Source organism: Enhydra lutris, unplaced genomic scaffold (assembly GCF_002288905.1).
Source record: "Enhydra lutris kenyoni isolate GAN:26980312 unplaced genomic scaffold, ASM228890v2 scaffoldscaffold7, whole genome shotgun sequence".
In the NCBI taxonomy this organism is placed as follows: domain Eukaryota; kingdom Metazoa; phylum Chordata; class Mammalia; order Carnivora; family Mustelidae; genus Enhydra; species Enhydra lutris.
Genome location: NW_019154091.1, coordinates 39,010,834 through 39,070,131, shown reverse-complemented (window position 1 = coordinate 39,070,131; position 59,298 = coordinate 39,010,834). Strand labels below are relative to the sequence as shown.

Genomic DNA, 59,298 nt, shown 5'->3' with positions numbered 1-59,298 from the left:
TAAAAAAAAAAAAAAGATTCTCCCTCTCCTTCTGCCCTTCCCCTAGCTTGTGCTCTCTCTCATGTTCTCTCTCTCAAATAAATAAATAAATCTTAAAAAAAAAAAAATTCAGACTTCAGGTGTATACTGTACACTTACAGTATAGTGGACTGTGCTTATCAACCATGGTGTCAAAATATGTCCCAAACAAAGGATGTCTGTTGCAAATAAGTGCTTGCTAATAAATCAAATACCAAGATTTGCTAGTGATTTTTTAATTAACTAGGACAAAGTTAAGGATATTTACGTAATGATGTTCTTTTCCACATGCTTCCTTAGGTTGAGGACCTGGTGTTGGAGTTATAGGTCAAGCTCCTAGAGTTGCACATAATTCTGGGTATATCTGTAGGAGTGTGTTGCATGTATGAACACATTTGTCACATCTGTCTCTGAGGAAGAAAGGCTAAAAATGCCTGGTGTTGATGATTTGGGTCAACCGTGACTGATGCGCAGAGGGGGTTAAAGTAAGAAGCCCTGAGAGAAGAGAGCAATATCATTTTAACTGGACAGATGTCTAAAAATATACAGTACTAAAATATATATTAACCATGTGAAACATGCAAATGCACATTCAACATTTTTTTTAAAGATTCTTATTTATTTATTTGAGAGAGAGAAAAAGAGTGAGAGAGAGCATGAGAGGGGAGAAGATCAGAGGGAGAAGCAGACTTGCTGCAGAACCAGAAGCTTGATGCGGGACTCGATCCCGGGACCCCGGAATCATGACCTGAGCCTAAGGCAATGGCTTAGCTGAAGGCAGAGGCTTAACTCACTGAGCCACCCAGGCACCCCACATTCAACATATTTTCAATGACAACTGACTACATACAGTTGCATAATTTGTCCATGAAAGATGCACATGAAAGCAAATTCAAATCTAACTTCTGGGGGCGCCTGGGTGGCTCAGTGAGTTAAGCCTCTGCCTTCAGCTCAGGTCATGATCCCGGGGTCCTGGGATAGAGACCCGCATTGGGCTCTCTGCTCGGCAGGAAGCCTGCTTCCTCCTCTCTCTGCCTGCCTCTCTGCCTACTGTGATCTCTCTCTGTCTGTCAAATAAATTAAAAAAAAAAAAAAAAACTAACTTCTGCTCTATGAACTTAAAGTTTTGCTTTCTCAGAACACCCTGATTGACCATAGAGGTGAGGATCAAAATTTACCCTGAGTATTGCTGTGAATTTGCTGTGAGACAGAATATATTTCTGAAAATCAGAGTTCTTAGTAACTCTCTGTGTAGTGTTTGTACTCTGTGCTTAACAACAACTTCACCTTCTTTTCAAATTCCTATAAATTGCATCTCTGTAGTTCTTTGCTTTGAGTGTGACGTGTCTGGTCTTTGCCTCCTTGATTCTTTCTTATTTAAGTTGCGCAACTAGAGATGTTGATACTGAAATCCGAGCTTGAAAAATGAAACTAAATGCTTACCTCCAAAACAGCTGTTTGCCTCTACTTTAGACTCAGCGAGCACACAGCTATTAAAAAAATGTCTGTGGTAATGAATTAAATTGAATTTGGGGAGGTGCATATGCCTTGGCCAAACTGTCTGCTTCTGAATTCGAAAGACTCCATACTGGAAAGAGAGGTATGGGAAATAGGTAGAGGATAGCCAGGAGTTCTAGTAAGTGTCTCTCCCCTCTGAGAAGCTTGGTAGTAGATAGAAAGGCAGACAGACATAGCTGGCAAGTCCTCTTTGACCAGACCACTTCTTGCAGGGAATCTTCAGTAAGAGATTGTTGGCACTTCCAGAATAATTACTGGGGTTGTTGGGGAGGGCTGCTTAGCTGGCCTCTAGGGAAAATTCATCCCTCCTTTGGAGACCCATACTCTTTTTTTTTTTTTTTTTTTTTTTTAAATTTTATTTATTTGTCAGAGAGAGAGAGAGCGAGCACAGGCAGACAGAGTGGCAGGCAGAGGCAGAGGGAGAAGCAGGCTCCCCACAGAACAAGGAGCCCGATGTGGGACTCGATCCCAGGACGCTGGGATCATGACCTGAGCCGAAGGCAGCTGCTTAACCAACTGAGCCACCCAGGCGTCCCTGGAGACCCATACTCTTGATCTTGGATATCAGAAGCTCACAGAAGCCCCAGCAGCCCTAACTAGCTTCCCTCTCCTCCCACCAAAATGCACTCTTGGGGTGAGCTCTCTGCCAGGTGAAAGTAGTGAGTTATAAATTAAACAAATGTGTATTGCTCATCACAATGTCTACCTATCAGTTTTAGTTCATAATGCTAAAAGGACTTCAGAAATCATCTAGACCAACTCACATATGTTATAGCCATGGAAATGGAGATTCTGAGAGGTTGATTTACTTAAGGTCCTTACTGTGATACAGAAGTAAGACCTGTGTCTCTTGTCTTGCTATTTAGTACTTATATTCAGAATTAGAGCCTAGGTTTCTTAGCCCCTAGTCCCATGTTTAAGGTAAACCAGAAAGCACTATACTGTTCGAGCTTCTCAAGGTTTCTGATATTCTAGATACTGGTGGGGTAGTGGAAGGTAGTGGTAGGATGGCTGGTATGAATTTTAATGTTCACACTGAATTATCAAAGAAATGGCTATACTGAATTAGATTTTATTACTGCAGAACAAAGTAGCACAAATTTAATGGCTTAAAATAACAGTTATTTCTTATATCGCAGTTCTGCAGGTCAGAAGTCTGGGTGGGTTGGCTGGTTTCTCTGCTTTGAGTCTCATAGGCTGAAATCAAGGTGTTGGCAGGACTGTGTTCCTTCTTAGAGGATGATTCCTCTTGCAGGCTCTTTTCAGTGGTTGGCAGAATCCAGTGCCTTGTGGTTGTAGGACTAAGATCGCATTTTCTGGATGGCTGTCAGTTGAGGCCATCTGTAACAACTAGTGGCCTCTCCCTGGTTATCGCATCGGAGCTCCTGGATCTCAGAGCCAGCATGTCTGCTCTTTCTCATGCTTGAAATCATTCTCTGACTTCTTTTGCCTCATCTCTCTGCTTCTAATCAGAGAGGATCCTCTGTTTTTAAGGGCTCGTTAGTTTGTGGCCACCTGGATAGTCCAGGATAATCTTCCCATTTTAAGTTTCATAACCTTAATTATATATGCAGAGTCCCTTTTGCTGTGTGGCATGGACATCTTTAGGAGGCCAGTCTGCCTACTACATACATTACTTCCTTTAAATAACAGCAGGGTTCCATCCTTTCAGGCTAATGGGAAAGTCAGTGACAAGCATTTCTGGGATTCTCTTCCTCTTCCTAGGTCCTGGGGCTTGCAAACCCAGCAAAATATATGGGTGGTCCCTCTAACCTTGGATCCCCTCTGATCGTGGCAGGGTGTAATTATGGTCTGAGGTGGCGTGTATCCTTGAAAGCTGGGAGATCGCGGCTTTGGTACCCGCCCTGGGGCAGTGGACTCTGCTTTCTGCCAGGAAGTCTTTGGATCCATCCCCTCTGCTGCACTCCTCCATTACCACTGGTCACTTACCTGGAGTGCAGTGGGGAAATGAGGCAAGGGTCCCAGGCCTACCTTTTTCTTCTTCTTTTTTTTAACAACTCTATTTGTATAGCATAACACGCACTCATAATAGTGTACAAGGCAGTGATTTTTGTTATATTTACAGAGTTGCACAACCATAATCGAATTTCAGAACCTTTTCATCATCCCCAAAAAGATCTCTTGTGACCATCCAGGCCTGCCTTTTGCATGACTCCAGGGGCCACAGCCACATCCTGGTTCCAACATCCTTGTTTCTTCCTCCTACACTCTGTAGAAATCCCCCTCAGAGAACTCAGCCTCCAGAAAATGAAAGCCAAGGAAACGGTTGTCTTGGGCCCAGCGATACGACTCTCCTCCAAGACAAGGCAGCATTTAGGGTCTGGGTTCATTCTCAGAAGGGAATAGGGAAGAATCTCAACAAGAAGCACAGCACAGATCAATACCCCCAGTGACTTATCTCGCCTCTGTACGATGTGCGGGAGTCATCCATTTGCAGTTATTGTTGGACAGCCCTGACTCCAGTGACCTGCAGGGGAGTGAGTCAGACCTCCTCCTTTCCCCCTGCTTCCTTCCTCCTCTAAGCAGAAACGAAGGCCTTCTTTGCTTCCTGCTTAAATGACCCAATGGTGATGCAGTGTGGAGTGGGATGGGAGAATAGAGGAACACATCTTGTACAAGAGTGCAAGGAAGTTTCCAGAGGCACTTTGTCCCTCCGGGACCCACTTGCCCCTTTTTTTCTCTTCCCCACACCGTCCCCCACCATGTGATAGGTTCTTTGGACTGCAGAGAAGTCAGAGTTGCCTCAAGGGAAGCAGCCTATAACAAGCCCTAAGGCCAGGCCTCAAGGAGTCTGAAACTTTGTTCAGGATCTGAAAGCTGACTGGGGATCCAAGGCAGCTTGGTAACTTGGTTTCCTTGTCCTGTCATCTGTCTGCAGGAGGAGTCCTAGAGAGTCTACCATAGATGGCCCTGTTCTTCTCTGTCTTGGCTCCTACTGCTTCCATTGCTTCCTTGATCATCCAGCCCCAAAGCAGGCCCTCCTGCCATGCTCTGCTCTTCAGCTCTTTTCTGCTCATTACAACTTACTGTCTTTATTTATACTTATTTATTACTCTTCTCCACATCCCTCCACAATAGTGATAATTAGACTGTGATCTTCATGAAGGGAGGGGCACAGTTTTAGCCATTGTATACATGGTTCTTAGCACAGTACATTCTGGCACAGGGTAGGATCTTAAAATGTATTTATGGAATGATGAATGAATTAATGAAAATGAGCAAATAATCTGAATAGACATTTTTCCAAACTTTGATATTCATCTCCCAACTGGATAGCTCTACTTGGGTATCTAATAAGAATGCAACTCACCCAAAATAGAATTATTGATTTCCAGATCCCCAAACTTTCCCCCCATCTCAGAACCTCAAGCCCTGCCCCCAAACCCTGTCACACATCAGCAAATCTTGTTGGCTGTCCCCAAAATATTTTCAGTATTGATCTACTTTTCTCCACCTACATCGCTACTAGGTCTAAGCCATCATTATCACTTACTTAGGTTATTGTAATAGCCTCTTAACTGATGCCCCCCACTTCTCTTAGCCACCTACACAGCAATTAAAGTTGTATTTTTAAAACATAAATCAGATCATACTCCTATCACGCCTTTGCATAAAACCTGCAATGGATTTCACTGCAGTAGGACTAATACCTGTGCCCGACAATGCCGTGTGATCTGATTCCCTGCCCACCTTTCTGATGATTATCAGGAGCCATTTCCTTCCACATTCATCTGCTCCAGCTTATAGCTTATTCCTGCCCCAGGGTCTTTGCACACATTGCTTCTGCACAGAATGCTCTTCCAATTTTCATATGGCTGACTTCTCATCACTGGGGTTTCAGCTCTAGTATCACTTCTTCAGAGAACTTTTCTCTGGCCACTCCTTCTGAAATAAGACCCTGCATCAGTCTGGATGATTTTAGAGGCAAATAACAGAAAACTCAGAGGGGCTTAAAACCATAACATATTGCTTATTTAATGAGTCTAGTGATGGATGCACCACAGTGTCAGGACACTGGGTAGTATCTTTGTGAGTCCCAGGACTTCCTTGACCTTCTAAGATACCACCCAGTACCCTGATATCATCACATGACAAGTTTACAAAGGTGAGAAGCAAGGGGCAGCCAGACTCACAAGAGAGAACACTCTGCACGCCTCTTTCCTCTCACCAAGAAAGAGACATTTTTCCAAGAGCTTCCCAACACCCTCCTAGAGATCTCCTCTTGTCTTGCCAGAAGCAGAGGATGTTGATGTGACCATCCCTAGCTGCAAGGGATGGCGGAAAGTGGTTATGTTGCCTTTTCAGCCACTTGACAGAGGAAGGTAAGGGAGAAGTTGGGAATGGCCATTAGGTGACCAACCAGTCACCTATCATTCCATTTCCCATGGACCCTTGGTACCTCATCCTGCTTTATTTTCCTCCATAGTACCAGCCATTTCTTTACTGTGCATGTATTTGTTTGTTTTGCTGTTATTTCTCTACTGCCCTTCCCCAGAGATAAGCTCCATAAAAGCAGGAACCTTGTCTATCTCGTTAACTTCTGTACTTCCAGTAGTTAGCACAATCCTGTTCATACTATGTATGAAAAGAATATTGGGTAAATGTGAAATAGAAGATGATTTTACATATACCATTGTAACAACATAGTCATTTCTTAGGGTGAAGTTTCTTAGTGTTTATTTCTCTTTTTTCCCCACCTTATTTGACTTTACAGATTTTGTGGGAACAGTAGAGAGAGGGACAAGTTTAGTATTATTAGGTCTGGAGCTGCATTCCTCCTATGCACGACTCTACTAAGTGGCAATAGGGTAAGAAATACTGGCCAGTGTCCTTTATACATACCCCCATTGGGGTGCCAGTATGACCTAACATTTTCTCCTGCAACACTGTTTGTAAAGAATTTGGAGAGGCCTGCAGCTTGCAGCCAGCAGAAACTTTGCAGAGGAAAGCTTGGACTCCCAAGCATTACATTTTACATAGGAATTACGTACATATTACATTTTAATTGGGACCTTGACCTTAAAAGAGTGATATTCTTTTTTTTTTTTTTTAAAGATTTTATTTATTCATTTGACAGAGAGTAGGCAGAGGCAGACAGAGGGAGAGGGGGAAGCAGGCTCCCCGCTGAGCAGAGAGCCTGATGTGGGGCTCAATCCCAGGACCCTGAGATCATGACCCGAGCCGAAGGCAGAGGCTTTAACCCACTGAGCCACCCAGGCGCCCCAAAGAGTGATATTCTAATGGTAAGAGGGGTTGGGATAGAAGCCTTCCTTGTTTCTAGAAATCACTCCTATGATGCTGACTTTTTATTTCTGATACTTTAAAATTCACGTGAAGGACAAAGAAAGGTAAATGTGGTAGAAGAGTAAATGTAGTTCCTTAGACAACCAGTCTCCAAACACAAAGATGGTGTACCCAGTCTGATCTCAGGAAACTGAGCTTAATCCCAGTTGGGAAACAGATTGAAAGGCACAGATCTGGAAATACTATGGAGGAATATTTGTATATATTTCATAATCTATAATAGGAAAGGGGAAAAGGGCATTCAAGAAAATTCTAGGCTTATTAACCTGTGATACTAAGAGTCTCAAATGGTGGAGGGGAAGTTCTTTTCATTGGAAATACGAGGTTTTGGGCAAGTTTTCAAAATTACCTAATGGAAGTAATTTAGCAGAGTAGATTTTAGATGCTTTTGAGAAATATTCAACTCATTGTATTACATGTTTTGGTTTAGGGTATAGAAAAAAGTTTTATGGGCTAATATGTCACTAAAAGAAATCATGCCCAACTTGGGGAAAGGTTGTGTTGATTTATTTGGACCTTAGTGATTTTCCCCTTAAAACCAACAATGTGAATGATGATTAGTTACTAGGCTCCTCCCCCAAAGCCACTGGCTCTTAACATAGTTAAATTATGTGACTCATGTTAATATTATCACTATAGTACGTGATGTGTGATGTGGTTACTAAAATTTGCTTGTCATAGGGCTTTTAAGACTTTTATGGGCTAACAGTAGTAAGAGGGCAAAGTTTAAAAATTTTTTAATAAGTTTTAATTTAAATTCCAGTTAGTTAACATAGAGTATAATGTTAGTTTCAGGTGTACAGTATAGTGATTCAGCACTTCCATACATCACCCTGTGCTCATCACAAGTGCATGCCCTAATCCCCATCACACATTTCACCCATCCGCCACTCCCCTCCCCTCTGGTAACCGTTAGTTTGTTCTCTATAGTTAAGGGTCTCTTTCTTGATTTGTCTCTCTCTTTTTTTCCTGTGCTTATATGTTTCTTAAATTTTACATATATGTAAAATCATATGGTATTTGTCTTTCTCTGACTGATTTTGCTTAGCGTGACACTCTCTAGCTCCGTCCATGTCATTGTAAATGGCAAAATTCCATTCTTTTTTATGGCTGCTGTTCCATTACACACACATGCACACACACACCCCCCACATCTTTTTTATCCATTCATCAGGCGATGGACTTGGGCTGTTTGCATAGTTTGGCCATTGTTGATAATGCTGCTGTAAATATTGGATGCATGTTTCCCTTTGAATCAGTATCTTTTTATTCTTCGGGTAAATACCTAGAAGTGCAATTGCTGGATTATGAGGTAGTTCTATTTTTAACTTTCTGAGGACCCTCCATAAGAGTGCTAATTTTTTTTAAAAAAAGATTTTGCAAGCTAGAGAGCGCGTGTGTGCATGCGCGAGCACAAGCGGGGCCAGGGGTGGGAGGAGAGGGAGAAGCAGACTCCCTGCTGAGCAGGGACACCTATGTGGGACTGGATCCCAGCACCCTAAGATCATGACCTGAACCAAAGTCAGACTTATCCAACTAAGCCACCCACGTGCCCCAAGAGTGCTAATTGTTTAAGCACGTGCTATGTGCTCATAAATTATCTAACACTGTGTTATCTAACACAATAAGTGTTATCCCTGTACAGGGATATAATTATCTATAATTTATCTAACACTGTGTTAGATAATTTATAGAACTGTACAGGGATAACACTTATTGAGTATTTTCCTCGTACCAGGCAGACTGACTTGTGTTAACTCATTTAACTCCTGTGCACATATTGTCTCATGTAAACTTCACAATAATCAAGTGAGATAGGGACTAATTATCCTCGTTTGACAGATAAGAAAACTGGAGCTCAAGAGGGTTAGAAAATGTGTCCTGGGTGGCACAAATAGTGTGTGACACTAGTGTGTCACACTTCAGCTGTCTGACTTCAAAGCCTGTGTACATATCCACTTCACAATATCCCTGTGTTGTAAGATGAAGAATAGATGTTTTTTAGCACAGGATTACGTTCTGGGTATAAGTTTGCTAGATTTAGCTAATAAAAATAGAAGACAACAGTTGAATATTGTATGGTCCATATCTATGCTAAGAAAGTGTCATTGATCTGGAATTTGCCTTGAACCGGGCATCCTGTATTTCATCTGGCAGCTGTACCTGGGCGGCCCATTGTGAGAATGTGTGTTATCCTCCCTGGTTTTCCTGTGCCCCCCACCAAAGTCATGAAGCACTTGGCTCAACGTGCACCCTAGAGCCGCAGCTCAGGGCCAGAGAGCAAGAGAGCCACTCGGGAAGCTTCTGATGCCTTCTGTGGCCTCCTTTGATGTTTGTAAATTCAGGGCTCTGGGAGATGTCGCCCTGTAAATCGTATCCTACTGGAAGTGGTAGGCTGGTAAATGTGGGACAGCTGGGTGCACAGGGAGCAAAAAACCTCATTTGTGGTGTTTGTCCATTTCCATGGTGTGACTGTTCCAACTGTGGCTGATTTATGCCAACATGATGTCATTGGAGTTGGGAAGAAATGCACACAGCTGGTTCTGGGGAGCTCAGGCAAGCCAGTCACCCACCCCTGTTCTGGGCATTTCTTCTTCTCACATATACGCAGAGCCTCCATCGTCATGAAATGTTTAAGAGAAAATCTCTACCACTGTGGTATTCTCTAAGTTATAACAACTAAAATTTAAAGGAGGCAATTTCTTACCTGGGCTAGTACCACTGATCAAACTTCTCCTCCCTTCAGTTCACACTGGTTTAGTTCGGCTTTTATCCTGCGTTTAAAGGCTACAAGAGTTCATCTGTCATAATGAATTTCCTGTAGTCTCAGGGGCTATTCTGAAGAAAGGCTGTATTTCCAGACCAACATGTCTACTGCACTTTTGATGCCAGGCCTCTGTGCAGTATGTGGTGGGAGTGATTTTTTTCCCCAAATGTTCACTATGTCACATATTTCTGAGCTAGCATATTGAACAGATGTATCTGTGGGTAGGCAAGAGGCTGTGGCAGAATAATTTTACATTCCTCTCTTTGATTGAGGAGTCAAGAAAGACCTATCCCCGTACAACCGTTTGACCCTCTGAATTCAGATCCTGCCTTTTGTGGCCTCCTCACACATGAAGCCCCAGGGGTGGTTAAGTACATGGACTTTGGAGTGAGGCAGTCTGGGGTGACTCCTTTATAACTGTATGATCTTGGGGAGGAACTTAGTTTATTCCATCTGTGAAATAGAGCTAATAATATTACCTACCTCAAAGATACCTCATATAAGATAAGCACAAAATATCTATCAACTCTCCATAGTATTAATGTTATAACTGCTGTCCTTGTAATTAATCTTATTGGTCATTAGTTAACAGCCTTATCGTAGGTGTTGGCTTCGGTCCAGCAGATGCTTACTATTCTACAGAAAATGCTACAGGTTTTCTTTTTCCCAACTAAATCATATAAAAATTCAACATTATAAAAATTCTAGTTTGACATTAAATTTTTGAACAAATGTCAGAAATAAAAATGGTCTTCCTATGTTGTGAGAATGTCTGTGAATCTTTATAATTTCATGAGGAAAAAGACATTCGTTGTTAGGATTCTTGGACTCAAGAATAAGCCTAAACACCAGTTGATATGCTTGGCCAAGAATCGCCTCAGGCAGAACTGTGATGTACACCTTGTGGTCCTTTCTTGTGCGTCTCATCATTCATACATTCATCCACCTCTCAGGGTGATTTTCAGAAAGCTAGAGTCATACTCCTGGGGTGCTTGCGTGGCTGAGTTGATTAAGCATCTGACTCTTGATTTCAGCTCAGTTCACAAATTCAGAGTCATAGAGTCAACTCTGCACTGGGCGTGGAGTCTGCTTAAGATTCACTCTCTCTCCTTCTGTCCCCCTATAAGGGAATGAGTGAATGAATGAATAAATGAATGAATGAATAATAAAATAATGGGTCTTATACAGCTAGAGGATGAATGCATGCCAGAGATTTGTGAACTTACTCCTGAAGGAATCAGTGACATCATTAGGCTGGTTCCGAGAGCATTCGAATAAATAGGTATTTATAGGGTTTTGTTATTGTCTTTTTTTTTTTTTTTTAAAGAAGGTGGACATAAGATTGCTAGGTAGACACAAAACCAGTTAATGTCCTACAGAGCAATAAGTTCATAAATTTGGGGGTTATTTTTTCTGCTGGACAGAAATCTGCACGTTAACACATACCTTCACGTGTCTGGGCTCTCATCATATAGTAAATAGCAAGGTCAAGCATGGATGCTTTCTCCCAGAGAATTAAATAATTCTTGGGGGAAGCCACTTTAACAATGTCTTAGCATGACATTAGGAAGATCTGCTATACTCTCTTTGCCTTATTTTCAAGTATTAGATACTTAAAAAAAAATTTTTTTTGAAAGAGAAAAGGTTGGTGGAGGGGTTGGGGGAAGGGCGTGAGAGAATCTTAGGCAGGTTCCATGCCTGTGCAGAGCCTGCTGTGGGGTTCAATCTCATGATACTGAGATCACGACCTGAGCCAAAACCAAGAGTTGGACGCTTAACCAACTGAGCCACCCAGGTGCCCCTGTATAGAGATATATTTTAATAAGGGTCTTCAGTCAGTGGGGTGTGTCATGTGGCAGTCACAGAACTGGATGGGAAAACATAGGTTGAACAGGAAACAGGTCTTTCCTGTTGCTGTTAAAATTCCTGCATATGGATGACCCAGACATAAAAATCAGTTAAGCAGCCCTTGTATTTCAGAAACACTCCTCTGAAGAGGGATTTATTTCCAAATCAATGAAGCAGGGAAACCTTTCTGAAATTTTACTTTGGGACCCTAGAACTTACTTATAATATGGCATACTATTTTTTTCTGGAGTGGGGATTGCAGAAACCTGTCTGAGGACCGACCCCCTCAGCTACCTTCACTCTCCTTCAATGGGAATTCTTCTGCAGGTAACAGTTGTCCAGGGGGACTTCAGTTCCGCCTGCCCTGCTCTGCTCAGGATTCGTTTTCCCTGTCTCTATGGTCATCAGTGTTTCAGCTCCAGAGAAGACACAGTCACTCTATCTCTGGTTTAATTCTCTTAGCAGAGCCCCCTAGAGCAGGAGTCACGCATTTCAGTTCTCTGTCATGGATTTGATTCAGTAAATACTTAATAAAAAATTATTAATGTAAAGAAGAAGAATAACATTCTTCCTCTGGGAGCCCCCAGCTTGGTGGGGGAAAGACAGAAACATGGGAACGGTTCTAAAGCAGGAATTCCTTATCTTGGCTGCACGTGAGGGTCACCTGGGGAACCCTGAAATTTCCCGCTGCCCAGGCTGCTCTCTGGACCAATTCAGTTAGACTCTCTGGGGGTAGGACTAGAGCAGGGGTATTTTTTTAAAGCTCTCTTGGGGCACCTGGGTGGCTCAGTGGGTTAAGCCTCTGTCTTCATTGAGCTCAGGTCATGATCCTGGGGTCTTGGAATCGAGCCCCGCATCGGACTCTCTGCTCAGCAGGGAGCCTGCTTCCCTCTCTCTCTCTCTGCCTGCCTTTCTGCCTACTTGTGATCTCTGTCAAATAAATATATAAAATCTTAAAAAAAGAAAAAAAGATAAAGCTCTCTGGGAGGGTCCACTGCGTTGCTGAGCTAGAGAACCATTGTTGTAAAGCAAAACACACTTGGAAAATGCTGAAGTGCTGTGTGAACAAGGATACCACAACCGTTCTGGATATGTTAATATTCTCATCCACTGTCTGATCACATCGCATCCCATGAATACAGAAAATATAACCTCTCATTGTAACCTTGGGGGAAAATTAGGCCAGTCTGATTGTCAGGCATTTAAAAATGATAAACTCTGGAAGGTATGATTGGCAGAAAATGAGGTCTCTAAAGGGAAAAGGGCCCAAAAAAGATCAACCCAGAAAGATGACCTCCTCCAACACCCAAATCATTCCATGTTCTTTCTCTCTCCCTTGGAATGTTTTTTCATTCCCTTGTCTTCCTGAAGAAGTCCTGGTCTCCTTGTCCCCAACTCGGACCTCACCTCCTTTGTGAAATCTTTCCTTCTCCTATCTTGTGCAAAATCGGGACCTCGTTTTCCTCTGCCACTTAGCTCCTTGTCTTGTTGTGTCAGTTTTAATTATTTTAGGATTTAGTTATAATATGATCAAACAGCTTGTGTATACATTTGCCTTCTTCTTGGCCTTACTTACCTTTGTTTCCCTAGTACCTAGCATAGTGTCTTGATTTATGGAATGAATAAACAGAGCTGCAGCGATTTTGCGTAGAGTCAGAACAGCTGTGCTATCATCACGGGGAGACGTGGACTCAGGAGCTCCTCAAGGCTCCCTTGTCCAGTTTCTGAGGAGCGGGACCCTCTGCTCCCAGTGGTGGGGCTAGAAGAGTGGGTAGACACACTCGCTGGTGACATGCAGCCGGAGGAAGTGATGGCAGATGGGAGGCCTCACAGTGCCCAAGTTGTGGTGGTAAACTTGAGTTTCATCTTCAATGTTTTGCTATGAGAGGAAGAGAGAAACAAGTCAGTTCACAGGTTTCAAAATAATGGGTATTGAATACAGAATAGTGCCTGTGGCACCAACTCCTGTTTTGTTTAGGCCGCAGATATCCAAAATATTTAGAACAGCCCTTTTTGCCTGGGAGACTTGCTCATCTCCTTTAAACTTTAAATCTTTATTTTATTTTAAGATTTAATTTGTAAGTAATCTCTATTCCCAACATGGGGCTTGAACTCATAACCCTGAGATCAGGTTGCATGCTCTATTGACTGAGCCAGCCATGTACCCCTAAATTTTAAATCTTTAAAAAAATTTGGGGGACATTTTGTAGGCTTTACACAAATGAAGGTGAAGAGATTACTTCAATTTTATAAGTACAAGGGTCATGCATTCCAGATTTTCTAGGATAGTGCCAATTTTAGATCTCATGTTCTGTTTTCAGACTGCATATCCTGATTTTTTTTATAAGGAAAGTATGGTTGCTATTCTTACAACTGACTCTCAACCAGCCAGCCATGCTTAAAGGACTTCTGATAGTCAAATGTCTAATTAACTTACATTTCTTTTGAGAAATCAAGTAGGGCTGCCTCATGGACAAAACAAACAAACAAAACCCTGAAGATAATATGGGACTGCCCTGAGCTCCAGATTTTCGTTGAATGTGGCATCTTGGTGAGGACAGTATATATTAACACTCCTCTCCCTGCTACAAATAAGCGCAAAAGTCCTTCGAGGAAAAGCAGGCCAGTAAGAACTGTTCTTTCATTAAGAACTGTCCTCAGTGGGACGCCTGGGTGGCTCAGTTGGTTGGACGACTGCCTTCGGCTCAGGTCATGATCCCGGGGTCCCGGGATCGAGTCCCACATCGGGCTCCCAGCTCCATGGGGAGTCTGCTTCTCCCTCTGACCTTCTCCTCGCTCATGCTCTCTCTCACTGTCTCTCTCTCAAATAAATAAATAAAATCTTAAAAAAAAAAAAAAAAAAAAGAACTGTCCTCAGGGCACCTGGCTGGCCCAGTGGGTGAAGCATGCAACTCTTGATCCTGGGGTTGTGAGTTTGAGCCCCACATTGGGTGTAGAGATTACTTTAAAAGAAAATAAAATCTTAAAAAAAAACCAAAAAACGTGTTCCTTAATCCCACCTCTAAAACTTCAGAAATGTTTCTTTGTGAGGCTAGTCACAGTAACCCCCCAGGGGGGACCCTGGGCCCTGATGCTGGATGCTCTCCTCTTATCCACAGCCCCCATGGAATTGCTCTGGTTATTTTGGATTTAGGGGCCGTGCTTTCTCTTTTCTGCTTAAGAGATTCAGACCAAGTTAGACCTTAATAATCCAACTGCGACCCAAGTCACCCTAATTTTAACTGAAAAGCTCACAAGTATATAATCATTTTACCTATTCAAAAGGATAATTTTTTCCCTCACCAAGTAGCTCCCCCCAAAATTAAAATAAAGGCTAGGCTTTAGAATATTCTTCTATATCTAAGGATCATAAGCTTTTGAAAAAGCTAACAGTTAATAGTTGGTTGCTTTTAGTCATCTGGAGACCATAAGCTTCCCAGTAACCTGGTTACATTCTTTAGAGGACAACTTATATGTTCTCCTGTCAATATGTCCTTTTATGAAACAGTAACAAGCAGACGGGCCTCAAGATATGTCATGGATAAGTGGCAAAGCTATTAGAACATGAAGCACATCCTCTTTGGGAAAAAAGTGAGCCATTTTCAGAGGTCATTAAATTAGGCGCTATTCTGGCTCCTGTGAAGGTTACATACGGTGGCTCTGTGTACTTCCCTGATGCTTCTGTACTGGAAACTCTGCAGAAGGAAGAACGGGGCCCCTTCCAGGAGCCAGCCAGTCTGTATGCACAGATTCCCGGAAGCCATTTCCAGAGCTGACATCTGTGTGTTTCCATCTCCTCATGTTTTCCACTCACAGCCTCATTGCTTCAGTGTCACGACCTTTAAAAACTTCTCATCTACTGACCCCCCATTCCAGCGGCTCTTCATTTGGGGGGTGGTGCCCTCGCCGTGAGCCAGATCCGAGCACCTTCACCCTTCGTGGTCCCTGGTGAGTGAGGGCGACATGGGTATGTTCAGGGGTGGGGCTTGGCACGAGTTCTACCCCGTTTGACGAAGGGTCAAGAGGGGGAGTCCAGAGAGAGCCTGAGCTGGGATCAGCTAAAACAGCTCCTGAAACGAAAGAGAGACGGAGCCCGAGCTGTTTCTGGATAGTAGTCCTGTTTTCCTGCCAAGGCACAAGTCCTCCTCCCTGGTGAATGACAACCCATCGAAGTGTCAGATAAGATTGGTAGGCTTGGGGGTCGCTCTGTATGACACCATTTTAACAGGAGGCCTCCTTCTTCTTTTCTTATCCAGAACTGAGAGGAAGCAAGTGAGTATGGTTTTTGCTCCCAGAATGGAGAACAGCAAGCCACCCTTGGTTATTCCCACACTGCTGGTGCCCCTGCAAAACCACAGCTGCACAGAGCTCGCCTCCTCCCTGCCACACCGTGACCTGACGGAATTCCATGAGGCGCGTGGCTGGACGAGCAACAGAACAGACGTGGAGCCGGGGCTGAAGCCTGGCGAGGTGGCCACGGCCAGCATTTTCTTTGGGGCCCTGTGGTTGTTTTCTGTCTTCGGCAATTCACTGGTTTGTCTGGTCATCCACCGGAGCAGGAGGACTCAGTCCACCACCAACTACTTTGTGGTCTCCCTGGCATGCGCGGACCTCCTCGTCAGTGTGGCCAGCACGCCATTCGTCTTGCTGCAGTTTGCCACCGGCAGGTGGACGCTCGGCAGCGCCATGTGCAAGGTCGTGCGGTACTTCCAGTACCTCACCCCAGGCGTCCAGATCTATGTTCTCCTCTCCATCTGCATAGACCGGTTCTACACCATTGTCTACCCCCTGAGCTTCAAGGTGTCCAGAGAGAAGGCCAAGAAAATGATCGTGGCCTCGTGGGTCTTCGATGCTGCCTTTGTGACCCCCGTGTTCTTTTTCTTTGGCTCGAACTGGGACAATCACTGCAACTATTTCTTCCCTTCCTCCTGGGAAGGAACTGCCTATAGCGTCATCCATTTCTTGGTGAGCTTTGTGATCCCGTCTGTCCTCATCATCTTGTTTTACCAGAAGGTTGTGAAGTACATTTGGAGAATAGGCACTGATGGCCGAACAGTGAGGAGGACCATGAACATTGTCCCAAGGACCAAAGTGAAAACGATCAAGATGTTCCTCATTTTAAATCTGTTGTTTTTGCTCTCCTGGCTGCCTTTCCATGTGGCTCAGCTGTGGCACCCCCACGAACGAGACTTGAAGAAAAGTTCCCTTGTTTTCACAGCTATCACGTGGATATCCTTTAGTTCTTCAGCCTCTAAACCTACGCTGTATTCCATCTATAATGCCAACTTTAGGAGAGGAATGAAAGAGACATTTTGCATGTCCTCGATGAAATGTTACCGAAGCAATGCCTATACTATCACAACCAGTTCAAGGATGGCCAAAAAAAACTACGTTGGCATTTCAGAAATTCCTCCCACGGTCAAAACTATAACCAAAGACTCGATATATGATTCATTTGACAGAGAAGCCAAGGAAAAAAAGCTCGCTTGGCCCATTAATTCAAATCCGCCAAATACTTTTGTGTAATTTCGCAGAATTCTTTCAATTATTGTTATGTGCCAGAGATTAAAAAGCTTTAACTCTAAAAACAGGAGCTTTTTATATGTTTGTTTTTTTTTTTCCCAATCAACTTTCCGAGGGAAATGTTTTATTTTGTAAACTGTGGTTTTATTTTGGCTGCTTTTTGTTGTAGAGGAAGCTTTCACCTTGAGCTATGGTCAGTAGTCCCTTTACTGTATTAGTTACATTCATTAAAAAAAGGTAATGCTTTCCTACTTTTTACTTACCCTTATTAGGTCCAAAAAGCATAAACCATACACACAGTCTTTGATTCATGACTCTACTTAGTTTTATTCTGTCTGCTTTTTCTCCTCCCTTCTGAAATTTTTTAACTGTGGGTTTCTGGTTCCAAATACAATCTTCTGTGTCACACATTTCAGAGACTAGCATTACTCTAAGTAACACTGAGGGAGTGTTAATATTGTATATATTTTTACATTACCTTCTTCCGAGAAACCACTGTCCAGATCTCCTATAGAATGCACTCCATAGGATGAAATAGGTTGGAACTTGCTGGGAAGTTTGTGATTGAATTTCAGTCAGGATTCTTAGGGAAAGAAAATTGATAATCAAGTTACCTAATTTCCCTCTTTCTCTCTCTCTCTCTTTTTTCCATTCCCCCTTAACCTAAGCAACTGATGATGCCCTGAAAATTCTGAAGTCATAATGTTTTTTTCTCACATCTGTATCCCATCTAGGCTGTGTCTGGGATGTTTACTTCTCTTCTTTGAGTTAAACTCAAGCCAATGAGTAGGTGTCCTTGCTAGACAAGCCCAGAAAATGCCAACAGGAGAAACAACAGGTGGTATTTCTCTGGGCTCTGCAGTTCAGGCAGAGGTCTTTGGGTGCCCAGCCATACCCTACACTAAAGACAGCAAGAACAAGGAGCACCTTCTTCACTGTCCTAGAGACTCAGACATGAGGCCATTTCCCCAGCCAGCACCTCTTTCCCCCCATCTCTCTCCAGGTTACATCATCACACCCTTGCCAAGCCCAGACTTTTCTTTGCCCATGGTATCTCGAGGTTTTGTTCTCTGCTTGTCAGGTTTTGGTTATTTAAAATGTAGGGCCAGCACATTTTACAAACGTTCTTATTTAAACAATAGGAGGCTTATAGATAAGACTCGTATGCATTTTCACATCCCAGTTAAGAGCTGCAAATAATAATTCCAGTTGTTAAGTGATTTTACCAACACTATCTATCCCCTTTTATCCTCTCAAAAGAATTCTGTGACACACTTGGCATCTCTGCTTCACAGATGAGGAACCTGGGATGCCATGTTGTGTGAGTTGCCCGCATTAGAGTGTGACAGGGCTGGTCATCACACACACACTCGGGTCCTCTAACTGCCAATATGTCACTCTTCCCATGACATTACAGAAGTCTCTCTAAGGAGCATGTGAGTGACCAACCCCAGCCAGGCTTCACTGGGCCTCCTGGGTGCCACCTTGGTGGAAATCTAAAGAAGGTCTAAGAAAATCCGGCCAGTTTAAAAGGAGAGTCTAGGCAAAATTTGACAAGCTGGTCCTCACCTTTTCTTTGGCCATGAATAAGTTGATAGGTTCTTGGACTTGTGGTGTTGAGTGTGAGAGATACAATCACAGAGAAATGAGACAAGACTGGATTTGGTATTCAGGGCCAGGAACAACCTCCATGAAAGAGCTCATGTACAAAACGTCTGCAGAGCCGATGTTTTTAAGTGGAGGTGCCTCCTTCAGTCAACAGATTCAAGAGATAAAAAGAACATCTCGAATTTTTCTTCCTTCTCTTTTTCCTTCTCATCTTCTCACTTACCGCATCAGCAGATGGCACTCTAAAATGACAGATTGAGCTAGACAATTATTTCATTGGCTCTTGGATTCTGAGGTTCAGACCTGTTAAAAAAGAAGACCCTTGTATTTTTGTCCATTTTTGGGTGCATACTTTTATTTTGGTCCCTTTAGATGGCATATTTTTTGAAGTTAGATTGTAAAAAGTTAAATTTAATTCATCTCAATTTTATTTTGATATATATTTTTAGGTCTCAGGTTAAACTAAAAGATGAGTACTACGGTCCATTCTGTCTTGATTTTTTTTTTTTTTTGAGATTTTATTTATTTATTTGACAGACAGAGATCACAGAGAACCAGGAAGAGAGAGGAGGAAGCAGGATCCCTGCTGAGCAGAGAGCCTGATGCGGGGCTTGATTCCAGAACCCTGGGATCATGACCTGAGCTGAAGGCAGAGGCTTTAACCCACTGAGCCACCCAGGCGCCCCTCCATTCTGTCTTGAATGTTCTGTGAGTTTACCCCAGTAGGTGGAAATTCAGTGACACAGTCTCATAAGGACTCTTATTATAGAAAGTAGTTTTTTTTTAAATAGAATCCCCCAAATAATGACAAAAGTGTCAACCAAATCATATTCAGCTGCACTCTCTTAGCATGTTGGTAATTCGCTGTATTTTGGTTCAGGCTGGCTTAATATTTAGGATTCCTGTTGTCTCACTTGATCCTGACATCAGAGGAACCTGGATATAATGTACAGATTGATGAAGATCTGCAGAAGTCCCAGCAAGACAGCACAACATTCACAATAACTCATACCTGCCTGGCAAGAAAGAGTTAAAGCCACAGGGAGGCAGGTTGTTGGAGAGTGATAAAGGACCCCAGTCTCTGTGTGGGGTCCATGACGAGGCGCACGATGAATCTGGATTCGTGGGGCCTCCAAACAGCTGTAGAAAGGTAGTGGGGGCAAGGTGCAGAGTAGAGCCAGTCCCCCTATCTGGCTCCCAGAGACTGTCAGAGGAAGGGACGGGGGTGCATCCTTTGAGGTGGAATGGGAATTTCTCCGAGTCCAGCCAGCCTGCTGCTCTGAGTCCATGAGCACATCCCGCTCAGAAGGGCTTTCCCATTGACCTTATATCACAGGATTTTACCCAAGACTCCTGGAGCGGCTTCCCTGGGCCAGAATTCCTTGCTTAGGAAGGACAAGTTTACCCAGGGGGACTCCCATCAATCATGTGCAAGCAGAGTCATTTGCCAGGGAAAGTTTGTGGTTTTTGCCTCTGATGGTGGGCACGGTCCTTCCCGCCCCCGCCCCCACCACCCCGCCACCGTTGCTGCCACCTGCTCAAACTCACCGTGAAGCCACAGCACCAAGGTCTGTGGGAGCTCCTTGACCAGGATCAGCCACAAGGATAAGCTCTGGAACAACTGCATGTAAAAGCAGCAAAGAATTAGGGATTTGGGGATAGAAAGGACATTGAGAGACCTTGTCTATGCCCTTCCTTGTTTAGGGGAAGAAATTACAACCAAGGGAGGTCGGAGTAAGGACAAACTAAAATGCTGTCTACCAACCCATCCAACATTCTTTTAACTTCACCCTCATGCTTGCTGTGACATCATTCATTTATGGAAGGAAAAAAAACCCTTACTGTGTGCAGAAGAGGATGGAGAGAATACACAATTCCCTGAGGTTCAGCTAATTCGTCTGGAACAGAGACAACCTGAGTTGTCTAATTAGAGAACAGGGGACACAAACCCACTCTGTCAAACCGTTTTTGCAGAGTGACCACTTGATGGCACTGTGGCTCATCGGCAGAACCCACCACCTCCTCACTATGCCTGTCACACAGGCCGGTTTGGAGCAGTCCTGGTCTCCTAGCAACAAGACAGGGACAATTGCTGAGCACCAGGAGCAGCTGTAGATTAACTAATCAATCAGTGTGTTCAAAAGATGGAGCATCTAAACATTGGAGGTAGTCCCAAAATAATTAATACTCTTTACGGACATGCAATCACCAGTCAAAATAGTATTTGAAACCCTTTTTACAAATGGTGTCATTTTAGAAAATCAGGCCCCACCCCAAAGTGGTGATTGTGCTGCCCACACTTAGCCAGGCTTTTCTCTCATTTCTGCTTCTTGTACCATTCTGCTCCAAGAATTCATGGCCTTTTTCACAGCAGTGCAATCCAGACTTGCCCTAAAATTAAAGGTTCCTATGCTCCTGGTAAGGAGGCAGTTAAATTTATTTGAGGCCTCTCTCATTTCCCTCAGACCGTCTTTAATTTCTTGATTTCCTACAATCTGGACCATTCTGAACTTTTTTGTTTAGCTGAACACTTGTGTTCAAAAGTTCTATATTCTTTTCTAGAAGAAGTCTCTTTCAAAGATTGCTTTTAAAAACTGCCCATCAACCCTGAGTTAAGGACTCTATGACTAGGAGTCACCTATAATTTGAAGAATGTACGATTTTAGTTCTGCAGGAAAAGACTGCCAACAGTCTCTGGGCTCTGCAGTGATGGGTGTATCTGGCTTCAGGATCAGGATGTAGTTCTGGGAGCTTGAGAACATCATCTGGTTTTCAGCAGGCAGTCTATAGAGTAGTTCCGGCTATTTGCCCACAGCAGCTAGATATAGATTAAAACTCCTCTAAGGGAATTTTGAATGCATCCCCTTTAGTCTGCTTCCCCGTTGTGTCTTCCAAAGCATAGTCTCTTAAAGAATAAAGACTGGATTCTGCTAGTGGGACCCTGAGGGTGCTAAGATGAGGACATGCCAAAGACAGCAGGGCAGCGGAGTAGGCGTGAGGAGCTGTATGGGAGAGAGACGGGCTGCACCATAGCTGAGAAGAATAGATGTATATTCTGTCCATCTGTCTAGATTCATTTGCACTGCTGGGCTCTCTGATTCTCTGGGCAGATGCATTCTCCTTGAGTGACTCTTTAAACACGAGTGAAAATTATGGGGCACCTGGGTGGCTCAGTCAGTTAAGCACCCAACTCTGGATTTTGGCTCAGGTCATGATCTCAGGGTCCTGCAACTGAGTCCCGTGTGGGTTCCACACTCAGCAGGGAGTCTGCTGGAGATTCTCTGTCCCTCTGTCTCTACCCCTCCCCACTCCTGCTCTCTTTCTAAAATAAATAAGTCTTTAAAAAATAAACATTAGTGAAAATTAGGCACAACCTTCCAGTGTATATCCAGACAGCAAAGTTTTCCTTAATCACATATAATATAATGGTCACTTTCAAAGTTCCTGAAGTCAACTTCTGTGTTGAAGTTCAGGTTCTGCTTAACCCTGTTTAACCCAGCAAATTATTCTCAAACCACAGCTTTCCCATTTTTAAGATGGGGAACATGGCAGTGCCCACCTGTATGAGGGATCACTGGAACCCTAATAATGGGATGATGATAATATTTGGAGGAGGAAGTGGCTTAGGCCATTGAAGGGACTGACAAGCCTGAAATGTATAGGGCAGGCAGGCAGGCTGGAAACTCAGGTACTTGGTGTTGTCGTTTATGAAATCTATAGGATGGGCCAGCAGGCAGGATTTGAAGCTGTAGTCTTGAGGCAGAATTTCTTCTCTAGGAAACCTCATTTTTTTGTTCTTAACACCTTTAACTGATTGGATAAGGCCCACCCATACTATCAAGGATACTCTTTATTTAAAGTCAATTGATTGTAGATGTTAATCACATCGTCAAAGTACCTTCACAACAACATCTAGATTAGTGTTTGATAAATAACTAGGTAGTACAGCTAGATAAGTTGACATGTCAGACTAACATATCTAACATGTCTAATTCTAACAACTAGAATTGTTGTAGTAATAAAATGAGCCCAAATTCATGTAAATCATTCAGTGGGTTACTGAATATATGAGAAAACCTTAACAAAGGTTTTCTATGGTTATTTTACTTTAGCCATTGCTAACCCAATGAATTTTTCCATCTTTCAAGGTACTTGGCACCTATTGCCATGTGTTAACAGTAGAAACAGGTTTTTAATACTACTCTCAAATTGTGGCATTGTTTTCCTCCTTTGGCTTTTTTTTTTTTTTTTTTTTTGTTAATTCTGCTAAGATCTTACAGACTCAAGGGAGAAGGAACAATTGAAAGCAGGGACTTGAATGGAAGGGACGTAGGTGGCAGAGCTGCTTCTCTACTCACGCCAAAGGGAATTATTCGCCCTTCAAATATTTCTTAGGAAGGAATGGTCTAAAAACAGGAGACATGAAATACTTCAGAATGTAGACTTTTATCATCACTCTTCTGTTGGGGTTTCCACTTACACGGAAAAGAAAACTGACAGTTGAAAATCAGTTTGTTAATTTAAGTATTCATTCTAGCAGAATATGAAAAATCAATGAAATGGGACCTAAGTCACTGTGGGCCATGGTTAGTCAGAAGCAACTGTGTAGCTAAGCCATGTAACAACTGTCTATTTTCAGTTAAACCATAAATGAACTATTACTATGACTACACATGAATCTCAGTGAAATCAAGTGAAACGGGAGTGAAGGTATTAAAAAAAAAACCAGCTACTTGGTAATTGGAGTCGAAGGCAAAAGAAACATAATGAAAAGCCAAAGACTCACACTTGGGAACACAAATAATATAAGGTACATTTAAGTTTATTTTGAAGAAAAATTTAACAGAATGGTTTGTGGCTTTTTAATTTTTTTTTTTTTTTCAAAGAAAAGACAAACGAGTTTACTGTTTGGGATGTTTATGAGAGGATAAGCCAAGGGCAAAAGCCAATCTACTGAGGATGGTAGAGCAGAAGGAAGGAAGCATTCTGTCTTCAATGACTTTAAATGTCTTTAATGACATTGTCAAGCCCCCATAGCTTTCTCTCTCATGATTCTTTACACCAGTTTTACTTGGGTATTTACTCTTACCTGAAAGGCTCCTAACAGATTGCCTATTCTTGTTCTATACAGATTACCCAGTGGTGTGAAGGTAGCTCATATGTGTTGTAAGAGCCAATTTTTAAATTTTCAAAAATGTTGGTTGCCTAAATCAACCACGGTGGGAGTTTTTCTACCCCGGAAATTGTTAAACACTGCAAACAGACCTCCCCCAACCAGGAGTCGGTCGTTAAACATCTACCAGCACAGCTGCCTACTTCTTTTTGCTCAACAAAATGTTCCTAAACAGCCACCTGACTCAAAATGCCATGGGTACCTAGTACACTTGTAGAGATACTTGATTTTCACTGTATCTGGAACAAACTGATGAGCACAGTTTAGCCTGATGTTGTTCTGTCACCCCCAGGTACAGAATGATGTGGTTAATGATCTATAAGACATTTTTTTATTAACATAGAACGTATTATTTGTCCCAGGGGTACAGGTCTGGATCATCAGGCTTACACATTTCACAGCACTCTCCATAGCACATACCCTCCTCAGTGTCCATAACCCAGTCACCCCATCCCTCCCACCCACCCCCCAGCAACCCTCAGTTTGTTTTGTGAGATTAAGAGTCTCTTACGGTTTTTCTCCCTCCCGATCCTATCTTGTTTCATTTTTCCCCTCTCTTTCCCCCACAACCCCCTGCCCTGCCTCTCAAATTCCTCATATCAGGGAGATCGTATGATAATTGTCTTTCTCTGGTTGACTTATTTCGCTTAGCATTACCCTCTAGTTCCATCTACATCATTGCAAATGGCAAGATTTCATTTCTTTTGATGGCTGCATAGTATTCCATTGTATATATATACCACATCTTCTTTATCCATTCATCTGTTGATGGACACCTAGGTTCTTTCCATAGTTTGGCTATTGTGGACTTTACTGTTATAAACATTCAGGTGCATGTGCCCCTTCGGATCACTACATTTGTATCTTTAGGCTAAATACCCAGTAGTGCGATTGCTGGGTCATAGGGTAGCTCTATTTTCAACTTTTTGAGGAATCTCCATGCTGTTTTCCAGAGTGGCTGCACCAGCTTGCATTCCCACCAACAGTGTAGGAGGGTTCCCCTTTCTCTGCATCCTCGCCAACATCTGTTGTTTCCTGACTTGTTAATTTTAGCCATTCTGACTGGCGTGAGTGGTTTTGATTTGCATTTCCCTGATGCCGAGTGATGTTGAGCACTTTTTCATGTGTCTGTTGGCCATTTGGATGTCTTTTGCAGAAATATCTTCATGTCTTCTATAAGACATTTAATTTCCCTAATGGAGGGATAATGGAAAGGACCTGTGTGATGATGAGCCCTTTGTAAAATTTGAAAAAGGACTTTCCCCTATGTTATATTTGCAGTCTGTCTGGCTGGGCACTGAGTCAGCATCTCCTGAGCCCCATTGTGCTACGATTTGTCCTCAAGCCTCCCTTGCCCCACCGCTTCTGGCTCTCTCCACTCTGCTGGGTGCCAGGAAGAGCACATAGTTCTGCTTTAAAGACATTGCACTCGTGCCTGCTGGGTAGGCTTCTTCCTCTGCCTCCCTAAAAAGCTCAAGGGTATGTGGGTTTTCCTTTTTCTGTCTGGAGTGGTAAAAACGCGGGGCTCCTCTCACAAGGGAAGAGGCACTGCCGGCTTTCATTTTGTATTTTGACACCTACATGAAGGCCTCTTTTGGGGAGAAGGCTTGGCCATCTTCCCCCCCCCACCCTTTCTTCCTTCCTTTTCCAATGCTCTTCTCCTTATGTGACAGTTGTAGCCTAGGGCTGCCCTGGCTTGACATTGAGGGGAATTTTGTATATGCATTTATTTATTTATTTCGCCATAAATCCTATACTTTCTTTCCTTGCAGTGCTGGCAGGCATGGTCTTCATCCCATTGAGGTGGTACAATCCAAAACTCTGTGTAGGCCTGGGATGGCCTTTTGGCCTGTTTGGTTCTGGACTATCCAAGTCTACCCGGTGCAGGCCAAGTTGTCATTTTAGCCTGCTAACTTGGTTCCATGTTGGGTTTGGGGCTATAAAGTGCTTAGCAGGCATTGCTTTCCTTCTCAGCACAGGGGCACTGAGGCATGGAATCAGTTCTGTTGAACCACAGATGTTTTTCCTGCTCAAATATGTGTTTTTCCTCAGAGTCAAAAATGGCCTGCAAGCCAAAGTTCACTGTCCAACTCCAGCCCAATACCCAGCCCAGGGGTATTTGAGGGACCTGTCCCAGCTCACTAGGGGAATAAGTCTGTCCACTTGGACCCCAGGGCTTACTTTAAGAAGTCAACTGATTTACCTCTTAGTCACTTCTAGAGTTGGGCTGAGTATCTCTCCGCTGTCCTGAACAGTTTCTAAGTCACAACTATCAATACAGCTGACCCTTGAACGATGCAAGGGGCAGGGGTGCCAACACCCCACAAAGTCAAAGATTCACATAGAACTTTTGACTCCCCCAGAAATTAACTACTAATAGCCTACAGTTGACTGGAAACCTTATCATTAACATAGTCAACACATATTTTGTATGTCGTATGTATTATTTTCTCTATTCTTGCAATATAGTAAGCTAGAAAAAAGGAAATTAAGAAAATTGTAAGAAAAATACAGGGTCGAGGTGCCTGGGTGGCACAGTTGGTTGAGTACCTGACTCTTGGTTTCGGCTCAGGTCATGATCTCAGGGTTGTGGGATCCAATCCTGTGTTGGGCTCTGAGCTCAGCATGGAGTCCACTTGTAACTCTCTCTCCCTCAGCCCCTCCCCCCACACTAATATATTTTTAAAAATTATTTAAAAAATACAGTGTTGTGCTGTATGTATTGGAGAAGATATGTGTAATTGGACTTGTGCACTTCAAACCTGTGTTGTCCAAGAGTCAACTGCAATCTCATTTTGATACGGAATCTCCAAGCTGCCTACATTACCAAAAGAGCACTTCCAGCTCCATGGGTCTTCCAATCATACATTGTTGAGGCCTCTACTATGCGTGCTCTGGTCAGGGCCATTCTAGCCTACACTAGGTCTTTTTCAGTGGTGTGCTGGAAATTAGGTCTGGCAGCGCGTGGTGGGAGGAGGAATCCCTGATTTGTAGCATTTACTGACGTCTATGGTGTCAGTACTCCAAGTGTTGCCAATTAAAAGCGACCAACTGGATGTCACTCAATGTGGAGTTGAGAAGAGATGCACACAATTGGCTTTCCTCTGGGGAGCCAGCCATAAGCCAGCTGCAGCAAAACACTGTTTCATGTTTTTAAAAAGGCACCCTCTGGGTGGAGGAATTAAGAAAGGTACTCCTTTAGGGCAAATTTTAAAAAGGCACCTCTCTGGACAGATCTGTGCCACAGGTGCCCTGGTGAGGAGACAGCAGGTGTCCTCTCCACTGCACATGGCCTGTTGCAGGAAATGTGAGCCAGATTTTAGGTCCATTCACCTCCTCAACTGGGTGCCTTTGTGCAGTGCACAATTGGCACAACCTTACATGGCAGTCTTGGCTCTGATTCATGACTACTCTATAGTTAAGTAAAATGGATAGAATAAGGGAAAAGAGAACCAAGTTACCTAGCAGCCTGAAAACCTGCTTTATGCAGATTATAGGATTATTACCAGTTAGAACACTAATTATTCTTAAAATTAGCTTAATTAACAGAAGGCTATTATTGCTAAAAATGGCTTCCAACTATAACAGTCCAGGGATAGACATAATGATGAAGCTAAAAAACTTCAGAAATGTGATACCTACAATCCTCCATGTTTAAATTCCAGCTCATTAAATAAAATAATTACCTTCAGTGATTTAAATTCTAACAATAGACAAACCCAGGCATATGTGACTATTTTAAATTTAATATAGTTCTTTACTAATTAAGAAGCAGTTGCTCATAACTCCTATTTAGCCTGCCAATTACTCTGTGAAAGTTATCTTCCCCTTTTTTAAAGATGAGAAACAGGCTAAGAGGTAAATGATTTCAAGGTGACTCAGAAAATGACCCCAAGACCAGTTCTGCTTAAATCTCACTCTTTTTACTACTCTGTGCTAACATGGACATTACTTCAATATTGTAAAACAGACCATTTGAGATGTCTCTGGTGAAGATATTTTATTTTTCATAAAAATATAATTGTACAATGCTCTTCAGAGAAAGAAGAATTCCCTCAACACCCCTAAATACCACGTGGATTAATAATCTTCCTCTCTTTTAAAACTAAATATGTAATTGATAATATGCAACTGATTTCTGGTGAAATATAGTATTTATGTTTTTAAATTTTCTTTGCCTTTATTTTAACTAAAGCTAGCTCCAGTTTAAACCTATGCTTTTTGCAATAAGCCAAATCAAGTCTATCATAATTCAAAGATGATGAAGTAAAATGCTGATAAATACTGTCAATTAGCTGGTACACGGTAATGCTGATAAATACTGTCAATTAGCTGGTACACGGTGATATGAATTTGCTGCAGTAAGACAGATTCTGATTTAGATGCAACAGACAGCTTTTAGATAAAATAGGAAAAAAAATTTTAAGAATGTCAGCTATATTCTAAAACTTGACCTGGTCAAACTTATTCCCTATTATGTTCAGTTGTTCTACTATGTGGCAGGTCTATGCTAAGTTGATGACAGAATATGACTGGTCTGAATACACAAATGTGTATTTTCCCCTTGCCTTCCTTTCTTTGGGGGGGAAAAAAGAAAGAAAAAGAAAACATTACTCTCTTTACTCAGGGAGCACAGAGAATAGCACTGATGCCAGAGGGACAGAGCTTACCGATTCTCTCACCCTCCTCTGTTCTCTCTCAGCCTGGGTGCTGTCATTACAAAGAGGGAGAGATGCTATGGTTTCAGTATGCTGCTTCTTAACTGGAATGGGAAAAGAAATGCTCCAGCTGTTTGAATCAGTGACATTTATTAACATGCTTCAAGTGGCCAAAGCGTGCAGCCAGCACAATACCCAAAGCAATCAAAACATTCCTTTTTAAGACCAAGGAACTTTCTCTTGGTATGATCTACTTTAAAATACCAAAAAGATCGGGTTAGGAATAAACTCAGTAAGCTGTAATTTACTGTCATCCAAAATTACACATCCTCTACCTGAGGACAAAGTCACTGCTCTTATAAAGATACTGGGGGTGAGGGTGGAGGGTAGCTCAAATGACCTTGTAATTTAACGTTACAACCAGAGAAGAAATACTTCAAGCACAATGGAGACATTCCATTGAAGAGCCACATTCATTTTGGAATGTTTGCTTTGAAAACAACTCTTTTGGGGAATTCAAAAGGTATTGAACAAAGCAACACAGAGTAAATCTTGGGCTGTTTTGCTAAATAAAAATATACACTTGAGTAGACCAGATGGCAAAAACATACCCATTACAATCTGAACACTATATTTAAAACACTTAAATTCTGAAGGTCTGAATATTAACAATCTTTAATCTATCTATATTTGTGATCCTAAAAAGACATTAAATACTCTTAAACCCCCAGTCCTCCAAAACACAAAGAGACCCAACAGGCTGGGCTAGTGGTATATCAGTAGTCACACAGGACTAGACTAGATCTGAGTTTGCAATCTACACACAAGAGATCTTCAGGAACGCAGGCTAAAGGGAAGCACTTCATTCAAACGTGTGGCCTAAGAGAAGGGGGGAGAGTACCTTGTAATCTGACACTATGTGGTCCATCTCTTGTTCCACCCCACTGTCTAGACGATGATGCCTCCTCTTAGACTGCCATTTCATAACAAAACATACTGTTTAGAAGCCAGATATTTGCTTCATTAGAGCTAAGAACAATTATAATTTAGCAGCAACAGAGAACACAGTTCCTGATTTAACTATGGGAAAGAGAAGAGAGTGATAAAGTGTCTCAGTGGGGAAAATGAAAGATTCCTAGTCTACTTGCAAGTAGAATATGATGAGCTTGATTCCTCAACCATCACTCTGGTAGTCAGGAAGAAAGTAAATGGAGCTGTGACGGGAACTGGAAAGAACCACTCTGGCTTTGTGCCCCTCCTGCCTGGCCCACCAGCCGCCTGCTGTGCACAACTCCAGCTCATGGCTTCACTCCAGAGCGGAGGCACCGTCAGGGCTGAACCAGATGCACACCCACAGTGTGTTTCTTCCTGGCTCAGAATATTTTCCTATGGAAACTCATGTCAGGGAAGAAACTAAGTGTTCTGGTTATGCCTACAGCCATTAGATCTACTAACAATTTCTCCCTCGGTTTGTTCCAGATCTCTTGAGGCAGAAACTCGATCTCAGCAGCTAATTTCATCCTATTTTCTTTAGGAAAATTCTCCGAGTTAGTTGACTACACAAGGCAATGTGTGTGAACATTCACTCCTACCCTCCCCACATACATATACAGACATACGATAGAAACACATACATATATACGTACATACATACATATTCTAGGTTGTCAAGAGGATGTCTGCTGCTGAAATGCCTAAAAGGTTACTTCTTGCTTAAAAATAAAATTTGACTAATTATTCTCCAAGTACGGACTAGGCCCTAGCAAACTTTTATAAATATAGTTTGAGAAGACAGCAACAAAAGTTTTAAACAGACGCTGTCTTGGGGGCTTTCCTGATGGATTTTGTTAACATGTACGTTATTTAAAACAGGCATATCATTATGGATTATAAAAATAGAAATGTATATATTTGTTAATACATATTCACAGCTTATGCTGGAATGGCTCACAGGAGAAATCATGGTTCATGCAGAAAATAAACATTACTCAAGTAAATAGAAACAAATAAGATTAGGTCCATAAAGGCTGAGAACTTGGTAATCAGCCCATTTGGTTTCTCTTTGTAGGGCACTCAAAAACATAAAAGAAGGTGACACACCTACACACACATACACATACAATGACATGAAATACATGGAAAAGAATATAAATTAACCAATAAAGCAATGTAGAGTTAAGGTGCAAAAATACAATCTTCACCCACTTCTCTCTACTCCTGTGTTTTCAAGCATTGCAACATGTTCAATGCCATGGGTGGCAAGGGCAACCAGAACAGGTCTGAATGTTTATAAATTTTCTAAGTGTTGAAAGTTAAAGCAAAATCCTTTGGGATCTATGATCACACATTTTGGTAGAAATTGCAGATTTACAGAGATGACTACTGAGCAGTAGGTAGTAAATGGAGCCAAGAAGTACAATCTTGCCCATTCATCCTCCATAGGATAAAGTATTGGCTTCAGTCAGTGACTCGTCATTTTATAAAATCTTCACCCTGAAAGATAAAGTTACCAATGTAAGAATGCTTGCAAGTCAATGAAGCTTGGTTAATCTATTTTAAAATACATTTTGTTTGTTTAGTATCTATGGAGAAAGGCTTTTTAAAAATAGGTATTGAGGGGGGCGCCTGGGTGGCTCAGTGGGTTAAGCCGCTGCCTTCGGCTCAGGTCATGATCTCAGGGTCCTGGGATCGAGTCCCGCATCGGGTTCTCTGCTCAGCAGGGAACCTGCTTCCCTCTCTCTCTCTCTCTCTCTCTGCCTGCCTCTCCGTCTACTTGTGATCTCTCTCTGTCAAATAAATAAATAAAATCTTAAAAAAAAAAATAAATAAATAAAAAAAAAATTAAAAAAAAAAAATAGGTATTGAAACTGAGCTGATCTGTTTTTTTTCATTAATTCAATTTAGATTAAGGCAAATGTTACCTCATCTAAGAAAGGCTATCAAAAAGCAAACCCTTCAATTTTATAAAAATATTTTAAAAGAGGGGCATCTGGGTGGCTTAGTTGGTTGGGTGGCCAACTCTTAGTTTGGCTCAAGTGGTGATCTCAGGGTCTTGAGATTGAGCCCTGCATCAGGCTCTGCACTGAATGCAGGGTCTGCTTGTCCCACTTCCTCCCTCCTACCCCTCCCCCTGTTCTCTCTCTCTCTCAAAAAAATCTTTAAAAAAATTTTAAAAGACAAAAAGTTTATAACATACTTTTATGACTGTTACAAGTGCTCCCAAAGCAGTCACAATGACAAAGAAACCAATCCATTACATCTTCATTACAAAATCTTCCTGGTCTCTTCAACAAACAGTGCTGGAACTATTGGATATTCGCATGCAAAAGAATTAAACTCGACCTCTACCTCACACCATATAGAAAATAAACTCAAAAATGGATCAATGAGCTAAAATATAAGAGCTAAAACCATAAAACTCTTAGAAGAAAACATAGGGGTAAGTCTTCATGACCTTGGATTTAGCAATGGATTGTTACACATGACAAAGCATGAACAACAAAAGAAAAAAACAGATAAACTGGACTTCAACAAAATTTCGATGTTTCGTGCATTCTTAATAGGACACTATCAAGAATGTTAAAAGACAACCTACACAATGCGAGAAATATCTGCAAAATATTTCTGATAAAGGTCTAGAACCTAGAATATATAAAGAACTCTTAGAACTCAACAACAAAATGAAAAACAACTCAATTAAAATGTGGGCAAGGGACTTAAGACATTTCTTTAGAAAAGATATACAAATGGCCACGAAGCACAAGAAGAGATGCTCGGCACCATTAGTCTTCAGGGAAATGCAAATCAATACCACAATCAGATACTACTTCACATCTTAGGAAGGCTATAGTTTTTAAAATGGAAAATAAAAGGCACAGCAAGATGTAGAGAAATGGAAAGCTTCCTATCTTACTGGTAGGAATGCAGCATATTTCAGCTACTGTGGAAAACAGTTAGTGGTTCCTCTAAAAGTTAAATGTGGAATTACCATATGACCCAGCAATTCTACTTCTAGGTGTATAACCCAAAGAATTGAAAACAAGTACTCAAACACATACTTGTATGCTCATGTTTCAAAGCATACTGTTCACAATAGCCAAAAGGGAGAATCAAATGTCAATAGACCAATGGATAAATCAATTATTATATACATACACATTGGAGTATTATATAGCCACAAAATGTAAAAAGTACGAGTATATGCTATAATGTGGATGAAGCATGAAAACATCATGCTACCTGAAAGAGGCCAGACACAGAAAATCACATGCTGTATGTTTCCATTTACATGAAATTTACCCAGAATAGGTAACTCCACAGAGACAGAAGGTAAATTCACAGTTGCCAAGGGCGGGAGGGATGGAATAAGAACAAGTAACTGTTTAATGAATTCGGGATTTTCTTTGGGGGTGATAAAATGCTTTGTAACATAGAAGTGGTGACTGTACAACACTGTGAATGTACCAAATGCCTCTGAATTATTACTTTAAAATGTTTGTTATGTAAATTTCACCATAATTAAAAAAAAAATCCTACAGTGATGGGCTACTGTACTAGATAGAATTTGGACTAGGTGAAGACAGGTTTTCCCATTAGAGCTGTGTGACCCTGGGTGCCTTATCCAACTCCTCTGTTGTTGTTTTTTTTAAAGATTTTATTTGAGGGACGCCTGGGTGGCTCAGTTGGTTAAGCCGCTGCCTTCGGCTCAGGTCATGATCCCAGGGTCCTGGGATTGAGTCCCACATCGGGCTCCTTGCTCGGTGGGGAGCCTGCTTCTCTCTCTGCCTCTGCCTGCCGCTCTGCCTGCTTGTGTTCTCCCGCGCTCGCTCTCTCTCTCTGATGAATAAATAAATAAAATCTTAAAAAAAAAAAATTTTATTTGAAAGAGAGAGAATGAGAGGGTGAAGGTCAGAGAAGAAGAAGACACCCTGCCAACCAGGGAGCCCAATGTGGGACTCGATCCTGGGACTCCAGGATCATGACCTGAGCTGAAGGCAGTAGCTCAACCAACTGGCCACCCATGCGCCCTCCTCTGCTATTTCTTCATCTATAAAATAAAAAGTAGGGCACCTGGGTGGCTCAGTGGGTTAAAGACTCTGCCTTCGGCTCAGGTCATGATCCCGGGGTCCTGGGATCGAGCCCCACATCGGGCTATCTGCTCGGCAGGGAGCCTGCTTCCTCCTATCTCTCTCTCTGCCTGCCTCTCTGCCTACTTGCGATCTCTGTCTGTCAAATAAATGGGTAAAATCTTAAAATAAATAAATAAATAAAAAGTATAATTCCTTAACACAAACATTGGAGGAAAAGCAAGATAAATATAAATGAAAGTGTTTTGTAAGCTGTAAATCAAAATACAAATAAAAGGCATTATTACCAACAATAACTAGAATGGTATACTCCCATTTATGGGCTAAGTCTACTTTAAAATTCTTCCATACATTTAGCAGTTGCTCTTCATAGATCCCATGTAAAATTCACTTCAGTATTTAGAATCTAACACTATTTCACTTGCTTATTAGTGTATTACAAATGACATCAACATTTTATTTAATGACATACCAAGGAAAGAGGTCAATGGAAACCCGACCTTAAGATGCTCCTCTAAATATAAACTCTCCCTCTCATTGTACTCACAGGAATTGCTATTAGCGTCTGTCTTCCCAGCTTTTGTGTGCCTGCTTGAGTTCTGCTGAGATTTACTTTGCTCTTCTCCAGTGAGTAGGGCCTTGATTTCAGAAGGGATTTTTCCTTGGTCCATTGCCATGCACCACTGCTTGTACTGAAATATGTAAAATATATTTAAGTAAAATTTTACTAGTCAGAGTTCAGGAACCACTGGTGGAAATCCTAGAAGTAGTAACTTCCATAACGAGAGGTCAAACTGGCTGCTGGGAATCCTGCCCTCCACCATATTTCCTGTTTCCCACGGAGGACATGTATAAGGCTTGCCATTTTTCAGAAGAGGGTAGGCAACCGCTGGTGATTCTTCTTGTGATACACTGGAGTAGCATTCAGATTTAGAAGGCCCCTCTAGTGAAAAGAACATCTCCCCACAGTGTGCCACTAATTAGGATCCTTCTCTTTTTGCTAACTATCACATTATCATTTCCATTCCTAAAATAATTAATTCTGTAATTTCCATTCTCTTTCATAAATATTCACTGAATGTCTACTTTCTACCAAAATGTATACTATGGACTTAGGGGGTATACAAAGATTAGTCAGTTCAAAGGCTATGCCCTCAAGTGGTTTACACTGCAGAGCGTGAGAAATAATTTACAGCGTAAGTCAAATTCAATATACATATATTTTTAAAATCTACTGAATAGTATATATCTGGATTCTCTTCAGGCCCCAACCTTATGTCTTGCCTTTTAAAATGCTGAGATAGTAGCCTGTCCCAGTTTTGTAATGATCATGGTAGTATTCTCTCTTCTCCAACCTGTCACCTCCTCCCTTGAGGTCATAGTAATGAGATTTCCATTCTCTTTTAACATTTCTACAGCCATCACCCAAAGTCTTAATGAATGAATGAAACATGGTGAATAAATATGAAATACAAATGGTATACAATGCATATTGTTACATACTGCTATACTGCCTTTTCCATTTAGCAATATATTGTGAATGCCTTTCTACAACAGTAAATATATATGTGCATCGGGGTTTTTTTTAATGGCTGCAAAGCAGTCCAATATATGAATATTGGCTACTTTGCAGCCATTTAAAAAATCTCCTATTGTTGTACATTTGGGTTATTTTCCATTTTTTTCTTTCATGAACAGTCCCTCAGCGAAATAGTCATGTACATTCTGCTTCCACCAGCACTGTGCGAAAATGCTTATTTGCCTACATCCTGGCTAACAGATTTCTTTCCCATATTTGTCAAGTGGATATGTGAAAATTGGTATCTTCATACTTTACTTTGCTAAGCTTAGGTTGATTTTTTCATGTGTTTACTGGGAGACTTTCTTACCATTTCCAGTTCCTCTCTGAGGGCACATATGGCTCTTTCCCGACTGGATACCAACTCTTCCAAATACTGGTATCTTAGTTTTTTCCTAGCTCGGCATTCTCTTGCACTCTGCCGGCTCCTCTCAAGTTTTGCCTTCAAGTCGATTTTGGCTGGCTTCCGACCACGTTTGCCGGGCTTCTTTACTTTCCCTCCAACCACCTTCAGTAAGAGAGAAAAGAAACCATTTTTTTCCTCTTAGTTCTGTTTCTAGGAAAGTGACTATGGCTGCATATTATTAGTAAGGAAAACATTTACAAGTAATAAATGAAACCTATGAAACTTAGAAAGCATAATCCCATGAAATGCCTTAAGAGTCTTTGCTTCCTGTTTTGTTTTGTTTTTTCTGATACTCTTGATACCATGAGTGTGAGAGAAGAAATACTCTAAGTTTTCATTATTTCTTCAATAACAATCTTTAAGTAGTTTAACAGTAAACTTTATGAACCATATGTAGCTGGATACTAAAATCTAAAAGACTGTCACTAAATACTTTGTTTACATGGAATTTTTATTGACTTGAGAAAATAGTAAGTAAAAAAAAACCCAATATTTAAAATTCTAAGTTCAGTGTGATCTCGACATTAAAAAACAACACATAGAAGAGACGATATTTGTTAAAACACCAATGGGGAGGGCGCCTGTGTGGCTCAATTGTTAAGCATCTGCCCTCGGCTCAGGTCATGATCCTAGGGTCTTGGGATGGACCCCATACTGTGCTCCCTGCTTGGTGGGAAGCCTGCTTCTCTAAGCAGAGAGTTAGATGTGGGATTTGACCCCAGGACCCTGAAATCATGACCTGAGCCCAAGGCAGACCCTTAACCAACTGAGCCACCCAAGTGCCCTATGTTTTGTGTGTGTGTGTGTGTGTGTGTGTGTGTATTTATTTATTCATTTACTTATTTATAAATATGTATCCTAAGCAATTTGGCTATGACTTCCCTCTTCAAGTTTACCAAGTCCAAAGGAACACATGGAAAGTCCCTGACATCTTCAGGATAATTCTCTCCTGCCTTTAGAAGCCTGTAATTATAACCCTAGACTGTCTCAGGAGAGCTCTACCTGCTCCCACTAGTCATATGACATCTTTTCAATATCTCTGTTACTCATTTTCCTGCATAGGCACAATTTTTTGGTGACAGACAAAGTAATTTAATCTTCCTTGTTTAGTTTTGGAACCTCCCTAAGTTCTTATACAACACTTAACTATGAGCTAAATGTGATGAATTTTTAAATACATCAACCTGAACTTGAACATCAAATAAATTTTCTTGAAAGCAATTACCTTGAAAGGGGTTACATTTATTACAATGAACAAGCTTTTCGGTAAAGTGCTTTTAGAACTAGTTTCTTAGAAGCTACAACACAGTCTGCCTCAGATTATCTACTTTATCTGACGAGGTTCTGAATGACGCCTAGTTCTTTCTGAAAATTACCCTCAGGAAATAAAAATGTCACAACTTCAGTATTCTGAAAGGAATATTGCTGAGGCTTTAAAAGGCAATTGTTAAAGAGAAGATGCAAAACTCAAACACTGACAAATCATTGCAATAAAGTAGCAACTTCATCAGGTAATGAAACTCAAATTCAATATTCACGTGGCTATAAAAACTCTCATTAGTTTGTTTGAAAATCACTATTACTATCAGACACCAACAACATCCAGTGCCCTATAAAGATCAGATCATTACTAAGTATAATGGTTAGGTGGAAAACCAAACTGTACATATGAATCAGCCACATTTACCAGACACTGGGTGGTAACATGACGGATGGTCAACCACTACAGCACGCGTTTTTACAGGGTGGCTCTGAAATGAGGCTGAATACTCCAGGGCTCTGGGGAAAAAAACCTTCCTTTCCACCACTGTGGTAAAGCTAGCTGCTTCAGTACTACTCCCAAATTAGTTTCAACTTTTCAAAAACAGGTCTTTTAGGGGTGCCTGGATGGCTCAGTTGATTAAGTGTTCAACTCTTGATTTCAGCTCAGGTCATGATCTCAGGGTCCTGGAACTGAGCTCTGCATGGGCTCTGCACTCAGCAAGGAGTCTGCTTCTCTCTTTCTCTCCCTTTGCCACTCCCTCTCGCCCCCCAACCCCCAAGCATTCTCTCTCTTAAAAAAAAAAATACAGTTCTCTTAAAGCTTTTTATACTATATATTATCATGTTTTTATTTCAATATAATAATATACGCTTCAGGAAACTGCAGTTTTAATGAAATATTTTGAAATCATCTTACATTGAAATAAATATTTACTATTTATTAAATAAATATTTACTATTACTACAGTTTTTTTTGGTTTGTTTTTGTTTTTGTTTTTGTTTTAAGATTTTATTTATTTATTTGACAGAGATCACAAGTAGGCAGAGAGGCAGGCAGAGAGAGAGAGAAGGGGAAGCAGGCTCCCTGCTGCCCAGAGAGCCCGATGTGGGGCTTGATCCCAGGACCCTGGGATCATGACCTGAGTTGAAGGCAGAGGCTTTAACCCACTAAGCCACCCAAGCGCCCCCTATTACTACAGTTTTTAAAAAGGAACATATTTACAGCATAAATTCAGGTCTATAGCAAAATAAATGGTAAACACATCTATTCTCTACATAGTGAACTCAATCATCAATAACATAACACTGTAATCTAATACCTCATATATTTGTTTTTAATTAATTCAGGAGAGACTGCCTTTGAGAAACCAGAAAGAGGACACAGTGTACTTTAGAGACTTGACTGATTTTGTAAACCTCACACAGTCATAAAAACCCAATAACAGTTATAACCCTTTGTTTAGTTTTCATGGTAGTAATATTATTTTATTCCTTTCTTTTTTCATTAGAAAGGCACAGTGAATAAATCCAGGGTTCCTGTATTTTATGTCCCCTCCTGTAAAATTACATTAAAACCACATAACCACCACTTCCCTAGTTTAATTTTCCTCAATGGTAGACTGAATTTTTGGCTTTGGATGCCAACTAAAATCTGATTAGTGTACCAGTTTTCAAGACTCAGGTACATTAAAGGATTATGGGGAATTTTTTTTTTTTTTCAAAGATTTTATTTATTCATTTGTCACAGAGAGATATTACAAGTAGGCAGAGAGGCAGGCAGAGAGAAAGGGGGAAGCAGGCTCCCCGCTGAGCAGAGAGCCTGATGCAGGGCTTGATCCCAGGATCCCGAGATCATGATCTGAGCTGAAGGCAGAGGCTTAACCCACTGAGCCACCCAGGCACCCTGGATTACTGGGAATCTTAAGCCTAAGAGCATTTTATAAAGAAAAAGGTATTATACAGGGGCACATGGGTGGCTCAGTTGGTTAAGTGCCCAACTCTTGATCTCAGGTCGGGTCATGATCTCACAGTTGTGGGATCAAGCCCCACATCAGGCTCCATGCTCAGCACAGAGTCTGCTTGAGATTCTCTCTCTCTATCTCTCTCTCTCTGCCCCTCCCCCCACTCATACACTCTCTTGCTCAAAATACATAAAATATATATATTTTTTTAAAGGAGGAGCACCTGGGTGGTTCAGTGGGTTAAAGCGTCTGCCTTCGGCTCGGGTCATGATCCCAGAGTCCTGGGATAGAGCCCCGCATCCGGCTCTCTGCTCCGCAGGGAGCCTGCTTCCTCCTCTCGCTCTGCCTGCCTCTCTACCTACTTGCATCTCTGTCAAATAAATAAATAAAATCTTAAGAAAAAAAAAAAGGAAAAGAAAAAGGTATTATACAAATGTGGATTGGTATACTAGTTGCTTTAACAACTTAATTTCATATATTTCACAAGCTATAATGATTAGGGGACAGTTAGGAGAAATTAATAGAAGGAACCAGAAACTAAAACTGAAATCAACCTCACGAATTCCTCCCAAATGTCTCTGGGCCAAAAATCGTCCTAGCCAATGTTTCATAAAGTTTTCACAAATTCAGTGATTACCACATTGTCCCCTTGCTCTATCATATTTCTTTTGTAAGGAAGTGTATTAATGTGGCTAAGTAAACGTACTGATTTTTATGCTCCAACACAAATGCCAAAGAAAACTATGAAAGTAATATAAAATTTAGCTTTTTCTATTCTAGTTTTATTTCTATCCACATACTAGCCACATGAAATTTTAAATAGCTATCTTTAAAACAGTGGTATCTTTATCTACTACCCCTTTTACTTCTCCCCCACCCTCAAACACATTTGTGAGCCAGAAATAGAAAGCCCCAAGGGAAACACTCAGAAAGCTTGTATCCTTAGCCCTCACCATGAACAAACTTATTAGCCATTGATTTTTTCTTACTCTCCACAGAGAATTTATTACACAAAGGAGGAGAGCAGAGATGTTAAATTTCAGTAGGGCTTTTGCAATACCAAGTTTGTCTTCATTATTTGTTAAAAAGGTTCAAGTCTATTTATTATAAGCAAGTAAGAGTGAAGATCCTACTTTTCTGTTAACTACTTGTTTTTTTTGTTGTTGTTGTTGTTGTTTTAATATTTTCTCCATTCAGACAAGCTAAAACTAGATGTTATTTTTAGAAAGTAAGCACTAGGGACCGTCATATAATTCTATCTCAATATACGGCAATTATTATTTAATAAATACAGCAGATAAAAAACCTAAAGATGTCCCTAAATAATGACTGGGTCAAAGAAGAGATCACAAGGGGCTCCGGGGTGGCTCAGTGGGTTAAAGCCTCTGCCTTCAGCTCAGGTCCTAGGATCGAGCCGCATCTGCTCAGCAGGGAGCCTGCTTCCCCCTCTCTCTCTCTGCCTGCCTCTCTGCCTACTTGTGATCTCTGTCAAATAAATAAATAAAAATCTTAAAAAAAAAAAAAGAAGAAGAAGAAGAGATCACAAGGGAAATGAGAAAACTACTTCGAAGTGAATGAAAAGGAAAACCCAATATACCAAAATGTGATGAGATCCAGCTAACGCAGTGCTCAAAGGGAGCTCTAAATGCCTAAACTAAAAAAGAAGAATTGAAATCAATAACCTAACTTTCTACCTTAAGAAACTAGAGAAAGAAGAGAAAGTTAACCCCAAAGCAAGCTGATGGAAGGAAATAACAAATACTGGAGCAGACATAAACAAAATAGAGGATGGAAAACAATAGAGAAAATCAATGAAACCAAAAGTTGGTTCTTCAAAAAGATCAGCAAAATCAACAAAACTTGGGCTAAACTGGTCAAGAGAAAACATTCAAAATACTAAAATCAAGGGGTGCTTGGGTGGCTCAGGAAGTTAAGTGTCTGCCTTTGGCTTGGGTCATGGTCCCAGGGTCCTGGGATTGGGCCCCAAATCTGGGTCCCTGCTCAGCAGGGACCCTTCTGATCCCCCTGCTTGTGTGCTCTCTCTCTTGAATAAATAAATAAAAGTTAAAAAAAAAAAACCCAAAATACTAAAATCAAGACAGATTTTAGAAGACATCATCCCTACCAACTTTACAGAAATAAAAATGGTTATATGGCATAGCATGAAAAATTATAGGCCCAAATCTAGATAACCTAGAAGAAATGGACAAATTCCTAGAAAGATACAAAGTAGCAAAACTGACTTGAGAGAAAAAATAGAAAATCTGAAAAGCCCTATAACAAATAAAGAGATTGAATTAGTAATTGGAAAATCTCCCACAAAGAAAAGACCAGGTCCAAGTGACTTCACTGGTAAATTCTACCAAACATTTAAAGAACTAACACTAATTCTTTACAAACTCTTCCAAAAAACCAGAAAAGAACATTTCCCGTTATTATTAGCCTGATACCAAAAGTGAGACTTATACACTGAAAACCACAAAACAGCATTATAAGAAACTAATGATCTAATAAAAAGAAAGACATCCCATGTTAATGGATTGAAAGACTTTATATTGTTAAGATGACAATACTCCCCAAATTGATCTACAGATTCTACATGATCCCTATCAAAATCCCAGCTGGGGGCACCTGGCTAGCTCATTTGGTACAGCATTTGACTCTTGATCTCGCAGTCCTGAGTTTGAGCACTATGTCGGGTGTAGAGATACTTTAAAAAAATCCCAGCTGCCTTTTTGCAGAAATTGACAAGATAATAAAAAAAATTCATATGGAAATGCAGTGACCCAAAACAGCCAATCTTGATAAACAACAAAAGTGGAATGGCTTATGCTTTCTGATTTCAAAATTTATTAGAAAGCTACAGTAATCAAGATAGTGTGGCAATGGCACAGGGGTAAACATACATATCAATGAAAAAGAACTGAGAATCCAGAAATAACCCCTTACGTTTATGATCAATTGATTTTCAGTAAGGTGCCACAGCAATAGAGAAATGGGAAAAGAATAGTCTTTTCAATAAATGGTGCTGGAACAACTGGGATCTACAAGCAAAAGAATTAAGCTGGACTCCTACAACACGACATATATAAAAATTAACTCAAAACAAAACCCTAAATGTAACCTATAAAACTTGTAGAGGAAAAGAGAAATAAATTTGTGCCCTTGGATTAGACCATGAATTCTTAGATATGACATCACAAGTATACACAACAAAAGAAAAAATAAACTGGACTTCAAAATTAAAAATTTTATGCTTAAAAAAAAACACCATTAGGGGCAACTGGGTGGCTCAGTGGAACAAGCCTCTGCCTTTGGCTCAGGTCATGATCTCAGGTTCCTGGGACAGAGCCCCACATCAAGCCCCACATTGGGCTCTCTGCTCAGCAGGGAGCCTGCTTCCCCCCCCACTCTCTGCCTGCCTCTCTGCCTACTTGTGATCTCTCTGTCAAATAAGTACATAAAATCTTTAAAACAAACAAACAAAAAAACACTATTAAGGTCAACCCATAGAATGGGAGAAAATATTTGTAAATCAAACATATGATAAGGGACTTGTATCCAGAATATGTAAAGAACTTTGACAATTCAACAAAGAAGACAAAAAATCCTATTAAAGTATAGGCAAAGTATATGAATAGACATTTCTCCAAAGAAAATACACAAATGACCAATAAACATATGAAAAAACATTCAACATCATTATTCATTTTGGAAATGTGAATCAAAACCAAGAAATAACATTTTATACCCACTAGGATGGCTATATAATAAAAACAGCCAATAACGTGAAGATGTGGAGAAATGGAACTCTCATACATTGCTGGGGGGGTGGGTTAAAATGGTGGCCATTCCCCAAAATATTAAACACAGAATTACCATATGACCCAGCAATTCTACTCCTAGGTAATCCCAAAAAGAAATGAAAACATATGTCCACTTAAGAACTTGTACAATGGATGTTCACAGCACTGTATTTCATGATAGCTAAAAAGTGGGAACAACCCAAATGTCCTCCAACTGATGAGTAGATAGCAAAATGTAGTGTGTTTATACAATGGAACATTATAAAACATTATTCAGGCATTAACTGATTCAGGCATTAACTGATGCATGGTTCAACACAGATGAACACTGGAAACATTATACCAAGTAAAACAAGCCAAACAGAAATGGCCACACACTGTATGATTCCATTTATATAAAATGCCCAAAAGAGGCAAATTTATAGAGATTAAAAAGTAGATTATTGATGTTTTAGGGGATGGGGAGGAGAGACTGGGAAGTGGCTGCTAAATGTTTTTTTTTTTCTTTTTAAAATTAACATACTTTGCTTTTTTTTTTTTTTTTTTTTTTTTTTTTTTGGACAGAGAGCACCAGTAGGCAGAGAGGCAGGCAGAGAGAGAGGGGGGGAAGCAGGCTCCCCGCCAAAGCAGAGAGCCCGATGCGAGACTTGATCCTACGACCCCAGGATCAGGACCCGAGCCGAAGGCAGCAGCTTAACCCACTGAGCCACCCAGGTGCCCTATACTTTGCTTTTTAAAGCTCTTTTAGGTTTACAAAAAATTAAGCAGAAAAGTACAGAGTTCCCATATATCCCCTTTTCCTCCACCCTTCCAGCGTCCCCTATTATTAACATCTTGTATTAGTGTAGTACATTCATTACAATTGATGAACCAATGTTATTAATAAATCCAAAGTCTACATTAGGGTTCACTCTTTGTGTTATACAGTTCTATGGGTTTGACAAATGCATATATCATGTATCCACCATTATAGTATCATACAGAATATTTTCACTGCCCTAAAAATCCCATGTTCCACCTATTCCTCCCTCCCTCGCTCCCAAAATGTTGGCAACCACTGACCTTTTTACTACCTCTATAGTTTTACTACCTTTATAGGATCCTGGCATCATGACTGGAGCCAAAGGCAGACACTAAACTGAGCCACTCAGGAGCCCCAACAAGTTCAACTTTCATAGAAAGAGGAGTTATGTGCTCTGTAGGGCCTTCTTAAAATGAGGAAGGCTCCAGTGTCCAGATTAAATCCTATTCCAGAGACTCTTGGGTCATTCTACTTCTAGCTTTTCAGGAGCTAACAACAAGCACTTAAATTCAAGGCTAATGGATACCTGGGTGGCTCAGTCTGTTGAGCATCTGCCTTCGGCTCAGGTCATGATCCCAGGGTCCTTGTATCGAGACCCACAAAGGGCTCCTTGCTCAATGGGGAGCCTGCTTCTCCCTCTGCCTGTCGCTCCCCCAGCTTGTGCTCTCTCTTTGGCATATAAATAAAATCTTTAAAAACATATTAAAAAAAATTCAAGGCTAAATCAAGGCGTGTAGGGAGAGAGCACTCACTATGGGACAAGGTCTTGAGCTGGGCACTCTACATGTTATCTCATGTTATTTCACACCATTTCAGGTGAGGGAAACAGCACTATGCTCATCTTTTTCAGGTAAAGTGGGGAAAATTAATTCCTTTATTTGACAACCATTTATTAAATACCACCATACCTCAAACAGCATGAAACTCCAGGAATATTAATGTAAGAAGTTGGGGGTCCTAAATTGTAAGGAATATGGACTGATGAAACACAGCAGACATGAAATAAACAATAATATCATAAGGGGCAGGATATCAGTATATACAGGAGTGGAGGGAGGCATGTATATACACACCAGAGATGCATAGTGGTCTTTTTATTTTATAGATGACAAAATTTTAGCCAGTCTTCTCTTTCTTACTCCTAACAGGGGCATCGTATGAAGTCATGCCTCCTCAGGACCTCACCCTGTCCCCTGCATTCCCACCTAATCTTCACCATTTCTCTAAATGTTCCCTCCATCTCCCCAACTTCTGCAATAGCAAATGTTATGCTTTCTTTGGTTAGGGTACGCTCTAGCCCTCTTCCTCTGAAGCTCTCCCTGGCAATTACCCTCTTCCCATGTCATTTTTCTTCTCCTAATGCCTGGAACATACAGTGAACACACTGAATTTATACATTACATTGTTTTTTTCTAGTGGCCTCACAGATTTAGGTTCCATCTCCTCCAAGTAACGTGAGCTCCTCATGCGCCAAAGCCGTCCGTGTTTTCTACTTCCGTAACCTCAACCGTAACTGGGCCGTATGCCGCCCAGAGCCAGGCATTTGGGAGGCATTTATTAAATGACTGATTGAATAAATAAATGCAAAGAAAAATTAGGAATATTCTGAAACAGACTTAAGTTGATATCACTACTATGACTGCCAACTTAAAGAAGTTGTTAAAAAAAAAAAAAGCTCCCTCATAAGGGATATAAAATCTGAAAAACCAGTTAAGAACCCTTAACTATTTTACCACCCTTTTTGCACTTATTTACATCCTAATGCTCTAATTCTTAAGGCAACTCATAAAAGTTTCAAGCTGTTAAGTCTAACAGAATTACCGCATTTACACATTTACCCTTAAGGGTAGGGAGCAACAGCTCCAGCTAAAAACAAAATAGAGCAGGAGGGCTTGTTTTGCTCTTTTCAAAAACATGAAGTGAAAAGTTACCTCCAACTGTTTAAGGAAAAATAAAGATACATACGAATGTTCCCAGCTAGTACTCTTTACCACTTTAAAGAAAAAACAAGTAGCTGCCTTTTCATTTGCTGTTAAGACTCCCAAAACTTCCTTCACAGCTGTGGGTTAGGCCTTTTATTTACCAGATCTTCAGAAAGAAAGTCTAATCACATCTTCCTGCTGCTAACCTTTCTGCCAGTTCATTCTTCTAGTCCACGGAAGGAGAAAGCAGATAAAGTAGGCCTCTCTGAACTGAGAGTTAACTCCTGCCTCTCCTCTCCCAACACCTATGCCCGCTCCGACCCCCAGCTATGTCTGGGAAGCCCATCCTACATATACCTGAGCGATGCCTGAAACTGTTAAAAACCGACTAAGAGTGGTCTATACCTAACTGTCTTTGCTTCATTCCTGCCCACCTCCTTCTCAACCGCCACATTCTGGCTTCTACCCTATCACTCCAGGGAAAATTCTCTTGCTAGGTTCATAAACAATCTCCTATTTTCCAAGTCCAAACCCCCTTTTTCACTGTTTACTTGACACTTTTTTTTTGTAGCATCTCATATCGTAGACTAAGCCCGTTCTTTAAAATTCTCTGCTCCCTTCGATAAATGGCATAATAGCCCTTTTTGTTCTTGTTCTCCTGTATCACTAACCTCTCCGTTCCCGTTTATGTTGCTGAGTCCTGTTCTTCAGCCCCTTCGGATCATTTTATTGTTTTCTAGGGTTTTGTCTCTTTAGCTCTCTTTTCTGTCCACACTCTTCATCCCAAAGGATTTTATGCATACTCCATCAACTACAACCACTGTAATAGTCTCAATATGGTTTTCAGCTCAGGCCTTTCTCATGAGCAATTAACCGAGCTGGTACAGGGTCAGAAAGCACTTGCATTTATTGAGAACCCATGATGTACTAAGTTCTTTTGATATGGGTTCACATATTACAGCGAACTCTTGAACAACATGAGGGTAATGGGTGCCAACCCCCAAGCAGTCAAAAAACCGTCTGTAACTTTTCACTTCCCCCAAAACTTGACTACTACTGGCCTATTGTTGAAGCTTTACCAATCACATAGTCAATTGTTGCATATGTTGTATATGTGTTATATATTGTAATCCTACAGTCAAGCTAGAGAAGAGAATCATAAGGATGAGAAAATATATTTACAGTACTGTACTATATTTATTTTTTAAAAAGTCATGTATAAGTGGGTCGGTGCAGTTCAAACCTGCATTGGTCAATGGTCAACTGATTTTTTTTTTTTTTTAAAGTTCTATGCCCAACATGGGGCCTGAATTTGTGACCTGAGATCAAAAGTCACATGCTCTACTGACTGAGCCAGCCAGATGCCCCAAGGGTCAACTGTTACTACCTTTAGTTCTCACAATAACTCATTAGAGTTTTATTAACCCATCCAATGAAGAAATTCAGTTTGGAAGAGATAAAAGACAGCTTGAAAATAGTAGAAAGGAGATCTGAACTTTGGTTATATGTCAAAATCCATGTTCTTTACTAATTGGACCACCTGCTTCTAGTCTTATCCAAGTTCCTACATCTTTACCCTAATCCATTCTCCATATAGCCATTGGCATTTTTTCCTTCAAAGACGCACATCCAATATTGTCATGTCTGCTTTAAAATCCTTCCGTGGCTCCCCAACACGTATGGCCTTGGTTTTCAAACTTTGGTAGGCATATTCCCCACTCAATTGGGGAGCCTAATTAAAATTCAAATTCCCAAGCCCATTCCCAAGATTCTGGGTCAGCAGGTGTTTCCTCTATTCCACACTTTGAAAAATACAGACCATGGGGCACCTGGGTGGTTTAGTGGGTTAAAGCCTCTGCCTTTGGCTCAGGTCATGATCCCAGGGTCCTGGGATCGAGCCCCACATCAAGCCCCACATTGGGCTCTCTGCTCAGCAGCGAGCCTGCTTCCCCCTTTCTCTCCCTCTGCCTATTTGTGATCTCTCTCTGTCAAATACATAAATAAAATTAAAAAAAGAAAAATACAGACCAAAATTTGAGAGCTTAACTTGCCAGGCATATCGTGATCTGGCCCCGGCTTACTTTTCCATCCTCATCTCTGCCATGCCTCTACTGGTATTTTAAGCTCTAGCTCAGGGGTCAGCAAACTACAGCCCTGCTGGCCAAGCCTGTTCCCAGTTTTGGTAAATAGAAGGTTTATTAGAACACAGCCACACCCAGTCATTAAGTTTTGCCTATGGTTACTTTGTGCTAAACTGGCAGGGTTGAGTAATAGCAACAGAGATCAAAATGGCCAGCAAATAGTTACTATCTGGCCCTTTACTGAAAATTTGCCAATTCCTGATCTAACTTGTAGCATAATACTTGTTAATCAGTGCAGTATGCTTTAGTGCAAGGTCTTCCTTCTTTTCCACTTTCTGGAGGACTCCTATTCTTCCTCACAGATTCACTCCTACTGTGTGAACCAGTGTCTGACATGCCTAGAGAGGCACCCGTTCTTACTGCTCCAAAAAAAAGCACTTTGCCTCTATTGCCCTTATTTTTTACCTCACTCTATTGTATTGACTATTCTATACGTCTGCCGAGCCCACTGAAATGTAAGCTCCCAAGAATAGTTACAAACTTTTCCACCTTTCTCTGTCTAGCATAATGCATGTACATATTAGGTGACCAACAAATAATTAAGGAATTAATGAATGAATACACTTTCCTGAAAACCTTAAAAGAACTAATCATTCTGAATAAGAATATGTAAACTTAGATTTCAACTGGTTTCTGTATTATTGAAATTACTCCTTAGGGGTAAACTATCTTGTGAGGTACCCTATGTAAAATATGCATGTAATCTAGACAGGAAGGGAAGGCACATTAAATCTGTCACAGATTTGTTTAGTAGAGGAGCTGGCTCTTCTGTTTTGGTCTTATGGATAGCACTGATGAAGAGGAGGACAGGAAAACATAAAATGTCTGGGTTTTGTGGCACTGTTCAAGACAGGTAGGGGCCAAAGGACAGATATGGGAGTGTCAAAGACATTTTGGGGCCAAGTTAAAATTTTTGTGAGAACCAACGCTACTCAGAAAAATGGAATGGAACAGATGATCCTATCTTCTTACCTAAGAGGTAAGGAAGGTGTGAGAAACCTTATTTTCAGATAATTGTGTGTAATACAGGTAGACAGGAAGTCTATGAAGTCTATGAAGGAGAATAGCGTCCACATTACCATACTGTGGCCAGCATCTGGGCCAATCTCCTGTCAGTCACTCAACTGAAACTTGATGGCCTATAGTGCCAGGCAATACAGTATGGCAGTCTTTTACCAGCTTAGTCTGTGGCAGGAACACGTCTGGTCAAGGATGTTTCAATTTTTATCAGTCATTGATTCAATAAACAGAAAAGTCAAATATAAAATAAAAAAATAAAAACCTTCTGCCTATGAGCAAAGCCTCTGAAAATAACAAACTTTTATTTTCTTTGTAACTGGATGCAACAGGTGAGGAAGAAGCAACTTTCATAAAAATAAGCACTTCTTCCTAGTGGTGGGCATGCAGGTAGGCTCACGAGACTACCTTTCTCACACGATCTGACAGTTAAATACACAGCTTAAGTTAATTTCTTCTTTTTTTTTTAATCTTTTTTTAAGATTTTATTTATTTATTTGACACACAGAGAGAGAGATCACAAGTAGGCAGAGAGGCAGGCAGAGAGAAAGAGAAGGAAACGGGCTCCCTGCTGAACAGAGAGCCCGATGCGGGGCTCAATCCCAAGACCCTGAGATCATGACCTGAGCCAAAGGCAGAGGCTTAACCCACTGAGCCACCCAGGCGCCCTTAAGTTCATCTCATGCTTCATCCCATTGCCCCGTCCCATCTGGGGACACAGGAGCAAAAGGAAGTGTAAGTATAAACATGGCTGCAAATGTTAGGAATAACACACAATTAATAATTACTAAAATGAGCATCTCAGATACCTGAGGACCAAAGAAGTCACTCTTAGTAACAACAGTTACTAGTAACTATAATAACTAGTAACAATAACATTTTTTGTGTGTGTTTACTATGTGTTAGACTCTGTACTCAATGCTTTATAGTAATGCATTATCCCTAATCCTCAACAAAGCCTGTGAAAACAATATTAACCATTTAGAAGATAAAATGGAAACTCAGAAAGTTTAATGAACTCAGCCAAGATTTTTCTTTCCCAATTAGTAGAGATCTACTCAGTCAGTGTTTGAGCTCTGCTGCTTAGCACTTTCCCAAGCCCCCACTTTTAGGTGCCCATCTACCTCTTGCTTTATTTTTGCCATTTGCCATTGACTGTATATATTCTGCCTGGGTGGCTCAATGGAGCATACTGATTCATAAAGCCCAGGCACATAGGGCAATCTTCTTTTTTAAAAAAGATTTTATTTATTTATTTGACAGAGAGAGATCACAAGTAGGCAGAGAGAGAGAGAGAGAGAGAGAGAGGGAGGAGGAAGCAGGCTCCCTGCCAAGCAGAGAGCCTGATGCAGGACTCCATCCCAGGACCCCGAGATCATGACCCGAGCTGAAGGCAGAGGCTTAACCCACTGAGCCACCCAGGCGCCCTCAGGGCAATCTCCTTAATGCCACTCTGTTCCAACCCAATCACTATTAGTGAGTATTCGATGCTGTATCAGGCACATTGCTAGATGGTAGAAAGGTAAAGGTGCATTCCCATTCAGATCTATCCTACTCTGACTCCAGAAAGGTAGGTGACAGAATGTGGAGAGCTCCTGGCAAACTCACTCATCACCACTGCTGAAAAGAACTCAGAAGGGGCGCCCAGTCAGTTAAGCATCTACCTTCAACTCAGGTCCTCATCTCCAGGCACTGGGATCAAGCCCCACCCCTTGTGGGGCTCCCTATTCAGCAGGAAGTCTGCTTCTCCCTCCAACCCACCCCCCTCTAGTGCTCTCTCCCTCTGTCAAATAAACAATAAAATCTTTTAAAAAATTATTTTTAAAAACCCAACTCAGAATACAGAATCTTTATATAGGGAAGTCCTCACATCATCATCGCCTGTTTCCCTGACCTGCTGATTCAAATACTATCCCTCTACAACTGCTACTCCTGCCCTCTTCATCCTCTTCCTATTCCCCTGGCTTTGCTGTCAGCCAGTTTGTCAGCCTTTATGCTCTCTCATCATACTTTATGCACAACCACCATTATTCCAAGCCCCAACACTCACCTCCCCTTATACAGGAGAAAATGGAACCTGAGACTCTATCGCCGATACATAATGTGAGGAGAAAATGTGTTTTGTGTGTATGTGTATCTATGCTAGGAGGACAATATAATTCTGTGGGACTGTAACAACTAGAGCAAAGAGAAAGGCCAGGCTGGGAGATGCAAAAGACTTCAGGGCTGCTTCATACTGCCTGACTGCTGGAAGAGCAGTCTGATCTTGCTGTACACGGCATTTAAATATTACTCATCCACAACTACGACGTGTATTCAAAGTGAAAGTAGTGCATTCGCAGAGGCACTATCCATCCACAGACATGTGGAGTAGATTTTCTTTTCCATAATCATTAAAGATTTAAGAAACTGCTGGTTTCTAAAAACAATGAACTAAAAAGAATGAGAACTGAGTTCATTTTGCTTTCTACCCCCCAGATTTAACTTCACTCTTTTAGGGAAAACAATAAAATTTTATACCCTCCTACAGTTTGCTAGTTTTAGAAATAGCTCCTATGTGATTTTATAGCTAAGTAAAATAACTCCAAATCCTATGTATTTTTCTTGGACTTGAGACTAGTGAAGACTTTGAGAAAGTTATTAAATGTTTCAAAAGTCTGAAAAGGAAACTAAAAATTTTATAGAATATACTGTGAGAGCTTCAAATTAAGGAAATTAAAAAACAATGTTATTTTAGCATCTTAAAGAGCCATAACATTATTCTGAAAAAGGTAGTGGATATAGTATTCAGATTTTCTTTCAAAATTAATACTAAGCAATCGAGCTAGCAAGACTTTCATGGAAAAATTATTTTCTGATGTTTCTGGAAAACTTTCAGAACTCCCCCTTTCTGTCTCAGAAACACCGCTTCCTGTTAGGGTTTGCTACTTCACAAGAAAACTTTCTCCAGGTGAGTCTCAATTCCAAAGTACTGCGATGGGCTTTCCCTTCTGCCTACCACTTTGCTCAGAGCCTTCTGTGAGAACAGGAAGAGGAGATAATGTAGAATAACCCAAGCAGCATGGAGAATCTAGAAATCTTTTCACTCTAAGGATGAGTGAAACAAAAAAGTGACAGCAGCAGAGTATTACTGGTTTGGTGGAGGGTGAAAGGGCACCCAAACGAAGGAAAAAGCTAGCATGAGCAGTATGCCAAAAGAATTGTGGAAAGTAAGACCTCTTAAAGGCATAAAGAAGGAATGATTTCTACTTCAAAATTGCCAAAGTCTATTAGTCTGACTCCTTAAAAAAAAAAGTCCAATTTCCTAAACATTCTAAAACATCAATAAGCTGACCTCATCCCTATCTTCATGAGCTAAAACTAGACAACATTAATGTGGATAGACATAAAGACAGAAATAGGTTATACATACACTCTATGAATTAGCCAATTATGAACAATGTCTGTTAGATTCATAGGGATAACTGATTTGGATGGCAAAAGGTGGTAGGATATTAAGATAGATTAACAAGAACGAATTCACTATTTCTCTTAGAGAAGGCTTTCTACAGGAGGTTAGATTCTGGACGAATAGCAACAGGAGCTTAGCAGAGTGTTCCAACCAACCACAGGAAAATATCTCAGAGGGGGAGTGAACTGATTATATGAATGGGGCATTGAGTAAGGGAGCCTGAGAGAAGAAAGGGGAACCTTCAAGGGGAATAGGGCTGGTTCAGGGCGCCCTAATTAAGGTCTCCAAACTGGAGAAAGTCTGGGAGGGGGGGGGCAGGGGAAGGCAAAAAAGAAAAAGTACCGTGGTTTCTTCACTTATTTTGCTAGGCAAGTTAAGGACTAGGCTTTGCACTACCTGGAAAAGCTGACAAACAGGCTTGTCCTGGGAGTGAAAAATTCCCAGAGGAGAGAGCTCTTTCTGGAAAGACGCAGCCCCCTGTTCCCTGAATTCCTGGCTGGGCACCATGGGGTAATAACTGGAGGCGCAGGGATGTCTATGGCAGGTGTTTCCTGGGTGTTGGCGTGGCTACCAGGCTGAGGTTCAGCGGCGGGTCTAGCACTTAGCGACAAGCAGGCGGCGGCGGCGGCAGCAGCTGCGCGTGCAAACCACAGGACTTACCTTACTGTCATCCATCTCGGCGGACAGGCCGGCCTGGCCAGGCGCTCCCTCCCACTGCCCTCCCCCGGCTCAGCCGGCCTGGCCCGGCCCGGCCCCCGCCCCGGGGGAAGAAGGGGATATGGTTCTGACTGTCTCCTCCTTTCGCCTAATAGTTCGATTCCCTGATGCCACAGTCACGGGGACGAGGGACCAGTTCAGGAATGACAGAGCGGACCCTGGAGGCGGCCCAAAACGCCTCCTTTCGCCGCCGCCCCCTCCTCCTCCCCCTCCATGACAGTCTCGGGGTGTGTTTACAGACGCCCTGGAGAGCGGCCCGGACGGGAGGGTGGGCGGGAGCACTGCACGCGGAATGGCCTCTTCGGGTGCCGTATTCGGGGCGCATTCTGGGGATTGTAGTTTTCCCTAACGCACTAGCTGCAGGGCTGACTAGGAAGAAAACTACAATGTCCACATACCCTCAGCAAGGCGTCTGTTTTCCTCCTGCCAGCGAGCGCTGCGGGGGAGGAGCCAGTCAGGAGGCCAGACTACGTTTCCAGCAGAGCGGTATCTTGGACTTCCAGCGCTCTGGGCACTGGTGGGATGACTTTGGGGCCCCACAGAAGCCCGCCCCAAGGAGGAGCCCTGGGAGCAGGCACTCCTCCGGGACACCGAGGAAACTCTGAAGATTCTTTATTACACACACAGACCAAAGGGGAAAAAAAATTAAGAAAGAAAGAAAAGAAAACTAAGAATGCTGCAGCTGTTTTGAGAAACAGTTGGGCAGTTCTTACAATAGTAGACATAAAGTTACCATATCGCCAACAATTCCAAAGAAATGAAAACACACTTCCATGTGAAAACCTGTACAAGGATGTTCTTTCCTAGAAGCATTATTCATAATAGTCAAAAAGTGGAAACAACCCAAATGTCCCATCAGTGGATGAATGGATAGGATAAATGTGGTATGTATGTGCAGAGGAATGTTGTTGATATAAAGTACTAATAGATGCTACAGAATGGATGAGCCTTGACAACATACAAAATTAAGAGCCTCATTTTGTAGATTCCATTTATAATGGAAGGTCCAGAACAGGTAATTGAAAGAAAAAAGTTAACAAGTGGTTGACAGGGGGTTCGGTTGGGAACGGCGAGGAAGTGAGACAGGAATGGGGAGGGATTATTAATGGACCCTGGTTTTCTTTTTTTGAGGTGCTGAAATGTTAAAAAATTAAGGGTGCCTGTCTGGCTAAGTGAGTAGAACATGGGACTCTTGATCTGGAGTTATGAGTTAAAGATATATTTGCAGCCAAATACAGTTAATACATTAACTAAAAATTTTAAAAGAAATAGTGAATCTCGGGGCACCTGGGTGGCTTGGTTGGTTAAGCATCTGCCTTCAGAGTGGGTCATGATCCCAGAGTCCTGGGATCAAGTCCCACCTCGGGCTCCCTACCTCAACAAAGAGCCTACTCTCTCTACCCTTCCCCACCTGCTCATAATCTCTCTTTCTCTCTACTTCTCTCTCTCTCTCGTAAATAAAATTTTTAAAATCTTTAAAAAATGAAAAAATGAATTTTACAGTATGTGACTTATATCAATAAAACCATAAAAAAATAAGATGGTCTTTGCATATTGCTGTTTTTTGTTGTTTTAGCCTAAATTAAACCACTGAGCATTTGATAAAGGTTCATTCATGTTCCTTAATGTTATTCTGGAGGACTCTTTGACCCAGTCTTTTTCAAAGACTACTAAAACCCTTCCGGAATTCAATGGAGGTAGAGTTGCCAGATTTAGCAGTAAATATACAGAACACTCACAACTGGTTTTAGGATAAACAAATAACTTGTTAGTAAAAGTATGTCCCATACAATATTTACTTTTACTATAAAAAAAAAGTATATGTTGTTTATCTGAAAATCAAATTTAACTGGGTGCCTTCTATTTTATCTTTTAACTCCAAATTGAGGAAGGGTAATAGGGGCATACCTTGTTTTGCTGTACTTCGCTTTATTGTGCTTTTTACAAATGGAAGGTTTGTGGCAACCCTGCCTTGAGCAAGTCTATTGATGACATTTCCCAATAGCATTTTCTCACTTTGTGTCTCTGTGTCACATTTTAGTAATTCTCACTATATATATATATATATATATATATATATATATATATATATACACACATATATATATTTATATATTTTTAATTATATATATATATTTAAGATTTATTTATTTGAGAGAGAAAAAGAGAGCAGGGAGGAGGGGCAGAGAGAGAAGGGAAGGGAGAGAAGCAGACCTCCTCCACTGAGCACGGAGTCTGTGGTGGGGCTTGCTCTCATGACCCTGAGATCATGACTTGAGCTGAAATCAAGAGTCAGTCCCTTAACCAACTGAGCCACACAGGTGCCCCAATTCTCACCGTATTTCAAACTTTTTCATCATTATTATGTTTGGTACAGTGATATGTGATTAGTGATTATGACTTGTTGAAAGCTCAGATGATGGTTAGCATTTTTTAGGCATAAAGATTTTCTCATTAAGGATGTACACTTTTGTTTTAAAGAAATAATGCTTTGCACACTTAATAGACTGTAATATGGTATAAACATAACTTTTACATGCACTTGGAAACCAAAAAATTCATTTGACTTGTTTTATTGTAGTGGTCTGAGAACGGAACCCATAATATCTCCGAGGTATGCCTGTAACAGGAAAGTTGAATCATCTCCGACTGATCTGTATAATGCTTTAGAGGAACTAAAGCAGGTTACTTCCTCCAAGTAAAAGCCACGTAGCCAGGTCTTGTGGCTGGTAATGGGTCTGGCATGCTGGGGTTTCAGCAGTTGGGCCCACCTAGGGGCACACCTGTAACCCCAAAACTGCATTCACAGAGGTCTCGGGGACACCTAGCCACATCCTTTCTGATGATCAGAGGAGCAAAAGTGTGTGCTCATGGGAGCTCTCTTCCTCTGCCTCCCCTAATACCCTTTTTGTTCTACACCTCCAGGGGCTGTTTTCCTCCCCCTTCTAGCTTCTTTCTACTGTGTCCAGCCTGGTGTCAGTTCTGCTTCCCTAGTTATGCCCTGGTCAGTAAGTCCTCTTCTCTGAGGTGGAACTGCTTTTCCCCTGGGTTAATTCTCTACCACTCTCCCTTCCTGCATCCCAGCTGACAAAAGCACATCTCTATAATGGCACTTATCCACTCCATCCTTCCACAGAAGCTGTGTGTGAGAGGTTTGAAGACTCAGTCACCAGCCACCCCCCCCAGGAAGGAGAACTAAGACCTTTTGAACCAAGTAGTAGAAATCTAAAAACATGCAGGAAAGAATGTACACCAGTTTCAAGAGAGAGGTTTTCTTAAGGGAGGGAGGGAGGGGCTTGGGGTGAAGAGTGGTTAGGTGTATATTTAATTTTTATTTATTTATTTTTTTACATTTTAAAAAATTTATACTTAATTTTTAAAGAGATGAAACAAACATGTTAACTTTGGAAATGGAGTTGTATTATTGTCTTTGTATTTCTGTACATTTAAAATATTATATATAACTAAAACAGAAATTCATTTTTTAATTAAAAAAATTTTTTTTTTATTTATTAGAGAGAGTGCAGAACAAGAGAGAGAGGGATGAGCAGGGAGAGGGGCAGAGGGAGAAGCAGACTCCCCACTGGATCCCAGGATGCCAGGATCCTGACCTGAGCCAAAACAGACTGAGCCACCCAGGTACCCCTTAAAATAGAAATTTAAATTTAAGAATTATAAATATGCTCCCTTTAAGAAGTGTGGAACTACTTTTAAGTATTTTTTAGATTTCATTTGTAAAAATAAACCTTAATCACATCATAAAATAAGACTTTGTTAAGGACAGAGGATCTTATGAAGAAGTATTGCATAGTCAGTCATATGTTAAACATTTGCTGAGAAGTATCCAGAATTGGTAGAGGTGAGGAAGAACAAGAGAGAGCATTAGTTTCTGTAAGTATAAATCCTTGAGGACTTTATAATCCAAGAAGAAGAAATTCACACATACAGGAGACTATGGACAAGCACCAAACAAGGCATCTGGTGAAAATGATACAGACCAAACTTAATACTCATGTGCTAGATTGTCCAGAGTGGGTAGGGAGTGCCAAGCATCACACTGATCCCTGGAAAGGTAAAGCGAACACAGCAAACATACTTTTTTATTTTTAAGGAGTAGGCAGAAGTTTAGAAGAAGAATATTTTCTCAGGGTGCTGAGCGTGCTTTATATTCATCATCTTCAATCTTTTCCTCCTTCTCCAAAGGAAACTCCCAGGCATGCAATTCCTTCTAAAAATGCATATAATTTTCTCCTCCCTCCACTCCTTTCTCCTCCCTCCCCAACACACACAAACACGTTTCATATACTCCCAGACACCCCACGTAGAGACACTGTTGGCCTACGAAGCATCGAGCCTCTGCTGCTGCTGTGGAGTTTCTGGTAGTGAATTCCTAAGCAGCATGGCACACACCCACTCCCACTAGGTCTGCATGCCTTCCATGCCCTCATGTCTCTCTCCTGTTCCCCTTACCACTAGGGCTGAAAGAGCACAGGTGTCTAAACAGAGCCAAGATGATCATGTTACTCCCCAGGCCACATGGGTCTGCTTGGCACATATCCCCTGGGGAACATCAGAGAGAAAGGAAGCTCATTAAAATAACTTGTTAGGCTCCAGCTGGCTTCCCACTAAGTTTGACACACGAGTCTAAGAATTTAAAAATTACCCAGCCCTTTCCAAACTTTCCTTGGAAATGAAAATCGTTTCACTCAGTCCTGGCCCAGAGATTTTGGTTAGACCCATCTCCCTTCTCGAACTAGCAATAATTAAAAACAAAGCCTACCAAGAAAGAAAACAAACATGACCATGAAATCTACCATGGTAACTTCTGACCCACCCTAACACGCACCATACGTTTGGGGAAGAATGTACCCCCGGGTCAGCCCATAAGTGACCTATGGTGACTTCTCTGTCTCTGCCTTGAGTTTTCTGAGAGCTGATCATCATCTGTGGCCAAGTGAGTGCTAAAGATTTTAAAAGGCGGCGCGGTTGTACAGTGAATTTGTGGGTAGCTCAAATTATGACACACAGGCTGAGAGAGGATGGGAGGATAGCTATTCGAAGGGAAAAACAAACCCCTGATTGAAGAGAGATAGGGGGTGGCATGCGATTAAGTGAAGAAGGCAAGGGAACAAAAAATTAACCTTGTTACAGAAACCACAAACAAGGGGAACAGTACGATATTCTACATTCCGGAATGCCATGGCTACGTTGATATGTAAATCTGGCGCCGGAACAACAGAGTATTATTACGGCTGATATGGTAATCCGCAGAGGTACAGAGAGAAAGTGGGCGGGTCATGTGAAATTCATGAAATGCTTGAGGTGAACTCACTGCTCAAGTATTAGTCCTGTTTTGTGTGCGGATTTTTTTTCTCTCCAACTTATTTTATAGATAAGTATTCCTCTGTACTGTTTGTTTCTGAAAAGTTGAGCTTCTTTTCATGAGGCTATCAGATATTCCACTGCAGAAGTTTCTTTCTGTTCTTCGGGCGTTTAGCAGAATGCCTCCCCTCCTTTGGCCTACACGGACAAATATGCCTGTATTTGCATACAGCACAGTACCTCTTGACTCTCTGCATTGGCCAGAGACCTTAGGGGCAAGAGCCTAAAGGAACATTTTAAGAGTGAGCACATAACATAATTCAGCCTCCAGCTTGTCAGCAGGAGCAAAATAAATAAATAAATAAGGCCAGAGAAGGACTGAAACAAGTCTGTCAAAAAGGAAGGGCGGGGGGGGGGGGGGGGAAAGCTCTAATCAGCATAAAAATAAGGAAGAGAAAATGAACCTCAGGGAACCAAAACCTTCCGTGTTCAAACTTTCCCATACTCCTTCCCCTTCAGCAACATAGAGAACGTCTCTCCAACTCAACAACAGCTTTTCTTAATGTTGTCCTAACCTCCATTTCTACTTAAATGCTGTGGCTATTCCTAAGCCAAGTGTATACCTCATCCAGTAGGAAAGAACCAAGTGAACCCTTATTTGAGGAAATAATAGGATAAATATTTGGCCTGTAAGCAACTGTTTAAAACTGAAGCACTCTTCATGAGAGGTGGCTTGCAAAGCATCACTCTTAGTTATTTACACTTTAGTATGAATGTGTTTCTTTCTTTTCTCTCTCCCAGGCTTCTTAAAGGTTAGTTTAACATGGGGTTGAGCAGTGGGAGAAAAGAGAAATACATGGTTTTGAAGGATAGGTGTTATAAGAGGGGGAGAGATCTGGGTAAAGTTTGAGCATTGAAAAAGCAACAAATGGCTAATGAGGTTTGGGGTGGGAGGAGATAGGAGAGCCATAAACAATGAAGAACTGACCAGGTACCTTCTTTCACAGTTCTCCTGAGGGCTTACCCAACAGACATACATAAGACAGGCACGTTTTATTCTATTGACTCAGACCTGTAAAAGTTTAAATTTACTATGGCACATGTTACAGAGTAAGTAAGAAAACTCAGCCTGCATTTAAAGCTTAGAACCCATTTTTTTAAAAAAGCAGCTTTCTGCCATCAAAGTTCACTTTTGAGGTTCTTGTTTCCAGTGTAAGCTTTAGTAAACTTAGAGTTGTTTGCTGAATGGACATTTAACAGGGCTCTTCTTGGGGATCTTGCATTTTTAAGGAACAAAAGGTGATTCTTGGGTTATCCAGGAGGAAGTGTGGTTTTGATACTTGGATATGTGGGGAAAGGAACAGGCAGGAATTACCTCTTGTTTCT

General features: G+C 41.4%; 2 protein-coding genes across 3 annotated transcripts in view; one reads left to right on the top strand and one right to left on the bottom strand.

The window, feature by feature from the left end:
* Positions 1-17,034, top strand: part of LOC111142243 (G protein-coupled receptor 19) — a 36,394-nt gene extending 19,360 nt beyond the window's left edge. The window contains exons 4-5 of one of the 2 annotated variants that reach the window (XM_022495285.1): positions 15,293-15,424; positions 15,733-17,034. In XM_022495285.1, the coding sequence (XP_022350993.1) occupies positions 15,755-17,002 (1,248 nt within the window). In that variant the 5' untranslated portion in view covers positions 15,293-15,424; positions 15,733-15,754 and the 3' untranslated portion in view covers positions 17,003-17,034. Of the gene's footprint in view, positions 1-15,165; positions 15,425-15,732 lie in introns of those variants that run through there. The other variant, XM_022495286.1, reaches the window with a different exon arrangement.
* Positions 17,035-27,754: 10,720 nt separating this feature from the next.
* Positions 27,755-52,791, bottom strand: LOC111142244 (cAMP responsive element binding protein like 2). The gene is made up of 4 exons (XM_022495287.1): positions 52,534-52,791; positions 35,415-35,612; positions 34,073-34,217; positions 27,755-30,931 (listed from the first exon to the last, which is right to left on the bottom strand). Exons 1-4 carry the CDS (start codon positions 52,546-52,548, stop codon positions 30,927-30,929), a joined length of 363 nt encoding a protein of 120 aa, XP_022350995.1. The 5' UTR covers positions 52,549-52,791; the 3' UTR covers positions 27,755-30,926.
* Positions 52,792-59,298: the final 6,507 nt, after the last annotated feature.

Excerpts from the sequence above, each read along its gene's own strand:
- LOC111142244 (XM_022495287.1), bottom strand. Across the intron at positions 34,218-35,414 it reads TCAGAGAGGAACTGGAAATG|TACAAGCAGTGGTGCATGGC; the intron begins GTAAGAAAGTCT and ends TACATATTTCAG.